This window comes from Trichosurus vulpecula, chromosome 7 (assembly GCF_011100635.1).
Source record: "Trichosurus vulpecula isolate mTriVul1 chromosome 7, mTriVul1.pri, whole genome shotgun sequence".
NCBI lineage: Eukaryota > Metazoa > Chordata > Mammalia > Diprotodontia > Phalangeridae > Trichosurus > Trichosurus vulpecula.
Genome location: NC_050579.1, coordinates 59,405,901 through 59,477,233, shown reverse-complemented (window position 1 = coordinate 59,477,233; position 71,333 = coordinate 59,405,901). Strand labels below are relative to the sequence as shown.

Sequence of the window (71,333 nt, the reverse complement as noted above, 5' to 3'; positions counted from 1 at the left end):
CTCCTACTACAGTTCTAATATAAGCAAACAAGCATTTCACTGCAGCAAATATCTTCAGTTCTCCCACATATATTAACACCTATGGAAACCAAAGAGATGATTTACACACACACACACACACACACACACACACACACACACACACACACACGATTCCTCCTAGAGTCTTCACCTAATTTTCATTACCACCTTCATGATTATTTTTTAATTCTCACTGCGTAGGCTGGTGTCTATTTCATGGTTGACATAATGCTATAAATGAAAATCGTACTACCTGACACCTACCTCCTGGGGACATCATGAAGATTAATGTGATGCTATCTAGTAGTTGATCTGTATTCATCATCTTCAGCCAAAGCTTGCCTTAAATACCTATCCAAACTTGGTACTCTCCAAGGTGCTAAATATTACAGTGCCTTGCAATGTCCACCACACAGACCTTTGGAAATTAAGAGATTCGGGGGCTTGCTTGACCTGCTCCTCCTTCTTGCTTTCTCTTAGTAAACAATTTGAGATGTGAAATGATACCTACACTGACCATATATAAACAAAAATGGCTTGACTGTGGGTTTCATTTAGATCTTTGGTTCCTAAATATAATAATAATGATGATTTACATTGATTTATCGTAGGGTTTTGAAAAACACTTTCTTCAGAACAACCTTGAAGAAGTTAACACAAACATAATTGTCCCCATTTTATAGGCGAAGAATGTGAGACTCAAAGAGGCATCGAAACTTGTCCAGCTATTCAGTGTTATAACTTGGATTCACACAGAGATTTTCTGAGTCTAAGACAAGGATCTTTATATTGCACCATTCTTCTTATATAAGCCTTACGTCATCAACTGTAAGTTCAGAATAAAATAAAAAATTTTAAAAAATCATAAAGTGAGTTGCACTTGGAGCATTTCAGTTTCTCTCAATCTTCATTTACAGATATTACTGGATTTATCATTATTTGAGAAAAGTGGAAAATAGGGTCATTAAGTTTTATAATGTTGAAGTTTATTAGAGAAGAAATCTGTGCAACCTCAGGTAAGTTTCATAAGTTTCCTGAATCTTAGTTTAATCATCTGTAAAATGAAAGTGTTGGACAAGATGGCTTTCATTTTCACATCTGTGATACACTTTATTTAAAAGTGCCCAAGGCTACAATGGGCATTCCTGATAAAGAGATTGTGGCAGGAGCAGAGGTTACATTTTTCATAACTAGACTCCCAGGAAGGCTTTCCAACCACCATCCTGTGCTGCTTCCCAACACTCTATTTCCATTTGCAAATGTAAAGTTTCAGAGTATTGATGATAACAAAGGACCAACATTGCAGCTACTTACTAGAACCTTTAAGGTTAAGCAGCTTTCACCATGTCCAAACCTAAATTCATTGCTTTGGTGCTGTAAGAGTAGAAGGGAGAGAACTATAATGAGATCTTTTTTTATTAGAACCCAGTTAATTAATATTGGATTGGCTTCTGCTTTGGTTTCCTGGTCAAACTAGTGATTGAAGTCTGACCATTCCAAATGTTGCCACCAGGACCCATTTACCAGATAAATGTATGTGATGTCTTGACTGCCTTTCTTCCTACTTTTTCTTGTCTTCTCAGCACTTAGCACAGAGCCTGGCACATAGTAACTGTGCAATAAATGCTTGTAGAATTGACTTGACTTCTATGAAATACTAACTTGACCATGTGATATAGAGATGACCTGAAAAGCAATAATTTAGAGCTAGTAGTAGTAAACATACACTCTTGCATAGGTTACCTTCCTAAATGCTTATTATAATGGCTTTTTACTAGTCTGTGAGGCAGCCAACAATTTGAGGCACAGAGGGAAAGTCAGAGGGAGTCTCTAAGCTCTAAGGAGTTAGCAAAGACTGCAGACATTCATCAGAGACATTTAGGCTTCTGTGGAGCTATTCTTATAAGTGACTAATTCTTAGGCTACTGGCAAAGGAATGCTTTTTAATGTTTCTTCCTTCCTTCCCTTCCTTCCTTCCTTCCTTCCTTCCTTCCTTCCTTCCTTCCTTCCTTCCTTCCTTTCTTCTTCCTTCCTTCCTTTCTTCTTCCTTCCTTCCTTCATCTCTCTCTCTCTCTCTCTCTCTCTCTCTCTCTCTCTCTCTCTCTCTCTCTCTCTCCCCCAACATAATCAATTGGAAAAGATACTTAATAAAACAGGATATATTTCTGCCATTTTATTGAATTCTGCATATGAAATAACATTTCAAAATTCCAATGAAAACCAAAAGAAACTTGATCAGATTTTAAAAACCACACAATCAAAAATCACTTGCATTTACTGCTAATTAACAAAAAGGGCAGGTCATCATGGAATTGAAATTAGAAAGCAGAAAGTAAGACCTTATTTTTAGTTTACATCATATGTAACAAATAAGCATGATTAAATTTTTTAAAATGGAAATTATGAACATAGCAATGAAATGTCTGGTATATATTTTTATTATACCTTAATTTAGAACTATATTGATTATAGTCATAACTCAAAAACCGAATGTTATTCATTCTGCAAAAAAATTAGTATTTATGTAGTTGACCCATGTTGGCTAATAAAATAAAACAAAATTGGGTTGGAAATTTGAAATTTCAGCTAAAATATATGTTCCATTAAAATATTAACAGCAACGTTATATCACTAGCCATTAAAAGTATAGTATATATAGATTGTTGAGTCACATAGGGAAAGCAATGTTGATGCATATCAACTATTCTAGAGAATCATAACAATATACACCCAAAACATCTGCAACCGTGTTGAGGTAACATCATTTAACAATTCATTGGGATTCATTTTTAATTTGAGTGGTTATAAAGGGAAAGAAATAAATTCTTAAATGGATTTTAAGGACTGGGCTTAAACCTCATCATATGCCAGAAAAGGTCAAATGTTAATAAGGTTGAAATATGACATTTGGTTCTGTATTCTATATGAATCGTTAGAACACATGTGCGGTGTTCTTAATCAGTGCAAGAATAAAGGATAGTGATACAGACTGAATCTGATTTAATTGGTATAGGAAGCACCCAGGTGAGGTCACTCCTCCTACTCAAGTATGTTGGCACTCTATCTGCACTTTATAGTTTTAGGGAATTGCCTAGAGCACCGAGAAATTAAATAAGTTGCCTAAGGTGAAAATAGTAGAATTAAATAATTAAATTTTTAGTACATGTTACTGATTTGATTAGCAATAAAGCTTAATGAATAAATCTGAATAATATTTTAAAGAGCAAGTTGACTTTAAAATTTCTAGTAAGTGAGGAAAGGGTATAAATGTGAAAAAAAAGTTCATGATTTGATCTACCTACAACAAAGGTTTAATCAGATTGACCATATGATATAACATATCTAGTTCTTACAATATAGAAAATAATGTGAAAAAGTGTTTTTCCCTGCACAGCTTGAAAAATATGTATGATGGAAAACATGAGATTAAAAAGTCATCTGATATTTTTAGTCATAATAATGTTTGAATGGGATTGACTGCAAGGCTGATCCCTTTGACTGTGCAGAAACCAGTTATTAAGATGGATTTTTAAAAATAGATCTAAGACATCAAATTCATTTACTGTAATGAGGATATATGGACATAAAAGGTTTTATGGAAAATAGCTTATTGTGGTTCACCTTAATATTATAATTTAGCTGAAAAAACTCTCAAAAATAAAAATAGCATTAATAAAATTCTGTACCTAAAAAAAGAAACTTCAAAGGTGGTTGTTTTTTGAATATCTGACGTAAAAATTCTATCAAAGTTCAAGAAGAGTAACAGTGATCACGTGGGAAGGAAAAGAAAGTTCTAGTATAGAGGCAATATGTTTATTATTCTAATCTATGCAAATTACACGCATATGCCCTCACCTATGTGGTATCGATCAGGATGGGCCTTTAAAAAGGAGTTGTTGGCTAGATTATCTGTATTTCTCTTTTATTCAGCTAGAAGAATTTTACATAGACATATTTGTTGTACAAACTTAGTTTGCTTTCTTTTATATCAGTTTCTGTCAAAGAAAGACAACGCTTTGTGTGGCAATTCTAATATATAATCTACACAATACGGTTAAACTTCACAAGGCAATATTCTGAACTAGATTATGGTTACACAAAGATAACATTAGTCTGAAAATCAGCGTTACAATGTTTTATGACTATTTAGAAAACCACAATGACAATTAGCTTTAAATAAATTCACAAACTCCTCCTAATCCAGCATTAGAAACCAGACCATGAAAACATTAATATGAGTTACGCTTCAATATGAGAAGCACCACAAATTTTGGCTAGGAACAGTGATAATACAATGTACTAGAATTGAAATCTAGCATATTTTACTAACTCCATTATGAATGAACAAAGTCCAATAACACCAGTACACTAGGAGCTTAAGGCCATGCCTGAAAAGAAGAAAATTTTATATTTGTAAACTCAAACTTGACAGACTGAATAATCTTTTAATGAATCATTCTGTTAAAATACACATTTCCAGTTGTGATAGAGGCTCAAAATCAATGACCAAAACTTGCCTCTTTTTTTGAATGGTAGGGATAGAATGAAATTACATAAACTCCTGATAAATATCACAATACAAGATCTTTTTTGAATTATTCAAATTAATTGACAGTTTATTTAAATTATTTCAATGATGTTCCCAGTAAGACCATTCAACAGTATTAAATTATTTCTATAGTACAAGACTAGCCTCCAGAAAAGGTTGTTGGGGATTAAAAATATATCTCATGAGCTATTTCTTAATTGTGCCAAGTCAGAATACATAATTTGCAGCACATCTATGTCCTTTCTCCTCACCACTGGTCACTCTTTGAACATATAAACTGATGCCAATGCTGACCACAGTATGGTCCACGATACACCTATATTTCATGAGCATGAATAACTACAAAATGGTTGTAAATGAGGCCTCCTCTGACAAGGTCAAAATAACTTATGAATGCCCATGATTATTTAAAAATTCATGGTGCCTGTTATAAGGACCAAAAGAATGTTCATTATTTATAAGTGGCAAAAATGTGCTTCATCAATCAATTTTATTTTAAAAATATATTTACGTCAGGTCTGGTAAAGTCTTAAGAATATATAGCTGGTCAAAGAGTTAGCCTTAGGTAGGAGTATAAATAAATATTTTATATGCATACTTAAATCAATACTCAATGGTAAAGCTATAAAATATAGAAATTATATAACTGATAATATTTAATACAGATATTTGTGCTTATTTTAGTAAGGTGACATTAGAATGTTAGAAATTCAACTAAGTGCATTTATCTTATTCCATTGTCTCTTTAAAGGCTAGAACCACTAAGTATCAATGTTGCCAAATTTTTTGAAATAAGAATATAGTTAAATTTCTAATATATTTTAATTCTAAAACTTAAAAAAATTGTCAGTCAACTTATAACTGATGTAAAGTATTTATGAAACCCTTGTGAGAGAGAGAGACAACATGGTAAAAGAGGAGAAACAAGTATGGCTCTCTGAATAGACTTGTGGGTAAATTGAATTAGGACAGAGTAAGGTGAATCCTACATAAAGCAAAGAATCCTTAACGACTCCGCCATTTATTTTCTTCTTGAATATAGTATTTTGGCTTGCCGAAAACAGGGTTCAACTATATTTTCACCAGCAAATTCGTGTGCTTCTTTTGCATTTCACATAGGGATTTTAAAAGTACCTTAATGTGTAACTGAACTAAACCAAATAAGAAATTCCATCTTCATTCTCTTGATATTAAGTGATTTTTTTAGGTCATGCAAATTGCTGAGAGAGTATTGACTTAACGGAGGAAATTTCTTCACCCGAGAGTTTCCTATTCCCATGAAATCAGTGGCCCAGCTACCTCCCACACCCATCTTCTGCCATGTAGGTCAGTAGAAGAAGAATTCCTGTTCTCCCTACAGATCTGAAATCCTGCATCCAGGCAACACTTTAGATGTTTTTTTTTTAATTTTTCTTTAATTTGAATCCTAAGATTTCAGAAATAAATAGGAAACCTTTGAAAAAATTATTCTTCAGGGCACTGCAAACTTCTGGAATTATTAGAATGAATCTTAGAGCTGTTTGGGACATCAGAGAGCAATGATTCAGGTCTGTTGCTTTATAGAGGAAGAAACTGAAGTCCATGGAATTTGCGTGAGTCACCTGAAGTCACACAGGTTAGGATGCTATGTGCATTTTTGCTCCTAGAGCTTATCAAGCTGGTATTATTTATTTGTTCCTTTTCATTAACCTTCTAGAAGCTCAGGTGACCACCTCGGGGATCTACAGTCACCTCTCCCTGTTCCTAATGTTATCCGAGAGGCCACTATGGTGCAATGAGGTTGGGGATTATATAGGATTTAAAAACGCATTTTTACCCCTAGGACTCTACCAAAATAGTACAAAACAATAAGGGAGGAGGTGGTGCTTTTGTCCACAGATGCTGAGCAGAGCATGAGGCCAAGGGACTGAAGAGGAGCTCTGAGACTACATTGGCTTAAAAATTTGTATTTGCCCTACTTGCCTCACCGAGTTATTGTGAGAAAAGTCCTTTGTAAGCATTTAAGTGCTGTAGAAATGCAATTATCATTATTATTACTTTATGCAGAAAGAACCAGAAACACACAAGTGTTGTACATTTAAACAACACCAATAATATCATGTTCAGAATTCTAACCTATCAGAGTGCTTCATATGAAGGGACCACACTCCCAAAATTCATCAATTTAGTGTTGCAATCCCTCAGGGCTCACTGAAATGTCTTTCAGAACTGAGTGAATATCAATAAAAGTGAAGATGGCCCTCTCCAGTGTCATTGTAGGAAATCATCCTTTATCTAACTTTTTTTTTTTAAATCTGTTAACCTAAGAAATACCTTAATTGGAGGAAATCCTTTCTTTTTGAAGAACTGAATCCTAACCCTCTTTTCATCTTCTTCACTTCCTACTCCTCGAAGGTAGATGAAACCATCTTTCTCCTCATAGCTCCTTCATTCCCGGAGTCCCATCTCAATCTCTTTCTTTTGGCTGCTCCTTCTTAAGCCACCCATATTGATTTTTATAATCTGATATGTTGGCAAATACTTGTCTTGTCACATATTCATAAATAGATGAATTAAATGTTTGGAAGGGAGCTTGGTAAATTGTTTGATTTCCATAGCAAAACTGTTCTCTTTGAGAAGAAAAATTGAGGATAATTTAGATAAGGATTGAATTTCATCAGAGACAAGGTACTCTTTTTCAAGTGAGTATATTATGAGGTTACTCTGACATTGATTTATCTATATTTGAGATACTTTTGGACCTCTCTATCTCTATGTCTATATCTACATCTATATCAATATCTATGTAAATAGATATTCATATAGATGTGGCTATAGATACAGATAGATGTAGATACATCAATATTGATAGATATCTATGTGGATAGAGAAATGGAAATAGAGATACAGGTAGATAGAGATGGAGACAGAGATCTAGATATAGGTGCATTTACTTTAACAGTTCAAGGCCAAGTCTATTCCATGGTATAAGTGGTTTGTTCATTTCAGCCATACTAACCAGTTAATGTGGGGAGTTACATGACTGACTAGTTTGTGATGACAGTAAGAATCACAGCTTGCACTTACTTGGTGCTTCAAAGTTTTACAAAGCACTTTATACGCAACAACCCAGTGAGGTCAATAATGAAAACGTCATAAGCCCTATTTTACTCATGAAGAAACTGAGGTTCACTGTGGTTAAGTAACCCAGGCTAGCTGACCCTGGATCTGGTGCTTTTTTCATTATCCCAGGCTACCATCTGAAGATAGCTGGGATGGACTGGCTGTGCCACTGTCCAGGCCATCAGCTATAATGGCCAACATAACACACAATGAAGGGGGGGGAGTGAAATTCACTTTAATACTAAATTACTCGAATGGTATGGCCACCTACATCAAAATTGCCAGAAAATTACCAGTCCTTCCCTTTGCTTTGTTATCATGCTAATCTAGGCTCAAAGTATTGCCCTGAAAGAGGTGATCAGCATTTGGGTATGTTTTCCACATGGGGAGACTGCACAAAACCACATGTTTGGGTCATCTCTGCTGTACACTCAATTTTCCTATTAGTGGGCTTGGGGTTGCTTTTTAATCATCTATTCCAGTTTCAACTGCCCTATCTGAGATAGCTCCTATAAGACAAGTGATATTTATGTCAGATTCTGTAAAACCACCTGGACTTTAACAAATTTAGCAACTGTTTTAACAATCAAATTCTGCAACTGTAGTTCTTTTGAAAGGAAATCAAAGGGAATTATAAATGAAGCCTTAATTTTCAAGCCAAAATAAACACTTTTCTAGTTCTATACATTTAAAAAGTAAGTTTATGTGGCATTTAGATGGCAAAAAAATTGGATATATTTTTGTGGGTGTCTAGATATGTTTGGAAAAAAGAAATATGGGCAAGAGTAAATAGTCTTCTTTATACTACACAGTCATGGTTAGACTCTCCATAAGGCCTATAAAATAATGTACAAATAGCTACTATTTTGCTGAAAGGTCACAGTGAACATGTAAAGATGGTAGAAAAGTGAACTGCCACAAAATGAGAAACAATTTTATGGTTATCTACCATCCTTACCCAAACAAAACTTTGCCTTCTTTTTGCGAAAAAAATTCATTTCTTAAAAAAGTATAAATATAGAAAATAAAAATGTTAAAAGTTAGACTTTCACAGGTATACTTCTGAAGTAATTACTCTTAAAGACAGGTGAAATACTGCATTTGCTTCTTTCTCAAAAGTTCTGTTTCCAACATCCCATGGAAAATAACAGTTGAGTAACTGATATTAACTATTAATTATTTCAAATTATAACTAAATACTATGCTTTTTAGTCAAGATGAAAAGTATAGTAATTACTATACATGCTTTCATAAGGTTTAGCATAGTTAACACCTAAACCGGAGTTCTAGATTAAGACAAGATTAATTTGCGAATCTATTGTTTTGAATTTAAAAAATAAAACTGAATGCATGGAATTTGCTTCATAAAGCAAGGCACATTTCTTTTAGGCAAGTCTGTCTTCAATGCCCTTATTCTGGGCACAGTATAGACTTTGCTATTTTTTATGTGAAATTGGGTTAATAGAAATAAGAGAGCCTTTGGTTAACACATACTTTCATAAATAAAATTTTACATAGAAAATAGAACATAACAATATCTCAGCACTGAAGACAATACTTAGGTTCATTATGAAAAAAATAGTAACAGCTGATCTTTTCAAACCAAACATTTAGGCTTTCTTTATTAGCAGCACTGATTTTTTTTCAGTTTCTGAATGCTTATATTTCACCAAGTATTCAAAAGGTTGAAATGATGTAAAAAATAATATTTTTTCTTTCTTGTCTTTCATCAGTCTCTTATATTGCACATGATTTGAAGATAATCCTCCAGGTTCAGGGCTGTTCCCTCTACATAATGCACTTGTTAGGAAACACAGGTAAATTAGGAAATTGTTTTATGCCAATAAAAACAAAAATGTGTGCAAGCAGGCAGATATCCATCCATCACAGTCATCAGTCATTGCATTCTTGATCTATGTGATGAAAGAAAAATGAATATCTTACTGTTCACAGTACAGTTCTACAGCTCTTATGTGAGGCTTCTTCAGATATCTGTTGGATAGAGTAAACAACAGTATTATTGTAGGCTTCAGTTTTGGAAAAAAGTGACATGCTTAATGACAAAGCAGAAAATATTTGCACATAATTCTTTTGAGAACTTTTGAGATTTTCTTTCCCTGAAAAGAAAAATTGTTAAAGTATCTTAATTTTGTAAACACAGTGTGTAACATTCATGTTTAATATATGTGCATATATACATGAGGGCAAGTCACTTAACTGCTGCTTGCCTCAGTTTCCTCATCTGTAAAATGAGGATAATAATAACACCTACCTCCCAAGGTTGTTGCAAGGATCAAAGGAGATAATAATTGCAAGGTGCTTAGTACAGCGCCTGGCACATAGGAAGTACTATGTAAGTGTTAGGTATTATTACTATGTGCATATACATATACATATATGCCAGGAAAAATCCAAATATATACCTGAATTGTTGACTATTTTTCTTACTGATGATGACACAAAAGTTCACTCTGAAACAGCAAAATCTGACTAGGCTACTTGAAAAGTAAAATGTATCTTTAAAATCATTTGAAAAATCCCCAAATGTTCACATAAAAAATGTATAATATACTTCCAAGGGCTAATCTCTCTTTTCCTTCCTTCCTTCCTTTTTCCTTCCTTCCTTCCTTCCATCCTTCCTTCCTTCTTCCTTTCCTTCCTCCCTTCCCTTTCTTCCTTCCTTCCTCCTTCCCTCCCTTTCTTCTTACATCTCTTTCTTCCTTTCTATCATCTTTCCCTTCCTCTTTTCCTCCTTCCCTTCCTCCCTCCCTGTATCCCTTCTTTCTCCTTCCCTTCCTTCCTACTCTTTTTTTCTTCCTCCCTCCCTTCTTCCCTTTTCCTCCCTTCCTCCTTTCTTTTTTCTTCCCTCTATCCTTTGTTTCCTTCCTCCCTTCCCTTTTTCCTTCCTTCCTTCCTTTTTTTTTTCTCTGCACACCCCACTGAGATAATCCAAGATCAGTGCTGACTTTGAAGCCAAGGGAAATTCGATGCTCATATCAGTTTCATGGGGAGCAAAGCAAGGGAAACATTCTCAAGACAAATACTGTGGAAAAAAACATTCTAGATCTCAAAGGATACCGTGCCTAGATTTGTATTTATTATTACAAAGAAATTTAAATAATTTCACCCTTTAAAATAAGAAAATGTCTCAGTGTGAATAATATGCCTCAAAGCTGCGTACAAAAAAATGGAAACTTAAATGAATTAGAAAGCTATAATTCATATTGCAAAAATGCAGACTCTGTTGTGTTTACTTAACTAACTATTTGATGAAAAGGATGTGGAAAGGATGGAGCAGAAAAACAAACTTAAAATGTTAGGATCCCCAGGAAATTGAAAATCAAATAGATAAAGTGAATTACCTCTTATTGATAATGAAAATAAATGGGAAAATGAATTAGTTTATAACAATTTAATTTGTAAATACCTTCCAGAAACTTAGCTATTGTACAAGATATGTCATTTTTTCTATAAGGTTAACAATTTAAAATGCCAAGGCTGTGCTGCACATGTCAATGTATTGACCATTAGAAACCATCAGTAACTGGACAATTCAATTCAGTCCAGTAAGTATATATTGAGCACCTTCTATGTGGCATGGCAGGATTAGGGAATATAAATGCAAAAACAGAAGAAGACCTGTCTTCAGGGCATTTGTTGGCCTCCTACTGGGGAAAAGTAACACGAAGACAAATAAGTATATAAAAATGTATGCAAATTAAATACAAGGTAATTTAGGAGGGAAGGAGGGACACACTAACAACCATGGGGACTGGGAAAGATCTGCTGAAGGAGGCTGTACCTGAATTGTTCTTTGAAGGAAGCTAGGGATTCTATGAAGTAGAGGAAAGGTGGAGAAACATTCCAGTGTGAAGGGCAATGGGACAATGACTGATGCATATTCCACAGCTGCACTGACCAGGTCCATTACAAACATATGTTGCCTAATCTTAGTTGGCCCTAACTACAGTCAGGATATCTTTCTAATCCTCCCTAATCACTTCTCTATCCCATTTCTTTTTTTAAGAATAAATTTAATTTTTATTTTTAGTTCCACAAATTTTGGGGTTCCAAATTTTCTCTCACCCTCTCTCCTTCCCCCTCACCCCAAGACAACATATAATCCAATGTAGGTTCTACATATACCTTCACATTGAATTTATTTACATAATAGTCCAGTTGTAAAGAATTATAACCAATGGAATGAATCATGAGAAAGGAGAAATGAAACCAAAAAAGAAGGAAAAAAGAGAGCAAAAAGTTTGCCTCCATCTGCATTCAGATTCCATAATTCTTTTTCTGGCTGTGCATAGCTTTTTCCATCATGAGTCTTTTGGAGTTGTCTTTGAACCTTGCATTGATGACAGGAGTCAAGCTAATCAAAGTTAGTCCTCACAGTGTCTGTAATCGTGTATAATGATCTCCTAGTTCTGCTCCCCTCACTCAGCATCAGTTCAAATAGGTCATTCAAGGTTATAATGAAGTCCATCTACTCTTCATTTCTTTAGGACAGTAGTATTCCATTACATTCATATACCACAATTTGTTTAGCCATTCCTCAATTGATGGGTATCCCCTTGATTTCCAATTCTTTGCTACCACAAAAAGAGCTGCTATAAATATTTTTGTACAGATGGGGTTCTCTATCCCATTTCTAACAGAGGCTGTATCTCTTTAAACATCCCTCACAATCCCCTCCTCTAATCTTTATGATGGAAGACCTCGACTTCATACTTTACTTAGAAAATAGAGCATTTGCCATGAGATACCTCTTCACCCCTTCTCTTCATCTTGAAGCACCTGGAAAGCATGCCTCATTCTTTCATCCTTCACCTCAGGCTCTGATAAAAACTTCTCTTAAAGGCCAACTCTTCTTCATGTGCCCTTGATCTTACCTCCTACCACATTTCTAACAAATCACCCTCTCAATCATTCCTTTCCTTCTATTCTTCATCCTCTCTCTATTATTTCCTTTCTTTCTACCTCAAAACACAACCAAGTCTACTGTATCCTTAAAAAAAACCTTACTATACCCTACCATCCCCTCAGAGTACCATATTATATTTTCCTCTTTTTCCTAGCCAAACTCCTTGAGAAAGCCATCTACATTAGTTGCCTCCATATCTTGTCCTCTCATTCATTTCTCAACCCTTTGCAATCTGCCTTCTGACCTTGTCACTCAACTGAAATTTCCCTGTCCATCAGTTCTTGCCTGAATTATTGCAATAGTGTCTTCATTGGTCTCCCTGTCTCAAGTCTCTCCAAACTCAAATTAATCCTCCATATTACTGCCAAAGTGATTTTCTTAACATCTAAATCTGAGTATGTTACTTCTCTACTCAATAGCCTCGGATGGCTTCTTATTACCTTTGGAATCAAATAAAAACTCCTCTGTTTGGTAATTAAATTCCTTCAAATCTAGCCTTAACCAATCATTTCAGCCATGGCCTCTCTATGGAATTATGGTCCAGCCAGACTGGTTTCTATTCTCCATATGTGTTATTCTATTTTCTTCATTCATGTTTTTGTACTGGTCTTCCCCCATGCTTGACATGCATGGAAAAGGCTTTATGTCAGAGGTGAGCTCTGAAGAGAATTAGGGATCCAAACAGGCAGAAATGAGGAGGTTGCACCTTGCAGGCATGGGGAACACCTTTGGGAAGAACAGGGATGGAAGATGGATGGAGTGTCATGAGTGATAGTCAGCAAGGAGGCACTGAATGCATGAAAGGGAATGAAACAGAATACTGTATGTGTGGAAATTTAGGTCAGGCAAAGAGCTTTAAATGTCCAACAAAGTAGTTTGTACTTGGCCTTAGAAATGATAGGGAGCCATTGGAGTTTATTGAGCAGGGAAGTTTCATTGTCAGACCTGTGCTTTGGGACCATCACTGACAACTATGTGGAGGACGTAGCGGAAAGAAGAAAGATTGAGGCAGGGTTAACAACTAGGAAGCTATTGCAATATTCCATGAGAGAGATTTAGAAGGCTTGAATGAGGGTGATGGCTGTGAAGAGAAGGTGATGGATAGTAAATGCAAGAGATGTTGTGAAGAGAAAAAAGACAATACTTTACAAGATGAGAGGGAGGGGGAGAGAGCCACAGAGAGAGAGAGAGAGAAAGAGAGGGAGAGAGAGAGAGAGAGAGAGAGAGAGAGACAGAGAGAGAGAGAGAGAGAGAGAGAGAGAGAGAGACAGAGAGAGACAGAGAGAGAGACAGACAGAGAGGAGAGAAGAGATGTTTGATGGAACAAGCTTCTGGAGGGGATAGAATGGGATGGGATGAAGGGTACAGATAGAGGGCATGGCCTTAGCAAGAAAGGGAAAAACTTTCTTGGAGACTGAAGTGAAGGAGAGGATGAGTAAAGATGGAGAGAAGTTTTAAGGCAAGAAGTGAGGGTAAGAGGCAAATCCTAGTGGATGGCCTCTATTTTGTCAGTTAAATGGAATTCAAGGCCATCTGCAGAGAGGGTTGGTGGTGGAGGAGGCACTGGGAAATTGAGGAGAGAAAGATTGGAGCAACTGCTTATTATTGATCTTACACAGACCAATTTTCATTGTACAAGCTGGAAAATTCTGATTGCCTGATTGTTGTTTATGTCTAGAAAATTCAAGCTGGCTAAAAGCAGTGTCAGAGGGATAAGTGTTCTTTCATAGTTGCCCAAGGTCCCTTTTGAATATTCCTACTATAGCTCATTATTTTACTCCCTAACCATTTATAATGGCTATCCTAATTCTGTAGGGCCAAGGTCACATCACCACTGACATGCCTTTAGTATAAAAAATCCTGGGTCCCTTTATATACACACTGGGGCATGCGATTTTTTGTATTGAAACAATGGTGCCATACATAAAACAAATGAGAAAATAAGTTATAGGGTTTGACTATATGAGGAGGCTATGGTTAGAAATACTGTTGCAATTCCACAGAAGCAGGAAAAGAAAGGAAAAGATAAGCTGAAATAGCAGCAAAGTTATCCAAATAAACAAAGAAATGGCCAAGGACTGAGATTAGGAACTTTGAAGAAAGGGGGAAAAAACCAACAAGTCTGGCACAAATCCACCTCTATAAAGTAAAAGCCTCTAGCTAGCTCTCTTAGCTAAAGTAGAGACAAATACCATGAGGCTCAGGAGGGTGAAAAAAGGTGATGAGTACAATAAACTTTTCAGACTTCGGTTACAGATTATCAAAGGTGTAGATTATAACCACTGTGGTTCTTCCCTGCCTTTACTTCTGTTAATTAACACTTCACCTTGTGAAAGAAAGAAAACATCAACTTAAAGTAGCTTAGTCATTTGTTATTTGCTCTAATAAAATACCTAATATATCTTATGAAAATGCTATTTATGAACTACCTGTGGATTTCATGTAGATAGGCTATCTTTGTCACTATCCTATCTAGCAAATGAATCTCCAGTATATGCATGAATTATACTATATTATGATAATATATGTATATATAATCTATCTGTCTCTCTGTCTATAGATAGAGCTATGGTGCAATTTCTCCTGAGTTCTAATCTTATACTTACAACTGCCTGTTGGACATTTCCACCTCCATATTCCCATGACACCTTAAACTCAACATGTCTAAAAAACTCATCATCTTACCTCCTAAATCTATCTATCCTCCCAAATTCCCTGTTTCTCTTGATGGTAACACAATTCCCTTATCCAACCAAGGTTTAAAACTTTACAGTCATGGAATCATAGATTAAGAGCTATAAAGAACTTTAATGGTCATCTAGTTCAACTTCCTAATCTTTGATTTCTGTCTGTCTCTCTGTCTCTCTCTTAGTTTCTCTCTCTCTCTCTCTCTCTCTCTCTCTCTCTCTCTCTCTCTCTCTCTCTCTCTCTCTCTCTCTCCCATATCCAATTAGTTACCATGTCAAACTGATTATACCTCCATAATCCCTCAAATCCATTTCTTCCTTTCTACGTATACCGACAGCACCCTACTTCAGACATTCACCTATTGTCATAGACTCCTAACTGGTCTTCCTAAGCTAACTCTTACTCCTTTTCAATTCATTCTTTACACAGATGTCAAAATACCCTTCCTAGTGTATTAATTTAACCAGGTTACTCCCTTTCTCAAAAAACATTCAGTGGCTCTCTACTAGCTATAACATAAAATACAAACTCCTTAACCTGGCATTTAAGGCCTTCCACAACCTGCTTTCCATCTAACTTTCAAGTCTGATTTTACATTACTCTCTTCTATATACTCTATGTTCCATCTTAACAGAATTATTAGCTATTTCCCATAAATGGAATCTACTCCCTCCTCATCGACTTCTGTAGAAATCCTCCTCTTCCTTCAAAACCAAGTTCTTGTGCCACCTACTTCATGGTGCCTTCCATGACCCCTCTAATTGAAAAATCTCTACCTACTCAGATATCCCTAGAGCACTCTTGGGATTGCTCTTTTCTCTTTCTGTTCCACCTCCCCTTTTTCTCCTTTCATTATACTTTGTGGCAAACTTATTTGTATGCATGGCATTTTCCACAAGTCAAACTGTAAGCTACTTAAGGGCAGAAGTTTTGTTATTCTTCATCTTCTTATCTTCAGTGCCTAGCAGTGTCTCAAAAATGGGAGGCATTGAATAAATGTTGGTTGAATTGACTATTGAATGACTGACTTGGTTTTCACTCTAATTATTACCACCATAGTAAGGGGTACGATGTCATTTGAAGAAGAGAGCTGGTCCAACAATATTCTAAGGAAGAACATTGATCTGCTCCCAGCTAAGCTGCCTTGCGCTATTATTATGGATATAAAGAGGCAGTATATAGTAGATAGATTTAGGGAGGAAGTAGAGAGGAGACTTCTATGGGTAGTTAATTGATTGAGCACTATTGCATGCCCATTTGGCATGCTCGTTTGCCTTCATGGAGCAATTCAAACCCATGGAAGCCTCCAAAGTTCAAGAAAGGAATGGCTGCATTATGTGAGGACTCTAAATGTCTTAATTTGATGTGAATATTTCTCTTTGTGTCTCTCCCAGAATGCTTGTCCTGCAGAAGGTGGATGGCTGACCTTCATGTTATGTCTGTGTTTCCCTTCCCCTTGAGTATTTTATGTGCTATGCAGAGGTTCCCAAACTGGGCAATATTGCCCCCAGGGGGTGCTGGAGCAATCCAGGGGGGTGGTAGTAGACTCAGGTGCAATTGGGGGGGCACTGAATAAAAATAAGGGAGTGGCGGAAACATAAAGAAAGAAGATAAGAAAATTTTGAAAAACCCTTTGTACATTTTTTTATCTGTTGTGTAACAGAGTTAAAGTCATAGTGATTACATTATTTTCCAAATAAACACACAAAATGCAAGTTATAACAAATCAGTGGTCAAGTACACTGACACATCTTAACAGGCAAGTGTTTTCAGGTGAGCATGTTGTGCATTGTCAGGAAGTCCAGCATGCACGGCAAGAATATGTGCATGTGATGACTTGTTTACCATAAAATACTATATGGTTACATGATGCAATATTACATCATCAAAATTTCAATGCAGGAAAAATATGTTTACAATAAACTATTAAATTTAAGATGCATCATTTTCTTAAAAATATTTCATATTTTTTGAAATGGCACAAATTTCCAAAAAAAAAATATGTTAAAGGGTTAAAGATTTGGTGGGGAGGCACTGAGTAACTTTTTTTTAAAGTGGGCAGTAGATCAACTAAGTTTGGGAACCTCTGTGCTATGGTTATGCTTGATTCCTCCCCACTGGTTGGGGGTCAGCTTCCTAGTTTATACAACAGTATGATAAAGTTTCCCTTAGACAGCTTAAGCTATATTTTTGATATTGAAAATATCTCAGACACAACAACCCTGGGGCATTTCTGAGTGTCCCACATACAGCACTAATGAGCTCTGTTATTTGTGCTAACCAAAACAGTAAGGAAAAAGCCCCCGTGTTCCTTTTTAAAACTGTATGATCGTCTGTTGGGCTACTCTCCTGAGCTGACACACTAAAGTCAAGCCAAAGAAACTAACTCACTGGAACTTGATCATTTGCTAAGATTTGGATTCTTGCAGGAAACTAGAAAATTCACTGTGAGCAAGGTGATTTTTATTCTTCAATGGTGCTCTATTTGCTTGCTTTGTTGTTCAATTGTGTCCAACTATTTGTGACCCCTTTTGGGGTTTTCTTGGTAAAGATACTAGAATAGTTTGATATTTCCTTCTCCAGCTCATTTTACAGATGAAGAAACTGAGGCAAATAGGGTTAAGTGACTTTTCCTGGGTCACACAGTTAGTATCTTGAAGTGAGATTTGAATTCACGAAGATTAGCCTTCCTGATTCCAAGCCCAGTGCTCTTTTCATTGGGCCACCTGGCTGTCCCAGTATTGCTCTAAGCATCATTTAAATTCATAATAAGCACCCTTAACTTCCAGAATTAGTAATATAATTAGGATCATCTGACTTTTTGAAGTTTAGTTAAAATTTCTGCTGTAAAATGTATAAAATCTGGCTCTAGGGTTATGCCTTAAGAACAAAGCTTATTGAAGAAATGAACTACTGCACGTTTTATTTACCCAATTAAAGTTTGCCCTATATTTTGTCTGTTAATTTAACATGATGTTTATTATAAAACATTTTATTTTAAAAAGCCAATTATTGGGTATATATAATATATATTATATATATATGTATATGTATGTGTATATATATATATATATGTGGAGAGAGAGAGAGAGAGAGAGAGAGAGAGAGGGAGAGAATACTTGTACTGAAGTCATATCATACATGGCAGGAATACAAAATATCAGAGTTAATAAAACTTCCTATTTTAGTGCCATAATAAATAGTAATGACTCTATACCCATTATAAATCAAACTCAGATTACTCGGTTAAATAATAAAAATGAATGATGAAATCACAAACATAGTGACTATACAAAACAAAGGGAAAAAAGATCCTCCCTGAGGAAAAACAGACGCACAATGGTGGTCCAACTTTGAATTTGCCCAGCCATTCTGGAAAGCAATTTGGACCATGCCCAAAATGTTACTAAATTGTGCACACTCCTTGAACCAACTACACTTCTACTGGGCCTATTTCTCAAAAAGGCAAAAAAAAAGTGGAAAAGGACACATATGGACAAAAATGTTTATGGCATCTCTTTTTATAATAATATTAAATTTGGAACTGAGGGTTTAACCACCAACTGGGGGAAGCTAAAGAAATTGTGGCACACAAATGTCATAGAATACTACTGCACCATAAGAAATAATGAAATGGAAGATCTGTATGATCTGACACAGATTGAAGGGAGCAAAACTAGACCAACTTACACAATGACAATAATGTTATAGAGAAAAACTACTTGGAAAAACTTTAGAGCTCTGATTAATGCAACCAGAGATCCACATGTCTGGAGGGCTGAAGATGAATCACACTATAGCCATCCACTCCCTGCCATAGAAGTGATGGACTTAAAACACAGAATGAAGTTTTTGGATCTAGACAATGTGGGAAATTGTTTTGCTAGACTGTGTGTTTGTCCTGTGTTGTTTTCTTAATTGTTCAATAGGGGAGGAGCAGGATGAAATAATAAAAGAAAATAAAGAGAAAAGATAATAAAAATAAAGAGAAAATAAAAGCTTATAAAATAAAAATAATAATAATAAAGATATCCTCAAAATGCAAGAAAAGTTAAGAAAGGAAAAACATTCACTTTGATTGTCTATTTCTTTCTATATCTAGGAAGGCAATAGCAATGTATCTTCAAAGCAGAAAAGAGAGAAAAATCTAATCTCTTTCCCACCTGAATTCAACCTTTTGTAAATCTGCTGAAAGGCTACATAATTCATAAGTGAAAAAGGCTTTCTTCCTTATGTTGTTTATAATTGATATAAGCAAAATGCTTTCTGGGTACGCAGAGACTACAGATAGCAATCAACTTATTCTCTTATTTATCTGGGTGTAGGTCTAAGGAAAGGGGAGAAATAAGTAGGGGTACATATCTTCCTTCTCATTGCAGACCTGGAGAATCTCCATTTCATGATGCAAAGGAAAGAGAAAAGTTGACTATCTCTTACTGTATTGTATGGTATTAAGACAACTTGTATTTTCCACATACTTCCATCCTTTCATTCATTGCAACTATACTCACAATAATTCTAACGCCAGGACTTCCTCAAGTATCCTAATCATAATCCATTCCTTGTCTTTCCTGTTTCCATTGTCTGCTCATTGTCATTGTCCACTTAAACTTCTGTGACAGAGCATGACATAAATAACAGCTCTTTTCTATGGCTTCTTGACTCAGTGATTCTATATCCTTTCAATTATCACTGTATCACTGTTAAAAAATGAAATCCCAACAACTTTAAATTTCTTGTGATTTTATCAATTTATCTTGAAAACTACACTGATTAGAGAGATCATTTAGGATATATTAGGATGTAATTCATAAAAATGTAAATTTTATAAAATAAAGCTATAAATTACCATAATAGAATATACTGGGGAAAGCCTATGGTCCAGTGTGCAAATGATAAAATGTAATAATTTTATGAAGAACTTGATGAGGTCCTCCCTATAAAGCTGATGTATACCTTGATTCCTAGTTATGTCCATCCAGGAAAAGGAAGAATTTAGAAGTGATGTTAAAATATTGGGAAACATGATTTTGGATCAAGACATAAAAGAGGCTAGACAATGCAAAAATGTCATTATTACATATCATGAATATTTTTTTCAGGGAGATAGAAGATGCTGGATGTGAGGGGCATCCATCATGGGAGGAAAAAAAAAGATTCCCATTGAGTTCATGTGATGGGTAACTACTGCTGAATAACTCTATCACAACACAGAAATTCCAGAGGTTCAAACTTAGGGTTTATTGTGCTTAAGCACAGGTTTGGGACAAAAAACCCAAACAAACCCTGGACCTTGACTGAAGTTTCTAACAAAGCTTTTATAGAAAAAAAATTACATAAGAGAGACAGAGAAGTAATTTTTGACATATAGCAATCTTATATCTTCTTAGCAGACGTAGCCAAATAGACTTAGTTATATATTCAAAGCTGTTTCCAAGGTTTAGATTTTACAATAGTCTAATTGAGAGGGGGAGATTTACATGTTACAGACTCAGAGCCAGGGGGATCCTTCCACAAATAAAGCAAGTTAAATTAACTTGGGAAGCCCTAACTCCCCTTTGGATTTTTATCTGAGGAATATTTGAGATTTTAAGTAAAAATTTAATATCTCATGGGACAGATTTCAGCTAGCAGCTCTTACCCCAAGTAATGAAAAATAATAAAAGGAAATAAAAATCTCTCATAACAGTTAAAAATTTCTTGTAATATATTTAATGACTTTTTTGGTCCAAACCTATGATTTCATCAATGTAGGGAACTCCTGGTGTGGAAACATCTTTGTTCTGAGAAAAGAATCTCCCGTTTTTGAGATCATGTGGTAGGTAACCACTACGAAATATTTTTACCACAATGCAAGAATCACAGGGGCAAAAACCTAGATCTTATTATCATGCTGAAACATAAGTTCAAGCCTCAGAGAATACCTGAATAATCATTAATATTCTGACAGGGCCTCTTATAGGCAAAATTATGTCAGAGTGACATAAAAGTAATTCTTTTACACATTAAAATCTTGTACATTCCTCTTAGACCATAAAAGTTAAAGAAAAACAGACTCCAAATCTCAATGTTTCCTTGTACGTAGGTCAAAAAAGGTGAACAAACTTAAACAGAGTTATAATCTCTTACATAAACAACTCTAATCAGACTACGTAGACTAAGTTAGGTTATAGATCAACTATATCACAAATAGATTAATTGAGCAGGAAGATTTATATGTCACCAAGGAGTCAGGGACAGTTGAGGTTCTTCCTCTGGCTTCACATCTAAGGAATGTTTAAGGCTTTTAGTAAATTTTCTTATCCCATGGGACAGGTTTTGGTCAACTCAACAATCTCTCAATTAGGAGCAATGGCCCTGACTTTTTCCTTCTCATTATTATTCCATGAGTCAGGTTTTGTTAAGATGAGGTTACTAAGTGAAAAATTAAAAACTCTCCACCAGTACAGCTCTGTTATAGCTCAGCAACTTGTCTATAGCATATAGTCTTAGAGAGTTGACTGGGATTAGAGGATAATGAAAGATGGTGATCTACTCATGGTAACAAAGCCAATATAAAAATAATGTATACCTTGCTACCTAGCTACTGCAGCAGACTGCCTACTAGTTCCATAATAAAAAATGAAACTGTGCCTTAGAAGAAAAGAAACAACTACTTCCAGATATAGCAGTCATTTCAAAATTAGCTGGTTTGGGGCAATGAGAATATTGGTATATTAGAACAAAAGTCAAAGTAAACATGAAATGAATAAATATGAGAAACTATTGCATGTTATTACTGCAACTCCAATCTTACCTATTTAAACAAGCTCTTGACTAAAAATAGGAAAGAAAAAAACACATTGACACTCATGATTTCCGAGAAAAATTTAACATATTCAGAACAGTCACTACAAGAAGGAAGCAAAAAGAGCCTACGGATTGCTTAAGCTAGCAAATGTCTAATCTCTGTGCAAAGCAGGGATGACAACTAAAGGCAACACTGGTTTGCAAAAAGAATAAACATTTGTTAGCTTAGACAATTTCTATTATTGCTTGCAAAATACTATGGAGATAATAGTTCTAGTCTAGAAGGCGGAAGATAAAACACACTACCCTTTTCCAGGTAGAGAGAAGGGACAGACCATGGATGCTGAATATTGCATATGATGGTAGAGGTGGTCACCACATTGATTTAATTGCTTTTCTTAATTACACAGGAAAGTTCACCAGGAAATGACTGTGGTAAAAAAAACTGAAAGACATAAATCAAACTTTTAAAAAGATAATTTTTAAAATTATGGAGGAGGATGATAGAAGACTGTGAAGTACTGTTCCACAAATTAGCAAAAAGCAGCTAAGTAGAAAACAAGCCTACAGAGAACTTTACACACAGCTCAGCTAAACTAGCTCATTCTGAATGTATTTACATTGTACATACATGTACATTGTACATATTTGAAGGAAGTTAATAGATACAAACTGGAACATATATGCTGGCATTTATTTAATTTTTATAGTGATCTATTCTAAAAGGCAATGATAATAGAATTGCACATCTGGTCCCTAATTCAATTCAGTAAGCATTTCTCACTCTTCTCAATCTTCTATTATTCACAAGGGACTATTAGGCATAAGGAGTATAAAGACAAAAATGATAGTTCCTGTCCTCAAGAAGGTCACACTCTACCACATCTCTACCAGACATATTGTTTGAAGAAGTGATATATAACTTAAAAGAAGATAAATTTGAGAAAAATGAAAGGATTTGACCAAACGCATACAGAAGAAATCCATGCTAGAAGTGATATCATGTTTTGGAGGGGGTAAGGCAAGGCAATTGGGGTTAAGGGACTTGCCCAAGGTCACACAGCTAGTAAGTGTCAAGTATCTGAGGCCAGATTTGAACTCAGGTCCTCCTGACTCCAGAGCTGGCGGTCTATTTACTGCACCATCTAGCTGCCCCACATTGAGGATACTCTTAAGGAAAACATGACAAAGAAATATGGTTTAATATAAAGACCACTGGATTTTGAGTCCAGGAAAATAGGTTAAGATGCTGGCTTTGCAATTGCTACCTGTAAAAGGATCTGAGCAAATCATTTAACCACTATGGGCCTCAGTTTCCTCATCTATAAAATGAGGAAGTTGGTTGGGAAAACCACTAAGGTTTCTTCCATCTCTAAAACTATGCTTCTGTGAAACAGATAGCCTTTCTCAGATGTTTTTCTGTGTCAGACCATATCTTTATAGGCACAGAGTTGAGTGACACAGAGAACTTAAGGTCCTGCTATAGTGATCAACTTTTTAAAAGTACTTGAAGGTTCTCATTAAAACCTCTCGCAAAAGTTTCTGACCGATACGATTATGGAGGTAACTTTGTTCAATGATCTGACATTAGGCAAGGTAAATTTACATAAATTTACATAAGTTATTTGCCAGCATTATATAAGGCATAGTGGATAAATTCTAAGCAAAATTCTACCTCAATGGCAAGTTTCTCTAAATGATCCTATTTACAAATGAAATTATACTAATTTCACAGAGTTTTCCAACACGACAAAGTGAAACCTACTGCAAAGTGAACCATTCACAATAGGGAAAATGAAGTAGATGAAAAGGCCCTTTGCCTAGACAATGATACGCAGATGGATGGAGAGACCTTTGAATAAGTCCAGCTGGAGCAGCTGCTTCAGATGGACAATGATTAGGGCTCAACACTGAGTAACAGGAGCTCAAGCTGGATGACATTTTGGAAGCTGTGCAGTGCTTTTCAAAGATCCCAAATTGCTCACTGCCACAAAAGCCTATGTTATATGGTTGCAAATAATGGAACACTGACCTCAAAACAACTCTCAGGCAATGGAAAGATGCATGGTAGGTCTAAACAGGCTGTGACATGTTATTAATGATGATTTTGCAAGCAAGAAGTGGAACAAAAATATTATTTGAGGATATTGTTGGTTATGAATGACTAAAAAAGGAAACAGCTCAGTCATGCAGTGAAAACAAGAGACAACAGGTAGAGAGAGATCCATTGGTGCTCCAATGTTCCACCCTAGTCTCTTTGATATGTCTACTTTCATCCATGAAAATCACAACCCATCCGTGCCTTCTTATCCTGTAGGATTTCTTCTCTCCCCTCCAGTACATTTTCCACAGGGGAGCCTTCTCTTTGTTCCCTTGACTATTTATCATTAAGCTGTGGTACACTGATATCTTCAAAATTTTGAAAGAGTAAGAGTTGTATCTTTAGCACATTGTGTGTAAACTGTTACGGAGGACTAATGAGAAAATGCAGACAACAATTATCCATGACGAGAAGGCACAAAAAAGCTGCAATCTCTTATCAATGAAGAGGGTAAAACATGGATTAAATCATAGGTCCATCAAAGTACACACATGAATGTCACTACTTAGGCAGCAGTTAATAGGTAGTTTGGAAACATCAAAAAATGCACTGGTCCTAGAGGAAGGAAGAGCTGAGTTCAAATCTGGCCTCAGACTACTAGCTCTATAAGCCTGTACAAGTCACTTCTGTCTGCCTCAGTTCGCTCAACTGTAAAATGAGGATAGTAATAGCATTTATTTCCCAGGCTTGCTGCAAAACTCAGGTAAAATAATATTTGTAAGGTTCTTTGCAAATCTTCAGGCACTACATAAATTCTACATATTATTATCATCTCAATCAAGCCTTGAGTTTTAGGACTTCCTATTAATAGGACTGAACCTCGAGGGAAATTCTTTGACAGGTCTGGCACGAATATAGAAAGGCTTTCTAGAGGATCTTTGCTGTACTACTTGGATCATTGAATAAACAAATCTTTATTGGGTTTTAAGAGAATAGACCAAGTCTGTTTCAGACTATTTCAATCCATCCTAAGTAAATACCATTATTATATCAAGATTGCTTCTTAAATAGAGAAAAACCCTGAAGAGTAAAAAATGAATTCCCATGAAGCAAGCTTTCTCCACTTGCTTCTTCATCAAAATGGAATAATAGTCTTTCAAAGAAGAGCACAAGGGGAACCCTGAGTGGAGAAGAAAAAAGTTACTTCTTCCTTTCTCCTTGTCATCCCACTTCATGGTGGTCCCTGGTATCCTTGAAATAAAAGCTACTCCTACAAAGCCAATTCATTTTAGGTACTATAAAATACCATTTATGCTTATCTAAATACTATAATGATACTATTGGGGGCAGCTAAGTGGTGCAGTGGATAGAATGCTGGCCCTGGAGTCATGAAGACTCATCTTCTCGAGTTCAAATCTGGCCTCAGGCACTTACTAACTGCGTGACCCTGGGCAAGTCACTTAACCTTGTTTGCTTCAGTTTCCTCACCTGTTAAATGAGCTGGAGAAGGAAATTGCAAACCATTCCAGTATCTTTGCCAAGAAAACACTAAATAGTGTCACAATATCGGACACAACTGAAACAAAGTGAACAACCACCACAAATACTGTAAGTTCAACACTAGTTTGGCTGCAGAATAAGGTTTTATTCAGCAAAAGAAAATCTTGAAAATACCCTGCTAATTCTTAGAAGGACTGCTAACTGAGTCAGTATAGAGAATACCTACATTGATGAAATCATAGATCCATGAGGTACCCTGAAGCAAGAAATATTATATCCTGTCCAAAATCATGCGATAAAGTTTTTTTTTAACTTTAGCAAATTTGTTACCTCCTGCCCTATTTAGATAAAAACAGTGATAAAATATCTTCAAAGAAAATGCAAACATCATGAAACAAAGAGTTTAATTTCCAGAGGTATGTGTTTGCTAAAAAATGTAAATTAGAAAAAAATCAAGTTAAAAACAGTAAAAATGTTTCTTTTTTTAAAAGCACATTGTTCTTAAGACTTGGGGAAGGAAAAAGAAGTTTTTATTGTGGATAGCATATTTGGATACCTTGAAAAGTATTTTGGTTTCAATGGGGTGAGTATTCCCTCAACTAATATTCCTGATAATTCTTCCATGTGGAATATGGCTGAAAAATTGAACCGTTGGCAGCCAATTTTCTGGTGAGAAACCAACTTTGTTAATTTAGCAGGATTGGTCTACACAGTCTATTCCTGGGCCAGTACTTGAAGTCTTTCTAGCACTTCACTGACATACCCATCAAGAATTCAGAGATACTCTGGGCATCCAAGTAGGACTTTAGGGGAGGACAGCATTCATGATGCTCCTTTAATTTATTGGTGTATAATTTAAAATGTGGACAATCAACTGAGATCAGTTTTCTAACCATTAACATGTCATTCAGAGTATATCTGCTTAGAAAGATGAAAGCTACCTGTAACAATCATCTAGAAGCCCCTGCTTCTGATAGCCCTTTTCTAGGATTAGAGCAGAAGCTTAGCCACAATGGTATACTTCCTAGTCTGCACCGTTCATCCCTTCCTCTTGTAATCCAGAGTTATCATGCTTCAGAGATTATTGATAGCTGCTTTTGTGTGACTCAAAGTTAGATGTGTGGATACATAAAACCCTGAAAAATTAAAGAAAAATACATACATATACCCAAACTGGAAAATGATAGCATAGCAGGAGGGAAAAAAGCAAGAGTTTCATCTTCAGTCTAAAAGTGAGAGAGAAAAAACCTCACCCACCCCCTAAATGCCTTTTTTGCAGTTCTCACTTTGGAATGGTATCTCATCCTGTTTCCCAAGTTTTCAGACGTGGGGCAGAAGAAGGTGTGCATAGTGCCTTGTAATTCTCACATGGGAGGGGTTATCACTTTTTATTCACAGCTTAAAGGTGGGAAGAGCTTAGAAGAGCTATAAGGAAAATTTAAACATACACAGTCAGAAAATTAAAGTTATGGTTCCTATATAAATGGAATATGAGCAGATATTACGGAAATGAAGTTGCTATAGTTTACAGGATGGTAAAACACTTGAATATAGCATATGCATTGGAATTGAATGGTACTAAAATAAACCATAACACTAAATTTCTTTTTTATTGTGCATTTAAAATCTCAATTTTGACATTTAATTTTATAGTTCAGAGCAACTGATGTTGTAAATCCCCCTATTTCTGTCAAGGCACCACTGTTTTTTCCAGTCTCCTGGTTTACAACCTTGGTGTTATCTTTGAATCCTAATTTCATTCACCTCACATAGCTCCTCAGCAGCCAAATCTTCTCATCTCTACCTCTGAAATATCTTTCACCTCTAACCCCTTCTCTCCATCCACTCAGCCACCATCTTAGGTCAGACTCTCATCATTGACTCCTGAAATGGGCTTCAGATTAGTCTCTTTGCATCATCTCTTTCTACTCTAGTCAATCTTCCATATAGCTACCAAGGAGATTTTTCTTAAGCTGACCACATAACTTCCTTCCTCAAGATACTCTAGTGGCTCCCTATTGCCTCTGGGATAAACTATAAATTCTGTGTTGTGCTTTTAAAGTCCTTAACAACTTGGCCCAAACTTTTTTAAAGTCTCATTATACATTAATCATCTTCCTGACCACTATTATCCAGCCAAACTGGCCTTCTCTCGATTCCTCCACATGGTGCTTTATCTCCCATTGCTCTTCCTTCGCATTGGTCATCTCTGATACCTGGACCACATGCCTTCCTTACCTCTGTCTCATAGAATTCCTCTTTATTTCAAGATTCAACTCAACCATCATCTCCTACCCTAAAGCTTTCCTGTTTCCTCACAGCTGCTAGTGTCCTTCCTCCTTATTACATGTAAGGTCCTCAAGAGTAGGGATTGTTTCATTTTGTGTATTTGCTGCCCCAGTACCTAGCATGGTGCCTGGCTCATAGCAGGTATTGTATAAATGCTTGTTCATTGAATGAATACCAATCTAAATTTCCAGGTGTATTTAATCACTCCATGATGGTGCCAAACACAAATTAATATTATCGGAATGAAAATAATATTATTGTTCTACATGCGTAACTTCTGACTCATTAATTTTAAAAAACATGCACTTTAATTTGTTTTTCTAGTTGTCATATTGGATGTCCACTAATCCACCCACATGCCTTCACCAGTGCCCTCTTGTGACCAACATTATGCATTTAATAATCGCTAAAATTTACATAGGGCTCACCATGTGCCAGGCACTCTGCTAAGTGTTTTATGATTATTACCTAATTTTATCCTTACAACAACCCTGGGAGATAGGGGTCATTATTATCTCCATTTTACAGATGAGAAAACTGAGGCAACCAGAGGTGAAGTGATTTGCCCAGGGTCACACAACTAATAAGGTTCTGAAGCAGAATTCCAACTCAGGACTTCCTGACTCCAGACCCAGCACTCTATCCATTGTATCACCCAGCTTCCCATTTACAAGACACAGGGTGGGTAATTGAAATAAGCTGTGTTGTTCCTGGCCATGGGATACAGTGAAGTTAATTAGCAAAACAAATTTTAGTTCATCTGTACCACATTCCAAATTGGTCATAAATCCACATTTTATTTATGGAAATGATGTGTCCATTTAGCAAATTATTGAGGGCATTAATGAAGCAGGCATAATTTTTCTTCCATGTTTTAAGTGTACATAATAACTTAAATTTATATTGTGTGCCGGGTTGCAAGAAACTTTGCAAACATCATCTTATTTGATCCTCATGACAACCCTGCAGGGTAGGTAGTACCACTATTATTTTCTGAATTTTACAGATAAGGAAACTGACTTGCTTTCCGTTGCTGGCATATAGCAAAGCCAGGATTCATATCCAGTCCAGATTTCTCTCCATTATAAGAAAAGACAACCTAAGTTTGACATTTGTCAAACACTTTACATATATTATCTCATCTGAGCTTGACAACAACTCCACGAGGTAGAAGCTATTATGAGCTCCATTTTACAGATGAGGAAATTGATATAGTTTAAGTGATTTCCCCAGGGTTGCACTGCTAGTGATTTTCAGAGGCAGGATTCAAACCTAGGTCTTTGCGATTCCAATTCAGTACTCTATCCATTGTACCACTTTACTGCCTAACAGGCTATCCCTGAACACTGTGCAGTGATATGGTGCTAGAAAGAACAATGAAATGATGACTTCATATTTGTTTTCATCACCTTTGTCCGATGGGATCCCCCAAACTTAATTCAGATCTCCTCCCCCTGAAAAATAAGAAAGAATCCAATGTATATAGTGCTATCTGAAATGGTATTTCAGTTAGCCAACAAAAAGTATGAGAAGATGCCAAACAACAATTCCCTAATACCAGATTAAAAGATTCTGGCCTAATATTAGAAAGAATCAGACTCTTCTTAAAATTGAAAAATATCTGATGTTCTTCCTGTCAGATTCCATCAAACTGACTATACTTTTCAGGTATGAGATTAGATGAGTAAGTACCATAAGAACATAATCCTTTATAACCAGAAAAGCCAGTCTCTTCAGCCTTATAATAGAATAGGTGGTAACTAATGCTATTGATTAAATATTGCCAATTATTAAACAGTTAACTTTCACTCTACTAGATAGGATAAATTTTTTGGGAGGGGGGGGGGCATGAGATCTTTTCCAAAATTTATGAAATTGCTTACAAAGGATGAGGCTGACCTCAAATGGAAAGCTTACATGTGAAAACATAAAAAAGTATTTCTTTACACCTCTTAGGTGTTTAAAAGCAGTGAAGCTTGGTTATTTTAAATATATCAAATTCATTTATGAAGATAATACATTGCTCTATTGCAAGTGAATTCTAAAATAATTATACAAGTTTTCTGTGTAATGGTCACTGAATGAGGTTACTTCTTTGCAAAACCAATCAGAATCTTAGAGCCTGATGGATCCTTCACTGATTATTCACATATGTGTATATATGTATGTATATATATATACACATACATATACATATATAATGTATATATATGTATGTATATATATATATATTTATGTTATTCTTAAATTGAGCAAGGCCCCCAGTGCACTGGGTGGACCTCCTATGGTGAATCTATTGGAGAACATGGGCATGAGTTGCAATGGATGGGCAGCCATGAGGAGGCTGCACTCTGCATTGTTGGTGGTGAAAACCAACAAAATTTTACCCAAACCAAATTTTGGTTAAAACACCCAAATTTATGAACCTGCACACCCATTTGAATATTTGAGGCTATTATTATTTTAAACAACAGGCAGCATGGGTCCAGGAAGACCAGCATTCAAGCCCTACCTCTAACACTGACTGGTTATATGACGCTGGACAAATTACTCAACCTCTAAGTCCCAGTCTAGGCAACTTTTTAAGGCAATAAACTGCAGAGAAGGTGACAACCTGTAATGAGAAGAAAAGTTTCTTCACCCAGATTTACCTATATTAGTGAAACAAGAGGTCTAGTCCCAATTCCTCCCTATTATCTTAAGTAATAAAAAATTCCAAAATAGTGGGGGTTTGTTGTGTTTGGTGTTTTGTTTCCAGTAGTAAATTATGATAAAAAACATAAAAATGTCACACTTAATGATTATTACTGACTTTCTTCTCTTGAAAAAAAACTTTTTTCTTGGAAAAAAGCATCATATCCATATTTATAGGCTATATGATTGACACAGAACTTTACAAGTGGTGGCATAACCTTTGTTCATGTACAGAACTCATCTGTATACCTATATTTTCTAAATAAATGTAAGATGCCCAATGAACTTTTTTCACCCTGATGTTTATAAGACCTTTTATTTAGTATGTAAAAACAGTTCTAACACTTCATCATTCCTACAATATTTCCAATAAATCACCACTAAAAATGAGCCATTGTGGAAATGTCTAGTGATTTAAGATGCATTAAGTTTAGATAACAGGTGAACATCAGTATAAGGGGCATTCTACTGAGTTGCCTAGGAAACATTTAAAGGGCATGAACTCCACTGAAATGCATTGAGGGATATGAAGAAATGCTTACACTAAGGATAGAGTCACAAAAGAAGCCAAATTAAATTACGTTTTATCTCAATTCTCAACACTGCTGAGTATCAGCCTCATCTGACAACCTCCTCTTCCTACCTACATTCCCATCATACCCTTCTAAATAATAACCCACTGGATGAAATGAGGTACACTTCTTTCTCCCTAAAAATATTTTATGAATAGGAAAAGATAGTGATAAAGCAAAAGAAAGAGATGATTCTATAATAAAAATCACAATTTTAAGATAGAAAGTAATTTTCCAGTATGAATAAGAAAATAAACACAGCCCTTCATCACTTTAATGGTCCATATCCTCCACATAAAAGAATAAACGGCATTTAATCCCTGTGGTTAAATAATACCAAGTACTAAAATGTTAACCTGCAGGTTACATAAAAGAATAAATTAATTTCTGGGGGGAAAAGATCCTTTCTTGATGTTTAAAAATGAAATGTTATTATGACTTGATTGTAATTAGCAAGCTAGTTCCAATTACATGGACACTACTAGCACTTTATATTATTTTAATGCACTGAAAATTAAAATTGGACCAATTATCTCAAAATGAGATGACTGTCTCCTATCTCTGCAAGAGGAAATAGGTTACTGGAAATAGTAATTTCAACACTGCATGGATGAAGGGTGCATGAGCAGTGATTTTCAATCTTCATTTACATGAAACAATGCAAACCAATGGAAATGGAATAGTGACCATAGTGTTACCAATGGAAATGAAACTTTATGGTAGCCAAAGTTCTAAGGAAAGATGTATTCCATCCTAACATGGTATTTGGGTGAAATTATTTGTTCTTCAAATGACATTGCAATCTAGGGATGAGAAGTATTTGTTCAATTTCCTGTACAAGCTTACTCTTCTCAACAGACAACACAAAGCTCACCTGATTCTATCTGCTGTCTGGCAACCCCTGGCTTGTAGTTGAAACAGGCAGGTATTTTCCCCAAGGTTTGGTTACTTCCTGTCCCTCCTCTTTATCAATTGTCTTTCATTTTTCCCCATTAAAACTTGAATGCTTTGCATTTTAAAGGTTTAGCTAGCTCTTCCAGTGTTGTGCAGCTCAGACAATATTAATTGTTGTTGAGGGGGGCGGTCTGAGTAATTTCTTTTTTTTTAAAGAGAACTCTGGAGGTCATTATAAGTTTTTTAAGGTGCACTAATTGAATCTTTAATTTGTATAAGGATCGCACACAATGAAATATGCTCTCCAATTTCATTTATCTGCCAGAAATTTCTTGAGGAGGGAATACTGGAGGCAGTTTCTTTTAAAATTATTGCCCATTAACAGGTGTTTGATTCAGGACATGTCTCACCGTGGCTTATATAGCTAACGTTCCAAAGATGATAATTTTCTTTCTTGATTCAGTGGATACTTGGATGACTCCAATGATTTTTTTTTTCACGTAAAAAGTTTGATGATTGCTAGTACCCACACCTCAGATTATCTAAGACTAACTTTCTTTGTGCGGTTTACTCAAACAGCGGTTTTCCTGTGAAATCATGTAAGTAGGAACCATCTGGAAAAGGTTACTGTGGAAACAGCAAGGGGAAGCAGGGGGTGGAGCTAGAGAGAGATGCCATGACAACCTTTTTCGGGTTTCCCAGGAAACGACGGTTGCTATAGGAACTGCATCACTCAGGTCCGAATTAGTAACTTCCGCTGGAAGGGGTGTCTGTCACTTTAATCTTCTTGTGATATTGCAGAAGCTTATCTCTCAGATGCATTAGGAAAAAAAAAATCTTTCGTTTCAGCAGCACTGAAAACATCGCTGTTTCTAGACTATGATTGGTTTTGGCTGGGGGGCGTGCACAGAACTTCTTCACAATGATTTAATGTTAAATCTAACGCTTTCCAAATACTTAAGCAGTCCACAGGGTTAAACTACAGTTAGTCAAATCATTCACTCTTGAGTTGAAGAAAGCACTTTCTTCAGAAATATGTCATTCTGGGAAGGGGGATTTGAAACGGAGAGTTCAGATATAAACTGAATAAATTTACAACGGATTTACAAATCATTGCACTAAATAGGATTTAATTGAGCGATCCTTTAGGCTAGGCAATTCACCTACAAGCACAATAAACAATGCTAGAAGGTCCTCCCACTGGTAAAAAAACAAAAACAAAAAAAACTGCTTTTAATTATGTAGTTAAACCCGTTACCCTAAAAGCACTTTTAATTCCCCTCCCCACCTACACGATTCATTGTTTCAGAGCGTACTAGAAACCAAAACTAAAAGTCACAAACAGCATTTCCGCTATTTGCAAGATTAAAAGGGAAAAAAAAATGGGGAGCAGAGGAAACGCAGCCCATTTGCAAAAGACACCTGTTTTGGTACGAAGCAACATGGGACAGGGGCGGGGTGGATGAAGGAAGTGTGTTTTCCATATTCTTCTCTGGATGAATGGTCTGGAAATGTATAAAAAACGAGGGCATACACAGACCAATGGGGGCACGTTCCACACAATACTAAGCATAACATGTCACTTGTATCATGTATTAAACATCGGTGAATATCTTTTTGATGTTGACACACGAGTTGGGATTATTGTTCGTGGTGCAGGTGGCAGTGGAGTTTCCCGTTTTGAAGGGGGCTGGGGGGAAGGTGCTATGGTTCATACCCGCCTCCTCGATCACCATGTATTCTGACTTACTCAGAGTCGAATTACTCCGAGCTTTCCTTAGCTCTTCAACTGAAGAGGAGAGATGCTGGCAGCTCCCCACGTGCATATACTGGGCTTGCTCTTCACCCTCCGTCTCTCGGTGATAGAAGTAGTTGAAATTGGAAACAATCACTGGCACCGGCAAGGCAATCGTCAGAACACCAGCGATGGCACACAGAGATCCCACAATCTTGCCCCCGATGGTCACCGGGTGCATATCCCCATAACCTACGGTGGTCATGGTCACCACCGCCCACCAGAAGGCATCGGGAATACTGCTGAAGCCAGAAGTGGGGTCGTCTGCCTCCGCAAAGTAGACAGCGCTAGAGAAGAGGATGACTCCGATGAAGAGGAAGAAGATGAGTAGCCCCAGCTCTCTCATGGAGGCCTTCAGGGTCTGTCCCAGGATCTGCAGCCCCTTGGAGTGGCGGGAGAGTTTGAATATTCGGAAGACCCGCACCAGCCGGATGACCCTCAGGATGGCCAGGGACATGGCCTGCTGTCCATTGCCCTGCCTCTCGGCCAGCTCTGTGCCCAGGGTAATGAAGTAGGGGATGATGGCCACGATGTCAATCAGGTTCATAATGTTGCGGGAGAAGGTGGCCTTACTGGGGCAGGCGAAGAAACGCACCAGCAGCTCAAAGGAGAACCAGATGATGCACAGGGTCTCAACCACAAAGAAGGGGTCCGAGAAGCTGGAGGCGCCCGCCGCGGAGCCCGACGTGCTGTTGGTGGCAGCTTCCAGGGTGTCGGGCGACGAGGACCCCGGGTATTCCTTCTCGTCGCGGAACTCGGGCAGCGTCTCCAGGCAGAAAATGACAATGGAGATGAGGATGACGAGCACCGACACGATGGCAATGCCCCGCGCGGGCCCCGAGCTCTCGGGGTACTCGAAGAGCAGCCACACCTGGCGCTGGAAGTCCCGGCGGGGCAGGGGCCGCTCCTCCTCGCGCAGGAAGCCCTCGTCCTCTCGGAACTTCTCCATGGCCTCCTCGCCCAGCTGGTAGAAGCGGATCTCCTCGGAGAAGATGTCAATGGGCACGTTGACCGGCCGGCGGATGCGGCCCCCGGACTGGTAGTAGTAGAGGATGGCGTCGAAGCTGGGCCGGTTGCGGTCGAAGAAGTACTCGTTGCGGAGCGGGTCGAAGTACCGCATGCGTCGCTTGGGGTCCCCCAGCAGCGTCTCGGGGAACTGGCACAGGGTCTTCAGCTGCGTCTCGAAGCGCAGCCCGGAGATGTTTATCACCACCCGCTCCCCGCAGCAGTCCTGCTCCCCGCCCGCGCCCGCCCCGCCGGGCGGCCCGGCGGGCGGGAGCGGCTCGTAGCGGTCACGGTCACGGTCACAGCCGCCGCCGCAGCCCCCTGGCTGCGGGCCGCCGGCCTCGGGCTCCAGCAGGTGGTCCCCCGGCACCACGGTCATGCCGGGCGGCAGCTCGGGGCCGGCTGCGGCCCCCGCGGCGGGCTCGATGTAGCCGGGGTTGACCAGGGTGTGGGCGCCACCGCCGCCGCCCGGCTGGGGCTGGGGCTGGGACTGCGCCGAAGGGTGGGCGCGGTGGCGGGCGGAGGGCGGCGGAGGCGAGTGCAGGAGGCTGAGATGCTCGTCCATAAGGCAGCGGCGGCGGCGGCCGAGGCGGCGGCGGAGGCGGAGGCGGCGGCGGCGGTGGCGGCGGCTGGTGCCCCTTCACCGCCTCCCCTCGCCGCGCCCACCCTCCGCCCGCCGGCTCAGATCCGCCGAGCCCGCAGCCTGTTGCTGCTGCTGCTGCCGCCGCCGCCGCCGCGAGGCTCCGTCTGGCTCTGCCTCGCTCCCCTCGGCTCCTCCAAAGACAGACAGCTCCCTCCCCAGCCCTCCCCGCGCCTCGCCTCGCCTCGCCGCGCCTCGCCTCTCTCTCCCTCCCTCCGCCCCGTCCGCTCCCCCCGCGTGGCGCGCGCGCGGCGCCCCACTCCACTCACCTCGGGATTCCCGCCCACCGCGGCGGGGGCGCGCCGGCCCTTCCCGCCCACTGCGGCGGGAGCGCGCGCTCCTGTCCCCCTTGGCCAGCTGTGGGCAGGTAGTCTCTTCCCTACCCCCGTGCCTCGGGAGGGAGTTAAGGTTTCCTTCAGTGTCTGGGCTCCATCCCACCTGGTTTGTCACCCCAGGCTTCCAGGCTGACCTCTCCTCTCTGCACTTCAGGGAGCGCAGGCATCTGCACCCCGGCCCCATCCTCACTCGACTTACTTGTCTCTCTGGCTAATGGTCTCTCTAACCATCCTGAGCCTAGGGCAACGCATAACCACTTTGGGGGTGGATTGTCAAATGCTTTTCTCTCATTCATTCAACAAGCACGTATTAAGCGCCTATTAAATGCTAGGCACTGAACTAAGCCCTTTTCCATGGTGCGGTCAGCTCACGCTAGCCCCTCTCCTCTCTAACTACGCCCCTCCTCCTCCCAGTGAGTCCGACTTGAGTTGGGCCCTATCACGCTCCTCTCACCCTCGGGACGGATCGTGCCACCCAGGGCCCCAGTGTGAGCCCGGTTAAGGACGTGGCCTGTGCGAGTACACAGAGCCGGTTGCGAGGTGCGTACCAGACTCCATCAGGTCCATTCGCCAGTTGGTAGAGCGCCAGTAGCCAGGGTACAAAGTGGAAGAAACCCCAGGTTAGGGTGTCGGGCAGCATAAAGTATCAAAGGCTCGTGTATCTTGAGTTGTAAAAGACCCTAGAGGCCATCGAGTCCAACCCTACATTTTATACAAATGAGGAAACTGAGACTCAGGCACCTTAAGTGGCCTTCCCAAGGTCACACAGGGGGTAAACGTCAGAGGCAGGATTTCAGCGCCGAACCTTTGACTTCACGGATGATGCTGTCTCTCCACTGAACCCTGGGAGCAAGAAAATGAAGTGGAAAGCAGGGGACGAGGGGACACGAAAGAGACTGGGAGAGCTAGAAAGAAAGCCTGGCTGGAGTGGTAATGCTTCTGGTACAAACTCTAAAAACCAAGACACTTAAGTTGTTGGGATCCTGAGCACACTCCTGGGAGGGAGACCCATACCTGACAGTGAGCTCTCATTTATCTCCTGCTAGGGTGAGATACTGTCTGGGAGGTATGGGTGCTGCAGGCTGTCTCATTGGAGTTCAAAGAAAATGGGTCATAAAAATCCTTCCAGGGAGTCCCTCCTGCTGTGGGAAGATGCATTGTGCATAGGTCACAAGAATGCTATAGCAGAGACTAAAAGGAATGGGGAAGAGCCCCACCCGTTAAGGATCTAGTCTCCAGTAAATTTAGGCTAGTTGGGAATGAAGATGGCAAACCAATCTTTTACGGTATCTCTGTTTCCTAGGATAGCTACTGTTAAGAGCTGCCTTTGGGGCATTGGTGGTGAAGAGAAATATGTGGGTAGGTTTGAGGGCGACATAGAGAAAAGTAGGTGCATTACAGGCAAAACTGCATGGTTTAGAAAACAGCGACCCTAACAAGACAGCTCTGAGATGGAGAGGAGAGGCAGCTGCTTCAAGAATCCATATTTAATGTGCTTTCAATGCGTGTTGGCTTCTCCTGTGGTAAGAAAGCCACGCTCTAGTTGTTAAATAACTTACTCATTCACCGGATTGCACCTCCGTTTCTTGACTTTTTTTTCTGGGCTAGACTCTTACATTTGTCCCTGTTTTTCATTTAATCCATTTCTCTAAATAGCCAAGGTCACTTTGAATTTAATCCTTATTTTCCAAGGATTTAGCAAACCTGCCCAATTTAGTGTCACACACAGACTTAAAACATGTGTCCTTTATTCCATGATCCCAGTCATTTATAAAAATAGTAAATAATTCAGGGGACGGGATTGAGCTCTGTGGAACACCACAGTGTATAACTCCACCTCCCCACCCTCCAAATACACATCAGCCCACACATAACCTAACAAGTAGTTTTTAGTATCCCTAACAGTGTAGACATTAGCAGTTCTGTAATGCCACAGTGTAGGCATTTTTAGATGGTCTTCTTGATCTTCAAAGACCATTCCCCCCACCCCACCCCCCAGCCCAGGAGTGTATGCACTGTGTCATTATGCAAACAAGAGGAATAAATATATTTCTGTTTTTTTCACTGCTTTTCCCCTTCTGGCTCTCCATGGTGTGGCACCTATCAGGTATCTCTTCACTGCTCACTCTACTGTACTCTCCTCTCTTTCCACTCATTTATGTCAGTTTACTTTCCACCCAAGTTTGATTGGATTCCCTCAGCTTATCCAAGTCAGTCTTAGGCACAATAGCCATTCAGTAAATGCAATATGAAGGTAGTCAACCCTCACAATACCTTAAACTCATAAATCTTCAGAATAATAAGAATGGACATTTATAAAAGGCTTCAAGGTTTGCAAAATGTTTTACCTACGTTGTTTCAATCCTCACTGCAACCCTGTGAAGTAGATGCTATTATCACCCCCATTTTACAGATAAGGAAGCAAATGGAGAGAGCCTAGGTGGCTTGCCCGGGGCCAAATAGCTAGTGCTGGTAGGAGGTGAGATTTGAACCCCAATTCTAGGTCAGGTTCTCTAACCATTAAGAAAAACTACCTCACTATCTCATGATGTGGTTTTCACACTGTTTTGTGTAATTTACATACTTGACACCTGAAAATGAGTTTGATTTGCTACTGAGAAAACTCATAGAAAGGCAAAGACCCTGTTAATTTCCTGAGTCCAAATGTTTAATATACTCCTGTCTAAACTAGGAGGTGACTCATTCCTTGTTTCTCAGAAATTAGCACTAAAATGTGTTAGTCAGTGACAAAAAAGAGCAGAGCCAAAGATGACCTGTGATGGATGGTCTCAGCCTTCTTCGCCCTGCTGAGAAAAAGCTCTGCTTTGGATAGGGTTATTTCGGTCCTTCTTCATGTCTTGTCTGACAGATTCAGACTACAGGCTCCTGCTAGGAACCCTTTAGAGTCAGAGAATTTTAGAGTTAGAAAGGAGCTTAGTGATTCCTTTTTAAAATATATTTTTACAGATGAGGAAACTGAGTCACCCAGAGGTTTAAGTGACTTGCCCAAGGTCATGCAATGAAACAGCTAGGGTTGGAACCCAGATTTCCTAACTTCCAATCCCAGTGAAATTGCTGCTACAGCACACAGTTAAATTCCCTGAGGATAAGTATTTGTGGGAGCTTAATATGTGCTAGATTGGAAGACTAGCTTGTTTGTGCTTGATTACTGACTATTCACTGCAATGTATATTTATCATAACTGAAAAGCACTGCCTTCTGAAGGCTAGTCCTTAGCCTACAGGAAGTGAGCTGGTGGGCATAATCCAACCTTTTTTTGGGTATCAGTACCCATCACAACAAGTCAACATTGCAATTTTAGTAATAACACATGCCATTTATTTAACACCCCCAACTGAGTAGCTCAAAGTACTCTGAAAATGTCTCATTAATCTGTATGAAGCCCCTGGGGGATAATAATAATATTATTATAATGTTCAAGGCTAGAATTGTGGCAAAGCCAAGGGCTTTTCTGAGCATGTGTGGGGTTTCACCACTGCCTGAATGAAATCAAGAGGTGTGATTTAGATAAAACGCAGAGGCAAACCATGTTTGGTAGAGGTTTTTTTTTTCTTTTTTAGCGGGGGAGGGGTGTATGCTTTAGGTTTGGTTTATGTTTCTTCTAAGTACTTTTGGGCTCCAAATAACTCACCAGTTACTAGCCAGCTGATGAGGAAGCTATCAGGAGGTTATTAACCCCAGAAAACTTGTAAGTAGTCTTGATGTAGGCCTATCTATCTGTCTATCTATCTCTCCATCTATATATCTATCAATCAATCATCTGTCTGTCTCTCTGTCTATTCCTCTATCCATCCATCTACCATCCATCCATCTATCCATTAATCTATCTATCTATCATCTGTCTATCTGTCTGTCTATTCCTCTATCCAACCATCTATCTAGTCTGCCTATCATCTATAGATATAGATTTAATGACCATCTATTATGTGTAAGGTGTTGTGGGAATACAAAGTTGCTTGTGTATGTCATACTAATAGATTATGAACTCTATGAGGGCAGGCACCATATCTTATTTAAACTTTGTGTTACTCTCAGGAGCAAGAAGAGTACTCTACACTGAGCAGGCCCTATTTTTTTTTTGTTAAAATGTATTGAAGTTAGATGTAGTCCCTGTATTTAAGGATGACCTTGCAATATAGTAGAGAAGACAAGAAAAACGAAATAGCAGTATATGTTAGCAATTCAAGAGATGGAACAAGGGAGTAGTAATTGATTAATTATGCAATTAATTTCCAAATGAGTGGTATGATGAGTTAAATGAGTTCAGAAGAGTGAGAGATTACTGTGAGCTGGTTGTGTAGAGGCTTACTGAAGGATACAGGACTCAAGCTGGGCAAAAAAAAATATGGGTAGAATTTGGATTGCTAAGAAAGAAAGGGGGTGGCAGGCAGAGTCGAACAAAGGCATGGACATGAGAAAACACAAATCAAGTTCCAAGGACCAGGAACAGAACACGTTAGTTGGAGGACTCGTATCAGGCTAGCTGTTGAGTGGAACAAGACTAAAACAGCTCATTCTCCTCCAGCTGTGCTTCTGACTCTCCAGATTTCAACCCCATGCCTCCACTGCAATCTCATTTTGGAATCTACCTGAGGCTTCTTCACCATGATCATCCATCTAGGCCTGCTCACTCTGGAATGTCCTTCTACTATGATGGTACTTTTATCCCTTTCCTCATTGGTGAGTTTTTCCTGAGGTCTCCATTTTGGGAAAGAACCCAGGCTAGTCAACCATTATTCTCCTCCCAGCTGTGCTTCTGACTTTTGGGACTTCAACATCATGTTCCTATACTGGGTATCTTCACCTCCATCCTTTTAGCCCCCTTTGGTGTTTTGTCTCTCCTCTTCCACCCCCAGCTGCCCCTTACAATCTAAGTTCATAGAGGGCAGAAACCATCTTTCTTTTTACTTGTATTTGTATCGCCAACACTTAGTACAGTACCTGATACATAATAAGCATCCAATAAATGCTTGTCACTTGTTGCCTTGCCTAGATAATGGAGGGCCTTAAATACTAACATAAAAAGTTGGGACTTTATCCTCTAGCCAAAGGTGGATTTGTAGGCTCGCCTTGTCAGAGACATATGAAAGCAAAACTCCTGCCTGAATCAAATTTAACAGTAATTTGAGGTGCCTAATTTGGAAATGTTCAACAAAATAAATAAAATACAATACAACATAGATAATGTTAATTTGCGATTTTTAAGTCACTATATGGCTGGCAGGGATCCATTTCTAATCGAGTTTGACACCATTACTAGGCAGTAGAGAACAATTGAAGACTTTTGAATAAAGGAGTGCCATGATAAATGAAAGTAATATTTTAAGCAGATTAATTTAGCTCAATGAATTAGAGTAGGGAAAGCCTGAGGGCAGGATACCAATTAGGAGCCAACTATAGTGTTCCAATGAGAGATGATGAGAATGACTGAACTAAGGTGGTATGTGTGGGAATGAAAAAGAAAGGATAGATAGATATTTTGAAGGTACAATTAAGATGACACAGTGACAGATGATTCAATATCCTGCCTATTCAGATTGATTTTTTACTGCTCCCCAACATAGGCACCTTACTCCAGGAAGACTGATACAGAAGCAATGCAGCACAATAGGAAAATGTTGAAATTAGAGCGATTGAAAGTTATGCTCAAGGCAATGACTTCATCAGACTTGTGTGTTTGGGAGATTACTTTGGCAGCCTCATGAAGGGTGAACTTAAAAAGGGGGAGACTAGAATGGGGGCGCAATTAGGAAGATATCACAGTGTTCCAAGCAAGAGACAAAAAGAGCTTTAGCTAGGGTGGTCACCGAGTCAGTGGAAAGAAAAGGATAGAGCCAATAAATACAGCAGAGACAGAATGAAAAAGACTTAGTGGGTGTTCATATGTAGGGGAAGGAGGTGGAAAAGCTAAGAGTAACTCCTAGGTTACAGAGCCCAGTGCTTGAAATGATAGTGGCCTCATAAGTACAGTTTGAGCATTTAATTGTTCTCCAATTGTTTCATGTGTTTTATTTAACCCTTTCCACCTAGACTCCTTGAGAACAAGGAAAGTATAGGATACTTTCTAAGTATTCTTTTATTCCATCTGTCTCCTAGTGGGATGGCAGGCGTATAACAAGCATTTGATAAATGTTTGCTTATATATTGGGGGCCATCTCCAGTCATCCGGATCTATATCTTGTCACTGGATCCAGATGGCTCCAGAGGAGAAAGTGAGGCTGGTGACTTTGCACAGCCTTCCCTCACTTAAATCCAATTCACTCGTAAGTCATTGCGTCACCTTCCTGATGTTATGGTCCTCTTTAAGAATGAAGGACAAACAACAATGACAAGCTTATATATTGATGGACTAATTACAGTAGATCCCTGCTATTACAGTAGATCACTTGCCATTACATAGATATGGATAACAATAGATAGAGTAGCTAGCATGTTTAGAATCTTCAAGTTAACAAAGGACTTGGCATAGAGGATCTCATTTGATCCTTAGAGGTATCACTATCCGCATTTTTCAGATGAGGAGACAGAGGCTCATAGAGGTTAAACAACCTAAGGACACACAACTAATAAGTGGTAGTGAGGTAGCATTCCAACCTAAGACTATTGTAACCACATCCAGCATTCTTTTTACTATATCTCACAACCTCCCATTAATAATATAGTCAGCTCAGTAAGCATTTGTTAATTTAAAAATGTTTATTGATATCTTTTTTATATTACCACCATTTCCTTTAGTAACCCTTCCCCTCCCAGAGAATCATCTCATATAAAAATAGTATTTTTTCAAGACAAAAAAGAAAAAGAGGAAAAATCGGCATAACCGATCAATCCATTAAAAGAGATTCAAAATAGGTTTAATATGCAACACTCATGGACCTTATACCTCTCCAAAGAGAAGGTGGGTGGGAACTTTTTCATGTTTCTTCTTTTGAGCTATACTTTTCACAAGCATTTATTAAGCATGTACTATGTACCAGCCACCAGGGATGCAAAGAAAGGCAAAAAGAAGCTTCCTGTCCTAGAAGGGTACACATTCTAATAAGGAAAATGTCATCCAAACAACTATGTACATAGAAGATATATACAGGCAAGTGGGAGGTAATCTTAGAGGGAAGACAGTAGCAGTAGGGGAGACTGGGAAAGTCCTCTTGTGGAGGGTAAGATTTTATCTGAGTCTTGAAGAAATCCAGGGAAACCAGAAGGAGGCTATGAAGAAGGAGAGCATTGAAGGCAAGGGAGATGGCCAAGGAAAAGGCTGGAAAAGTCAGCAAATGGAGTGTCATGTTCTAATAACAGCAAAATGGCCAGCGTCACTGCACCATGGAGTATGTGGAGGGTGCTACAGTGTACGAAGACTAGAAAGATAGGAAAGGCTTCAAAAGCCACACGGAATATCTTCTATTTGATCCTGGAAGTCAAAGAAAGCCAATGGAATTTACTCACCAGAGAAGTGGAGTGGCATGGTCATATGTACCCTTTAGGAAGATTACTTTGATGGCTGAGTGGAGTTTGGGTGAGAGTGAGGAAAGACCTGCTTTGATAGAGGCAGTTTCTTATCTGGGATTTCTCCACACCAGTGAAATCACAGGTCCACTCCCTATCCTATAGGCTTATACACATAGAGAGTAAAAATATTCCACAGTTGCTGAGTTGTTCAGTGCTTCTAAAACTCTGTGATATCCTCCAAATGAGATCAGTGCCATCATGACCCTTCCATGCCTTACAAAGTGGCTTCATGAGTTGATGTGGACATAAAATTCATACCGTGGCATTCAACTCTTTCCTTGGTGAGATTCTCCAGACATAGCTGGGCTAGGCTTCTGATACCTGTCATGTCATCAGGCCCATACCTGAAACCCCTCCACCAAGGTAAAACCCGCCACAGTTCCAGCTCTGCTGTCATAGCCCCAAGGACCTAGGGTCATCTCCACATCAAAATGAGGCATGAGGAGGATTAAATAACATGATTATTAAGACAAATTGTGAACTTAGAACAAGGAAGGGATTGAAGGAGGATATAATGAGTTTTGTTGAAGGCACATTGAGTTTGAGGTGCCTATGCAATATCTACTTTGAGATGTCCAATAAGCAATTGATGATACAAAACTTGAGCTCAGAAAAGGGACTGGGATTGTGTATATGTGTGTATACATACATACATACATACATACATATTTAAAATTGGGAATCATTTGCATAGAGATGATAATTAAACCTATGGCAGCTGATAAAATCATAAGAGAAAGCAACCCTCATCACTTCTCACCTGGATTGCTACCCTAGGCTCTTAATCGTCATCATGCCTCAAGACTCTCCCTTCTCTAATCTCTCTTCCACAAAAGTGCCAAAGTGATTTTCCTAAAAGACAAGTCTGACCACGTCACTGACCTAAATAAACGACAGTGGCTCCCTATTACCCCAAGGGCTGGGGTTCTTAACCTGGGGTCTGTGAAATTGTTGTAAAAATATTTTATAGATATATTTCAATATAATTGGTTTCCTTTGTATTTTATCTTATGCTTTTAAAAACATTGTTTTGAGAAGAGATCCATCTACAGACTTCCAAAGAGATCTAGGATGCAAAAAAGTGGAGAATCTCTGCTCTGGGGTCAAATACAACTTCTCTGTCATTTAAAGTCCTTCCCAAACTGTTCCCAACCTACCTTTTCAGTTTTATTATATACTACTTCCCTTCACATACTTCTTGGTCTAGCCAAACTGGCCTTCTTGCTATCACCAACACACAGAACTCTATCTCTCATCTCCATGTTTTTGCACTGCCTGTTCCCTATGCTGGAAAGAACTCCCCCTGCCCTCACCTTTGCCCCTCAGAATCTCCAGTGTCCTTCAAAGCTCAGCTCAAGCACTACCTACTATGAGACCTTTCCTGATCCTCCCCCAGATTACCTTGTATTTAGTTTATATATCTATGTCTACGTTTATATACATGTGCATGTTGACAGAATGCAAACTCCTTGAAGGCAGGAACTGTTTTATTTATACCAGTGCCTAGTATATTTGCCTGGCATACAGTAGGTACTTAATACATCCTTGATGATTACTTGATTGTTAGTACAGTGCCCCAACAATGTAAGAAAAGGACTTCCCTGGATTTGTCCCAGACTCAGAAGGAAGGGAAAATGTAGTTCTTATTCTCTTCCATTTGACATATGGGAATAGCGCGGGGAAGTAAGGTACCAAATTGCACAAGTCAGTGATGAAAGCAGAGACAAAACCCAGAGAGCCTCACGGTTGTTTTATGGTTCTCTAGTGGTTGCTGTGCTCAGTCCAACAGCCTGGCAGGATGAGTGGCCTATTACCGGAGGGAAGTGAATGTTCTCAAATTTGCTGAAATAATTCGAAGGCTTGTACCTTTCTGCATAGGGACAACTGGGCGTCTTTCACCAGGTTTGCTAACCTTAGAGATAAAAAAACATCATTAAAGCAAGTATTAAAATAAGCCCAGCTATTTCTTGTGAGCATATGTGAAAAGGAAAGAGAATCAGAGCAAGGAAAGGAGAGTAGAAGATGTAGGGGGGAGGTAAGACAGAGAGAGAGACAGACAGAGAGAGAGAGAGAGAGAGAGAGAGAGAGAGAGAGAGAGAGAGAGAGAGAGAGAGACAGAGAGAGAGACAGAGAGACAGAGAGAAATAGAGACAGAGAAGGAGAGAGAGGAGGGAGAAAGAGAGAAAGGGAAGGAAAGAGAGAGAGAAGGAAAGAGAAAGGGAAAGAGGGAAAGAAGAAGAAGAAGGAGGAGGAGGAGGGAGGGAGGGAGGGAGGGAGAGAAGGAGGGAGAGAGTGGAAATGGGCAGAGAGGTCAGGAGAGAAAAAGATAGGAGGAGGGAGTGGGTGGGAGAATGAGGGAGAGGGAAAGAGTGAAGGAAACAGAGGGAGGAGGGGTGAGGAGAGGAGAGTGGAGGAAAAGAGTGAGAGGAGAGAGAGAAAGGAAGAGGGACAGAGTGTGAGGGTAACCAGAGAATAAAACATCTGCATGCTATTTCCTGACTCCTTCTTTATTTATTAAAAGGCAGACAATGCCCACACCTATAATCATAGAGAAGATATACAATTAGTGATGAGCTGTGAACTGAAGTTTGAAGCTAGCCCCCTGGTATGCGCCAATTATTAGTTTACAGATGTGACTTTTTTTATACATTAGTGAAAATGGTTGAAATTGTATTTGATCTATAGTCAAACTAATAAATTTGTGGACCCTTTCCTATTTTAAAAACAATTAAATATACATGTTTTACATGGTGCATTTATACAATTTACCCATGGTTTTGTTATAATAAAATTTAATTGCAAATGTTTGGAAATGGCTAAGATGTTGATATTTGAGTGCTACATCCAGCAGCTGTGTCTCCTTACTTTCTTCTACTAACAGCAGCACATTGTTTATGAGATCAGAATGGCAAAACATGACAAACTAAAATTTAAAGGTTCTAAGTAACTATTCAGCTATGTGTCTTTGCTGGAATGAATGTAAATTGAAGGATTAAGAATCTTCATGCAGTTCTAAGAACCTTATGGGAACTTATTGAAACACCATAAAAGCATGAATTTTTAAAAGGGGTTAGGATTTCTAAAAAACATTTAGGTCTTCATTTCATCAATGTGGAACCTCCTTTCACCAATGCACATAGGCAGCTCCTCTGTAACTCAGTGTTACATATTTGCCTGGGCCAACAAGAATGACTCATCCCCAGCCATAAAGGTAGTACCTGTCAGGGGGTGAACCTGAACCCAGGTCTTTTTGACTTTGGAAGGGGTTTATCCATGTGCTCTCCCACTCTGTCATAGGTAAAGTTAGAACTGAGGTATATCACTGGGGAGAGATCACGTCCTGGTACCATTCCGGTGAAAACCAAGTGGTGATAATGTCACAGTGTCATTACTTTGATATCAAAATATGAAAGGATGTTGACAAAGCAATTAAAGACAAATCCACAGAGAGAGCACTGAGATTTTATTGAGTATTCATTCCAGTGCCAGTAAAATTAATGACAATGTAAGAAGACCCCATGAAGATGCAATTAATATTGAATGATAATGATAATACGACAGAAGATTGTGAATGCAATTCTTTGGAGACCTCATCATACCTGAGATGTAATATAATTAATGTACTGCTCAATTAACACATCCATGTAAATCAAACCAAGCCACACTATGATGGAATTTCAAATTAAAGCTAAAAATGACAAACTAACTTAAATGGAAGGGTACAATTTAAAAATAAACCAACTGAAGTAACAGGAATAAACAAATACCATATTATCTATATAAAGGATAATTTCCTCTGATTATCTTCTTTGCATTCAGGTTGGCACTAGAAATTCCTTGTTCCTCTGTACTCTAGCTCCTGTCTTGAGTCTCTTTCCTGAAGCCCTGCCTTTTATTGGTCATTTTCCCCAAAGACTTGAACTCGTCTCCAAAGCAGCCTGTATGGCTGGATTCCATTCTCTGCTGTCAGATCTTCCTTTTGCTTCTAACTTACCTGCTTCCAGATAACCTGGATGGGATAATGAATGGATGACTACAGTGAATTGAAAAAGAAAAAAAATTAAATACAAAGCACTTTGCTAAATTCTGGGGATTCAAATGGATAAGCAAGGCTGCCCATCTGTTCTCAAGTAAACTCATGTTTTAATAGAGGGAAACAACACAAGAAGTTTCAACCCTAAGTCAGATGGAAAGGTCCACTGGTCTATGGGATGGAGTGTAAGGAAACAATTATGCATCTTCTTGGGTATCGTTTCCATTGATATCCTTTTCCAATGATGAACCATCTGACGGTGCCAAGAGGGAAGTTGCCCCCATACTTGCGAATGGGGTATCTCCACTGGGGTCTGAGTGGAGCAGGTGGTAATGGTTTGGCCCTGCTGGTATGTGATGCCTTCTTCTTCTCCTTCAAGGTGCCTTGCTGCTTCCAGCTAGGCTAGTTTGCCTGCCCAGAAGTGGCAGTTGGTTAGCAGTTAGTGGCGATGGTTGGCCCATTCTACATGGTTATTGATCCCCTAGATGATGGCTGTGGGGGCCAGGCTTAAAGAAGGGCTGATAGGCTGGGATGCATTTCCATGCCTAGGACTCTTGGCCTTGCATGCCTGTCATATTATACAACAGATGCCAACAACCTTTCTGGCTATATTATTACCTAATGCCTCATGCCATATTTCCCTCATGGTCCATTCACCTGTCTAGACTTCCTCCTGCTGACCATTGTTGGAATCTTCCTGGATTTTTTTTATGCTACTTTAGCAGTTCTGTCTATGCTCCAAGTTCTGGTTGTCCTTGGCCAAGCCCATCTCCTAGGATCTCTGTCATTAGTAGTGAAAAACAGAGCCTTCCTTTTATTCTTTATGTATCCTCCTAGGCTTGTGGGTCACTGAGTGTTAGCATTCAGGAAATGACTAATGTATGAGTGTTTTCTATTTACAAAAAGCCTTATTATCCCTCAATACCCAATAAGAAGCCAGGGAAAGTAGGGAAGAGCCACTCTCTTATACATGAATATTTTAGTGTGCTATAGAGTATTAGAATCCTATTCTGAAGCAATCTCAGCATGTCTGCCTCAAGGGTAAGACTGACCCGTCTGTGTTGGCATATATTCTAGCTTTATTTGTGGGTCACTCACACCTAATAGAAGCTACAAAACAGGATAGAAAACAGTCTCTGTCTTAGGATCAAGAACTCACTTGGCTACCTACTATACAAACACTTAAGTGGTGCCATGGAGGGTGTGGGCTTGGAACCAGGAAGACCTGTGTTCAGATACAAACTCCCACATTTACTAACTGTGTGACCTTGGGCAAGCCACTTCTGTCTGCTTCAATTTCCTACCCTGTAAAGTGAGGGTCAGAGGACGGGGCTGGACTCCATAGTCCCAGGTGCCTCCCAACTTTAAATCTGTGATTCCATTTTCTCCAGTGCTACTATCTATGCTTTTCTGACATCCCAGACTCCAGACCCTGCTTGTATGTACCAGATGTATAAGACATCTCTGACCCTACTTGACTTAGCTAACCTCTTCGAAGATTATCTATTCTAGGCCAAACTAGACCTATAACATTGCAGCTAGATGGCCCTGTGGAGAGAGAGTGTGCTAGACCTAGAGTCATGAAAACCTGAGTTCAAAGCCAGCCTCAGACACTTGCTATGTGAACCTGTACAAGTCACTTAATCTCAATCTGTAAAATGGGGAGAATATTAACACTTGCCTCTCAGGGTTGTTGTGAGGATCAAATGAGATAATATATTTCAAGTGTTTTGTAAACCTCAAAGTGCTATGTAAATGCTAGTTATTATTTATTTTATTATTGCTTTGCTTGATCCTTCTAATACACAGCACTCCAGAAACTGACCTAAAATATGGTACCTGTCAGCCCCACTCTGTGACTAGCTCTGAATACTGATCCCTTCTGACTAGTCTCTCACTTTGCAAATAAGGAAATTGAGGCCTGCCCAAAATCTCACAGCTAGTTGATAGCAAAGGCTCCAGGCACTATAACGACTTGGGTCTCTTGATTCCTAGTCCTTTGGTCTTTCCATTTTAACTTGTTATCTCACTCCAGGGTGATATTCTGTAGCAAACGAAGGCCTTGAAATGATGTCTTCTCTGCAAATTATTTTTAATAGTGTTTTTCCCAATTATATATAAAGATAATTTTTTTGCATTCATTTTTTACAAGATTTTGAGTTCAAAAATTTTCTCTCTTCCTCTCTCTCTTCCCCTCTTCCTAGAATGATAAGCAATTTGATATAGGTTATCTATGTTCTGCAAATTCTTTTAGTGTTCTTTAATGGCTTGTTGGGAATATATCCCTTTTCACCCCTCCTTTGCCTATAGAGAGCTTCCTTCTTTCAATCGCTTGTCGTGACAGTGTCACTGATCAATTGCCAAATCTTGTTTCTCCCTCCCCAGCATCTTTTGTATATGTTCCCCTCTCTACACTCGGACAGTCACCACTCTGATCCAGGCCCTTCCCACCTCTGGACAGGACTTTTCCAAAAGCATTCTAATTGATACACCTGCCTTAAGTGTTTCCCCACTCCCAACTACTCTCCACAGCCACCAAAGTAACTTCCTGAAGCCTAGTCGTGACCAGGCCACCCTCCCCCACATACATACACAAACAACCACACCCTCAGTGAACTCCAGTGGGTTCCTATTACCCCCAGGACCAGCCCTCAGTTTGGCATTCAAAACTCTTTACACTGTGTCCCCTTCCTATCTTTGGAGTCTTCTTCCACTCACTCTGCTATGACTCAGTCATATTAGCCCATTTGCTGCTCCTCCCACAAGATGGTCCATCTCCCACCTCTGGGTGTTTGCACTGGGTGTGGTCCTCCAATGGTTTTTGTCCTCATGCTTAGAATCCCAAACTCCCTTCAAGACTCAGCACAAAATCCACCTTCTGCAGGGGGCCTTCCTGGTTCTCTGAGCCACCAGCACCTTCCCCTACTTTCCATGTTTTCTCTCTGTATCTTGTATGTACCTATTTGTGCTAGAATTTAAGTTCCTTCATGTCAGGGACGATTTTTGCCTTTCTTTGCACTCCCTTTTGCTTAGCACAGGGCATCTCACAGAGATACTTACTTAAGAAGTGATGGTTGATTGACTGAAGAAAAGAACAGGTTGGGCAGAAAATGATCCCCTAGAAGCAGAGTTGGACGAGCACCTCACTATACACAGGAGAGCACGATACTAATGCCTAGAGGAGTGGAAATCTCTAAGAAATGAAAGCAAGGACCAGAATGTGATGGGTTCATTGCCCACTTTGTGCCCAGGAAGGGACGAGGAACATCTGAGTACCCTGTTTCAAGGTTTCTATGTTGAAGCTGCATCCTTAAAAAAAAATAAGCTGAGCCTCCAAGACATTGAACTTGGAAGTAAAGGGTATACCCACCTAATCATGAATAACTGAATTAAAGGTGCCAAGTTTACAAAGGGCTCCTGAAGCTGACATTCAAGGACGGAATCCGAGAGTGTTCTAAGTGCATCCAAATTCTTTATTGCTTCACAAATGACACAGTTACATGATCTACCACGGATATGGAGAAGCTAATAGATGAATAGCTTTTACTTCTATTCTGTGATGTAAAGGAGCCAGAGAGGAAACACAACAGTGAACAGGATAATGTGAAAATGTTTTCATGTTCATCCCTAATATGTTCTGTGCCAACTAGGGGGGCAAAAAATTAAGTCAGGGTTGCTTATCCCCTATAGTACATTGTAAAGTTCTGTAACTCTTGGTATAGTTCCTTCACAAATATGTTCACTTTGATAGTTCAGTGTTTTGAGGGTATATAATTTTATGCTAAGACAACAAATTTATCTGGAGATAAAATGTGGCATACTCAGTTTCGTTGTTGTTGTTCAGTCATTTCAGTCATGTCTGACTCTTCATGACCCTATTTGGGGTTTTCATGACAGAAATACTGGAGTGGTTTTCCGTTTCCTTCTTCAAGTTATTTTTACAGATGAGAAAACTGAGGAAACAGGCTTAAGTGATTTGCCCAGGGTCACATAGCTAGTGTCTGAGGTCATATTTGAACTCAGATCTTCCTGACTCCAGACCTGGCACTCTATTCACTGTGCTTTCTGGAACTTTCCTTGTACAATCTGGCTCCTGATCTGGAGGACTTTATTGTGGGTTTCTTTTTTATTGTCTCCTTTGTTAGACTCTAAGTTCCCTGTTGGAAGGGCCTGTGATATATTCATCTTTTCATCACTTGTAGCAGGCAGGTAGGTGGTACAGTGGATAGAGCGCCAGGCCTGGAGTCAGGAAGACTCATCTTCCTGAGTTCAAATCCAGCTTCAGGCACTTCCTAGCTGTGTGACCCTGAGCAAGTCACTTAGCCCTGTTTGCCTCAGTTTCCTTATCTGTAAAATTAGCTACAGAAGGAAATGGCCAACCACTTCAGTATCTTTGCCAAGAAAACCCCAAATGGAGTCATGGAGAATCAGATACGACTAAAAGACAACAGCAACTCAAAACCCCATGTAGCAACTAGCCACATAACTCGCACACGGAAATTTAAACATTTGTGGACTATTGATTAATGAATGTCCAGCATTAAGGAATGCTGCTGTGCCTGCAGAGACTGGGGTACAGGGCCAGTCCCTGTTCTGTACACTGGCATTTGAATTGACCTGGTTTAGTCTTGGGTAGAGTGGCTTCCCCTTTAATCATACCTATTATATCATTAAAGTTCCCACCCTTAAGCCTTGGGGGAAAATTGCTTAAGGCTTAGGTTGTTGACTTGTTTCTAAGTTTCCCGAAAGAAGGAAGTGAAAAAGGTACTGAAAGTATGATAGTAATCAGGTATGGGACAGGCAGTTTTTTCCTGCAGTCACAAAATGCTATACGCAAAAGATTCGTGAGCATACAATAAGAAAAGTGAACTTAAAACAGGATTCAGACACTATTCAGTGACTGTTGTCATCTGTTGAGAGGCTATTTAAAGTCCATCAGAACACAGAGCATGTTCCTGTATGCCTATCTAGGCATTTTGTATTTCATCTTGGCTTGGCACTGTCCTTCCAACTGTGCTGGTTAGAGTGCCAGGCTAGGATCAGTCCTCTAACCTCTCCAATACAGAAGCTTTCCATGCTGCCAGGCACCTCCAAATCTGTAGGCTCAATGACCTCTAGACCTCTCACACAAAGTTAGTTCCAGGACTGGACAAGTCCATCTCATTGTTCTCTTAAGATCCTGAGAATACAAAAGAAGCAAAGGTAGCTGGGGACACAGGCAGAAGCTTTCCTTGGCAGGATGTGCTCTTGGCTACATGGAGCCTGAGTAGGAGATAGGAGCAGTTAATTCTTCCCTGACCTGACTCAGGGAAAATAGCTTGAGATGGTACTCATACTTCACATTTAGAAAGGAAGAGATCCACAGAGGAACAGGGGCATCTCTTTTGTACACTCACTAAATCATCAACATCTCTGTCTTAGCAGCCAGTTAAGGGATTCTTCATTATCTCATAGTGCAAGTCCCTCATCCATGTGGCATACATGGCTAGCTCTGAGCATGCTCTGTGGGATGTTCTTGTTACAAAAGGATATATCAAAGGAAGCCAATTATTGCCGAATGGAAACTTCACTTTGCTCTGTGCTCTCTCAGTCAAGCCATCATACACTGAAAACATCTCTATTTTTTCTCAGCCCCTCACTATCACTAGCTTTCAGTATTTCTCTGTACTCTGAAGTGTTGGAACGTTCATTCAAGGTCCACATTTCTTTAAAGAGTACCATGTTTGGAATCAGAGGACCTGGGTTTGAATATTGACTTTGCCACATACTACCCATGTGTCTCAGGGTAACTTCCTTACCTGACTTTCAGTTTCCTTATCTATAAAATGAGGGTGTTGGATTACTTGACCTCAAAAGTTCTGTCCTAGCATTAAATCTGTAATCCTTTGGTCTTATGTCTAATTCTAAACATTGAAGAAATTGAGCAACATTGATCAATCAATATTTCTTAAGGGTCTACTATGTCCTAGGGTCTGTGCTAGTCACTAGGGATACAAATTAAAAATGAAAAGTTCTTGCCCTCAAGAAGCTTATATTTTACCAAGAGAAAAATGTACACATATGAGTGTGGTCAAAATATAGGCCTATTTAATGCAACGTCATTGGGGAGGGGGTAGTACTTGGGATCAAGAAAAGCCTCATGCAGATTGCAAGTCAGAAACCTCAGTATGAAAATCTTATCAGGACAGACTGTGCCCTCTCTCTGTCTCTGTCTCTCTCACTGCATCTCTCTCTCTCTCTCTCTCTCTCTCTCTCTCCCACTCTCCTCTCTCCCTCCCACTCTTCTCTCTCTGTCTCTCTGTCTCTCTCTCTGTCTCTCTCTCTGTCTCTCTCTCTCTGTCTCTCTCTGTCTCTGTCTCTCTCTGTCTCTCTGTCTCTCTCTCTCTGTCTCTGTCTCTCTCTGTCTCTCTGTCTCTCTCTCTCTGTCTCCATCTCTCTCTGTCTCTGTGCCCGTCTCCCTGTTCCTGTCTCTCTCATTCCTCTTACAGCTCCTTTTTTTCTTCCTCCTCTTTTTCATTCTTGAAATTCATTTCACCACAGAGGAGTCAGGACAGACCTCATTAAAATATTCACTGATTCAATGGCACTTAGTCAGGGAATTGGTTTCACATTAACTCATTAAATCCCTTAACCCTCCAGTGTGATGGGTCAAAGACTAACAAAATCATCATGCTCTGTGACCAAAATGTACCAAAACCACGGGCTGGATTTGATCCCTCAGAGTCAGAGCATATTGCCTTTGACCTTCAGGGGAGCTAATCTCAAGAGGTGGGTGGTGCAAGTAGGAAAGAAGATAAATGCATCCATTCTTCGAGGACAGATTTGTTGGAAATAGATCCACTTTCAGAGATGAAATATTTCTTATTGATTTATACTCCTGTTCTTAGGGTGCTGCCCTCTGAAGGTACAGGGTGCTAAGCTTTCTGACACTGGCTGAAAACAGTAGCCTCACTGTGGCTTTGGGAAGCAGGAAGGAACAGGAGATGCATGATCCCTTGCCTTCTGTTCTCTGTGCTGCACCCTGTCAAACACATATTTTCTCTCTCTCTCTCTCTCTCTCTCTCTCTCTCTCTCTCTCTCTCTCTCTCTCTGTCTTTCTCCCCCATCCTCCCTCTCTCTGTCTGTCTCTGTCTGTCTCTGTCTCTCTGTTTGTCTGTCTTTCTCCCCCACCCTCCCAATGTCTCTCTGTCTCTGTCTCTCTCTGTCTCTCTCTTTCACACACACACACACACACACACACACACACACACACACACACACATACAGGGACTAATTTTTCCTTAGCTACATCATCCATGAATAGACGTAAAATCATCACAGTCCTTAATGGGAACCCTGCACACTCAGTTAAGATTTAGATTATAATGTGTAGAGGCCAAAAAGGCTGTCTTGGACTAGAGATAAACATGTTATTTTAATCTTTCTTCACTGGCCTGATGAAATGACAAGACCCAAGAGCAAAATATCTCTTTTTCCTGGCCTGACTTCAGTCATTTTTTTTCTCCCTATGCTGCATTTAGCCGCATGAATGGAGTTTCAATTAATATTATATTAATTCTCATTTCTGATAGTGACTTTTAAGCTCTTGGCCATGGAATTTTTGAATGATTTTTAAAGACACACATGAGATTCTAAGAGAAGTTCTCATTAAATACCTTCGGTTCTCATTAATGTAAATCCCTACAGTTTGAAATTCTTAATAATGTGGAAAATGCTAAAAATAGCTATTCCCAGTACAAATAATATAATGGACCACTGTAAATTGTTAGATTTCTCTGATATATTTTCTTGAATGGTCCCATGGGCCCTGAAACATGGAATGTTGTAAATAATCTGATTTTTTGCCTCCTATTAAAAAATGTTAAAAATAATTCAGTCTCACTCTAGCTACATGTAGACCAATTTAGGTGTTTATTACATGTTTGGCAAGTATTCAATAGAACAAATTGATTTTAAATGGCATGTAAGAAAAGGTAACTCATTATAGAAGCAAAAATAAAAATGCAAACCAAGTCATATACTATTTGAAACAGTAACTTTTTCTATGTTTAATGACTAAAAGGGCTGACTATCTGTGTCTCTTTTTTAAAAAAATGAATAACCAGAGAGGACCGCTAATACCATTTTGCTCTTACACAGCCTTTTTCATTTTAAAGCAGTAGAGAGCAATTAGTCCACTCTCTCCCCATGAGAGGTTGATGTTCCACTTTACAGATGAGGAAAGTGACCTGAAAATTAAATTTGCCAATAGGAGAATGCTGACCTAATCTGATATTTCAAACTCTCCACTTGTGAATGCAAAGGGAATGTAAGTAACAGAAGTTAACAAAACCAAACAAAACGCAAATCAAATGCAAGGTGTTCTCAACAACAATAATATATTACACATTCCCACAGAATCCAAAGGTTAGCAAAGTACTTTCCCCCACCCCTGCCCTCCCTGAAACAACCCCAGGACTGGAAGTAAAGCAACTGATAGAAGACTTTTTATTTATGTTTTGTAAGTTAGGGACCTGAGCCTGGGGAGCTGAAGTGACCAAGGTCACCCAGCAAGGAAACATCAGGGGTGGGATTCTAGTGCAAGTCTTCTGGCTCCGGTCCCAGAGCTTTTCTCATTACGCCACACAGGAGCAGTACTGGCACTGATTATTTCTGTGCTTGTTCTAGGTTTCAGGGACTAATTTCAAAAACTAGAGAGGTGACCAGTAGTTCTTTCTCACTCCTAGAGGATTATGTGATATGTTGCCACCCCATCACTTAGAAGAAAAAGCAGAATCCCATTAATAGCATATATTCGTGTGAGGATGATTGAAATAGAGAGCCAAATTAGATGGGTCCCAGGATGATGGCGAAGGGTTCTAGAGTACAATTGTCTCTTATGTTCCTATTGGGCCTATACTGAGTCTTCATCAGTCACTCAATCAGTCAACAAGCACTTTTAAATACCAACTATGTGACGCGCACTGTGCTTAATCAGTGAGGATCAAAAACAAAATGAAATCATCCAAATGCTCGAGGAACTTATATTCTATAGGGGGAGGCAACAGATATGTTCACACACACATATTTACATAGTACAACAAATACATACATATGAATATATACATATACAGCAAATACAAGAAAATAAATATATGTATAAATATATGTGCAAAGTACAAATCAAATATATGTGTATATATATTTTATGAATATATATATATATGTATACACATCCAAGGGAGTTGGGGAGGGGGGAAGCACTACCAACTTGGGGACAGAGTCAGGAAAGGTCTCCTGTAGGAAATGACATTTAAGCAGATCTCTGATGGGAGGGGAGATGAGGAAATGCATTCATGGAGTCAAGTTATGGCATACCACATGTGTGAAATATCAAGACCAGTTTGGTGGAACCATAGAGTGTGAAGGAGAGTAATATGTAATAAGCTTGGAAAGGTTGTTTGGAGCCATTTCGCGAAGATCTTTAAATACCAAAGGAATATGTCTTTTATCCTATCCTAGAGGTAATAGGGGATTACTGAAGTTTATTGAGTAGGGGAGTGACAAGGCCATATTCGTGCTTTTAGAATATCACTTTGGCAGCTGCATGGAGATCAGATTGGAGAGGGGAGAGACTTGGGACAGGAAGATCAGTTAGGGAGGTTATTGTCCAATAAAATGGCAATAAGAGCCTGAACGAGGATGGTGGCTTGTATTACTGGTGAGAAGGTAACAAATGTGAGGGTTGCTGTAGATGTAGAATTGATTCAATTTGGCAATTGGATGGATATGTAGGGTGAATCAGATAGAGGAGTCAAAAATGACTCCGAGGCTGTAGATCTATATTCCTGGAAGGATGATGTTGCCCTTGACAGAAATAAGGAAATTTAAAAGTGGGTGGGTTTGGAAGGAAAGATGAGTTCTGTTTTGGACATGTGGAATTTGTGATACCCATGGGAGATGTAGACTGAAATGTCCAAGAGGCAAAGGGTAATGTGTAGCCACAGCTCAGTAGAGAGATTAGGGCTGAATATATAAATCTAGGCATCTTCTGCATAGAGATGGAGTCAATAGGGTCACCAAGTGACTATAGAGAGAGCAAAAAAGAAGACAGAACCTTGGGGTATAGATATAGGTAAGAAATGAGACATTAATCCAGTAAAAGAAAATGAGAAGTGGGAGGAGAAGTAAGAAGAGAATCAAGTGAGAGAAGCATCATTTTATACTTAGAGAGAGAAGAGTACCCAGGAGTAGATGGTAGTTGGCAGTGTCGGATGCTGCAGAGAGGTCAAGAAGGATGAAGATGGAAAAAAGGCAACTCAATCATTGAACTGAATTACCAATGAAGAGGTCATTGGTAAGTTTGGAGAGAGTAATTTCAGCCGAGTATTAAGTTGGGAGCCAAATTTAAAGGGATTGAGAAGTGAGTAAGAAGACTGAGTGTAGCAGAGAATATAGGAAACTTTTTATAGGAATTTAGCTCTGAAAGGGATTAGAGATATAGGATGATAGCTTATTGGAATGTTAGCATCAAGGATGTGGCTTTTATGCATGGAGGAGACCCAGGCACATTGGTGGGCATCAGGAAATGAGCCAGGAGATAAGGAGAGCCTGAAAATTAGAGTGAGAGGAAATGACTGGGGATGATCCTCTGGAGGAGATGGTATGAAGAGATCAAGTCTCCACATTGATAAACCTTCCCAATTCTGCCAGGCCATAGGTTTGCATTCAGATCCTGGAGATGCCTTGGATGTCATTTACTCCAACCCTCTCATTTTATAGCTGAGGAAACAAGCCCAGAGAGATTAAATGACTTTTCTCCAAGCTCACATGAGGAGTGTGGGATAGCAGGGAGAAAGCAATGAATCTTCAGCAGAAAAAGCCATACTTCTGATGCAATTTGTCAATAAAGTCTCACTTTTAATCTGGTCTTCAAGGTTTTAGGAACACTGAATGGTCAGGGTACTTGGGTTCATGGACTGTCTTTCTGATCTCATGATTGGGGATTTGGGAATTCTGGCCTCAAGGTAAGCCAGTGGAGCATCTCAGAGATGACCTTGAAGAGATTACGTTATCTTAGAATGGAATAGAGTGGAGGTGGGGAAAACTTGCTAGGTAAGGCTTCTCACAAATATTTCAAAGGAAGAAAAAACTTGACTCTTATTAGGCAAGCTAAGAGATTACAATCATTTTAGACATATATATGTGTATATGTATATATGTACATACATATACACATGTATACATACGCACACATGTATATACATATTAATGTATATACATATGTGTGTATACATATGTCATATGTGTCAAAGAAAACTATTGACTCAACATGTAAGCTGAAAGGGTTGCAATATGCTCTTCTTTATATGAGTTTCTTCTACTCAGGAACAGAGTCTCCTCAAATGACAGTTTCAGTATGCAGTAAAAAATAAATGGGCCTGATTTTGAATTGATAATTATTTATTGAGCACCTACTGTGTATCAGTCACTATGGTGGCACAAATTTCATACAGGGACTTTCCCCATATAGTTAGTCTACCTTCTATAGTCATAAATTTCATACAACAGCAGCAGGAAGTGGATTGTAGCAGTTACGTCAGGTGATTGTGAAAAAAAAGATGCCTTAAAGGTTTTTAAATCACTTTGCATGCATGCTCTCATTTGAACCTTACACCAGCTCTGTGAGTGAGACATCACAACCCCCATTTTACACATGAGGAACTTGATGCGAGGAGAGGTTAAATGATTTGCCTGTGATCATTCCCCTAAAAAAGTCAGAATTAGGATTGGAACTCAGGTCTTCCTTCATCTTTTTGTTTGTCCACTGTATTATTCAATGTCTTATGTACTTTCAGATCGCTTTTTGGTGGGGCAAGCATTTCTGGGTGATAAGACTCTTGAGGCAGCTAGGTGATACAGTGGGTAGAGTTCTGGGCATTGAATCAGGAAGACCTGAGTTTGAATCTGACCTCAGATACTAGTTGTGTTAACCTTGGGCAAATTGCTAACCTTCTGTTTACCTCGTTTTCCTCAGCTGTAAATTGGGGATCATAATAGCACTTACCTTCGGGGTGTTGTTGTGGGGATCAAATGAGATAATATTTGTAAAACACTTAGGACAGCGTCTAGCACATGACAGTCACTATAGAAAGGCTATTATTATTGTTCTCGGACAAATATATAGCCTTTGGAATTTTCCAAAATCATAAGAGTTTCAATTCCTTTATATTCACCCAGTGAAGGCAAAACCACACCAGCTGCTGAGAGAATGGGCTTCTCCTTGATGCTTGTCAACATCGAATTTTTCTTCTGCCAAAGACACACATTGATTTTTTTTGCATTATTTTTGTGATGTTTCTATTCAGAGATAGAGCTATTTTAATTATCAGTTTGATCCAATTGCATGAGGCCTGGTATCTTGGACAAAATTCTTCAGCTGGGGATGATGCTTCTCTTCCAGCTCACTTTATCATAGTTATACCATAGAAACGAGAGTTACATGTCAGGAATGACCTTAATTTGGTAATACATAGCTGAGGTCCCGCAGCTGGAAAACAGAGTTAGCAACTATATCACATCCGTAGACATACTCAGCCCTAGCCTCAATTATATGTTATATGTTTCACTGGTTGGTTTTCGTTGTCTGAAACTATTATCAAGAAGGCGTATTTGGAGACATTTTAGTAGCAAAAGACACAATGACCTGTTCATTATCACTAATTATTTGACCCAAAGTTCAACTCCAATTTTATATACCCATTCTCCTCCCCCACAAACATGAGCACAATTTTAGAGGAAGTGGTTTATCTTTTGTATCTACTTACTTGTATAATTGCTTCTATCCTCATTAGAAAGTATACTCCTTGAGGGCAAGGAGTATTTCATTTTTTTTACCTTTGTATGACCAATACTAACCTCAGAGCCTGGCACATGGTAAGTACTTAATAAATACTTGGTGAATTGAATTTGGTCTTGACTAAGATGTAGCAAGGTATCATTTTTGTCTGTTTCTCTGCTGAAAACGCTCTTGGTTCGTTTTAGATTTTCTGCTGGGCTAGACTCTAGCTTCCTAAGTTTTAGTGGGATAAGACCTCTCATTGCCACAGGTCAATTTACATGGGTTAAAACCTGAACCTCTATGAAAGTAATTCTGTTTTTTTAAAAAATGGCAGTGATACAAACTATGAGTGTTAATGACTTTTCACTTTACCTACCATCTAACGGACTCCAGACACATGTATCATCATCTTTTTAGTTCAGTTCAATTCAGTTCAGGTTAACTCAATTTGACTCACTGGCCACGAGAGTTTAGGGGAGAAGAGACTAGACAAGAGAACAAAGTGAATTTAGGAGTTTACAATCTAACAGTGTAGAAATGTATATGTTGTTGTTGTTCAGTCATTTCAGTCACATCCAACACTTTGTGACCATATTTGAGGTTTTCTTGGCAAAGAAAGTGGAGTAGTTTGCCATTTCCTTCCCCAGCTCATTTTACAGATGAGAAAACTAAGGCAAACAGGATTAAGTGACTTGCCCAGGGTCGTACAACTAGTAGATATCTGAGGCTAGATTTGAACTCAGGAATTTCCCTACCCTTTCATATGATAGGGAAGGAGACTACCCTTTCAGACACAGGCACAGACTACAAAGGGCTTGAGTTGGGTGATAGTGGGAAATTTAAGTCTGTTATCAGATACTGATCTCCAATGTTCCAGCATACTTGCTAAATGTGAAGGTGAATTTACTGGTCACTTTTAAAAGGCAGTAAAACCCAGTTCAGAGTCCATTTCTTGGAGATTATCTACCACAGACAACTTTTCAAGGCTTACCGGACATGACTTCCTATCATGTACTCTACACGCCAGTCATAACAGCCTTCGTGCTATAGCATGCACATAACATCTCATTTCCTTTCTGTCTTTTCATCAGTTGTTCCCCATGCTCAGAATGTACTCTCTCTTCACCTCCAACCTTTAGGATTCTTCGTTTCCTTCAGTGCTTAGCTGAAATGCCACCTATTACATGAGGCCTTTACATGACCCCTTCTCCCCCAGATACCAGTGCCTCTGCCCACCAAACCACATTTTAAATTTGTTTTGTATATGCTTATGTGTGTACTTATCACTTCCCCACCATGGAATGGTAGCTCTTGGAGCACAGAGACTGTTTCATTTCTGACCTTCTGGCTGTTCCACAAACAAGACCCTCTATTTCTTGGTTCCTGTCATTTTCTCCTCCTGATCCTCTCTCCTTTCTCCTCTCTGACTACTGACCTCCCTGGCTTCCTTTAAGTCCCAACTAAAATCCTATTAATTTACTGGAAGCCTTCCCCAACCCTTCTTAATTCCAATGCCTTCCCTCTATTGATTATATCCTATATTTACCATACTAGCTTGCCTTGTATATATTTGTTTGCATGTTGTTTCATCCATTAGATTGTAAATTGCTTGAGATCAGGGTCTGTCTTTTGCCTCTTTTTGTATCCCTAGCACTTAGCATAGTGCCTGGCACATAGTAGGTGTTTAATAAATGTTGATTGATTGATTTTGCCTTTGTTTCCTTAAAGCCTATCCCAATGTCTATATAATAAGTATTTAATAAATGCCTGTGATGGATTGATTCTTGTTCCAAGCCCTGACCTAAAATTAGATTGAACTGAACTAGAAGCTAGCATCCAGTTGATTCTTAATAACCTTTTCCTCTTATTTCCTTAAAATAATTGGAAACTAAGATGGTCATAGATGGATTCAATCTTCACTGCTGGAAGGAGTACCTCCAATTAACACAGTGCTGGGCACATAGTAGGTACTTAATAAATGTTTATTGAACTGGATTGAATTATTAGTGCTTTCTCATTCTGGAAATGCCTTTGTATAACTTTATATTTGCTTACTTGTACACATGTTCTATTCTCATTTCATTCCCTTTTTCTATCCAAGTAAAATGCTCTCCTTGAGAGCAAGGACAACATCTTTTATTTCTTTCTTTATTTAATTTTTCATTGTATTCTCTTGGGTTGGGCATAGTGCTTTGTACACTTAATATCTTGTGATTGCTGAGGGGAATTGACAAGATCACAGATTCTCACCTTGGAGAGTAAGATGAGTATGACATCTCCTCTCTTTTAGGAAAGTATTAATCATGATATCATCAATTTTCCACATTAAGCAAAATATAATAGGCCCACTTTAAAATTATCCAAGTTGACAAAAATGTCTTGACCATTTTGTCCACGTGAAAAGAATTCCTCAGACTTCAGTTTAGCTTCACATGTCTATTTTGCTAAAAACTTCACCCAATCCAGGAATATCCCAGGAAAGAGCTAGAGGATGGTTTTCAGTCATTTGGGGGTCACCTTACTCTAAAGGACACAGGTGAAATATAGCCCATCAAGGGAACAGCAAGAAGAATTAGACACCCGAGGGCCTCTCTTGAAAGAAAAGATTAAGACTCCAGTAAGTCAGACTAAAAGAATCATTGATCATGGAAATGAAAACCAGTGAGCATATCAGAGCTTCGCTTGGCTGTCCTTGCCAGTCCAAGGTTATTTCCCATAACAGACAGCTTTTGGCTCTCCGGTCAAGGCTTCCTGGGTGATTTTGTACATGACATTCACGAAGCTTGAGAAAGAAAAATCAGCATCACCTGAGGCATCCTTTGCACGTGACATACCATGAACAGGGGTGTAGGAAGACGGGATCAAGGAGAGATTAGGCTTTGAGAAGCAAAAGTAGCAAATTCGAGATCTGGACCAAGTCAAATTCTTGCCAGGGAACCCAAACTAGGAAACCGGAGCTACTAAGTCAGATTCCCAGTGGTAACTCCTTGCCAATTTAGCAAAAAGAGCAGTGTTTATGAAGCCAGATTTAGAGAGCAGATTTTATGAAAAACCTAGGATTCTTCTGCCACCCAAGATTGTGTTCTAATTTTATTCTTGGGTTGTCCTCAGTACTCCTAGACCACATGTTCCTTCTATTTGGGTGGTTATGTGCCAGCATAATACTGGGCCCAGGAATGATGGAAAGTATTTCTTCTTCCTTTGTTGAAGGCAATAAAAGGGAATTGAATTTTGCCCACATGATTGGGATTATTCCATGAACAGAGCCTTTTACTCTTCTCAATCCAGGCCACCCACAGATTATTAGAGCTAGCATCTTAGAGGTTAGCAAGATGATGTGTGATAGGGGAGAGTTGCCATTAGAGCTCTGAAAATAGAGTCAGGAAGATGGGTTTGAATTCTGCTAAACCTGGGAAAATCAGTTAATTTCTCTGAGCCTCCGTTTCCTCATCTGTAAATTAGGGGATAGTAATGATAGCACTCTCCTCATTGGATCGTTTGCCAGCCAAAATGAAAAAAAAATATGTGGTGTATTTTGAAAACCTCAAAGTGCTGGGTAAATGCCAACGTCTTCATTTTATATATGAGAATAAATACTGTGGCCCAGAAAGTCGAAGCAACTTGCTCAGTGATTTTTTTTTTACCTTTTTTAAAATCCTTAGCTCTTAGCATAGTGCCTTGCATATCCAAGGTGCTGAATGTTACATGCTTAGATAATGGCAGAGCTAGGATTCGAATGCAGATCTACTGACTCAGTCCATTGTCTAAGTACGGGAAGGAAGACGATATCAGTCCTATAGCTCAGCTCTGTCTCCATTACTTTCTCTGCAGGGATTCCAGAGTTAAAGTCAGAGTCACTTCATCCTGTCTCTGTTCTAAGCTCCCAATTCCCCTTAATTCCCCCTTACCCCTTGCTTTTGGTGAGAATGTTAAGCCAAGGGATGGACCTAGGGACCTGGCATGAAAATGTAGTTTAGGACTCTAGTGAGAGGAGAATCTAAGAGTGCCTGCCAAGAGCAGATGTCCATCCTAGCAAAGCCTCATTCCTCGGGCCAGAGGAGTGCCACAAATCCAGGGACTGAGTGTCATTCCAGTACATATTAACCCTTTGGGCACCACCAGACTATGGCCTCAGAATTTGTTTTGATGACAGGATGATTTCCAGGACTGAGAGTTGGGTCCCAACTAGATATTGAGCACTCAGGTAAGATGTTAACTCCAGGTTCTGAGGAAAAAGGAACTAGATTTGTTCTGTTTGACCCCGGAGGGTTAGGGGGGCAAAACAAAGAGCAAAGGGTAGAAGTTTCAGAGGCATAGTTTTTGGCTTGATATAAGGGAAAGCCTTCTCATCTATTAGAATTGTACAAAAGTGGAATGGGAAGCCTTGGAAAATAGAGGAAAAGTAGAGGGTCTCTTGGGAAGGTCTACAAATGGCAGTTACAGGTCCTGAGTGTTGTAGATTCCTATTGGTTTGATTTGATATCCACTAAGCTCTCTTCCATCTCTGACATGGTATAATTCTGCTCCTTGTACTGTGGAAGTCCTTTAGGAAGCGAAGCTATTTCCTGCCACTGTTACCAGGGAAGGCTTCCGGAGGTTGCTGCAGATGACCAAGGGATACCTAAGTTCACCCTGGTCTATCTATACCTGAATGTCTGGAGATGCATGCTACATATGTGACCTCATGAGCTGGGTCCTGGTATTGTTAGGAATTAGATTTAACAGATCTTTTTAGTGCTTTCTATTATATCCAACCAAAACCCATGCAGCCAGACCTGTTCTATGAACACAGATGCTATATGGAATCCACTCCCTTATCTCCTCTGAAATCCTTTTTTAATCACTGCATAATATATTTTTCTTTTCCTCAGTGTTCCATCTATTCTGGGTTCCAGGCTCCTCCTCTCCTATCAGTGTTTATCCCAGAGGCTCACTCTAGATTTGCTTAGTATTCATTCCTAGGGCCCTAAAAGACTAAGAGCCTGGTTTCATTGGCTAGGTATTTTGCTCTTGACCAAATTGTTAGATCTCCACAGGCTCCGCCTCCCTCCCACCCTGAGTAGGCTTATACAATCATGGAATATTAGACCCAGGAAGGGCGTTAGAGGTCTTCTATTCTAACACCATCATTTATAGATGAAGAAACGGAATAATGGGTACAGCTGGCATTGGCTGGGTTTGGAAATTTCCCACCCAACAGCAGTCTCCAGAGATACTATCTTCAGCCAAGAGTGTTCAGAGCATTTAAGGTTGGCTATCCCAGGATGGTAACAGCAGCAACAGAAACTATTCTCAGATTTCAAAGGAAACTGGTAATGGAGGTAGGTGGAATGAGAGAGAATGTGTGTTTTAAAATTATAAGTGTAGTATGTGGGGTCCAACCCATAGCCCCCTTCATGAATGTCTCTGTTACTATGAATGACTAAATGCATCTGCCATCTTATCTGTTCTAGCTACCAAAGTTGTAATAAAGCCAAAATCTCTGAAGTATATACATCCTTCATCATTTCAGGCTCAGTCATGTTCAGTCATCCTCAGCCAATCAGAGCACAATATGCAAAGGGAACATTGTGATGCCAGGATCAATTAAGAACATGACACTGTCATGGCAAAGACAGTTTTGAGGTCACTGGTAGAGCAGAGTCCCGGTCTTCAGGCCCCATTCTGTTCTATCTATGCTGTTTCTAGCCCTATCCTTTCATATAGAACCATGCCAAGCAACCTATGAACACTCATCTAATTTTCCTGAAGAATATTTGTTGATGACAATTGGAAAGGGATCACAGACTCTCTTTGTTAGAGGTGTGAATCATACATATATCCCTTCCCCATTTTTAAGTAGGGAAGGCATTGAAAGACCATCGTTTTACCCAACCATTCAAATGGGTAGTTGGCTTCTTTGTTTCATATTGGTGGCTTCAATTCCATCCATTCTGTTCCATTCAGTTCAAATCAATTTTTTTAAAAAAAATCAAATACCTGCTATATACAAGGCATTGTACTAGACCTGGACATTAACAAAAGGCCAACAAAAATAAGTCCATTCTATAGGGGTTGCGGGGGGGGGGGGGGGAGGGTGGAGAATACAGTATGTACATGATACAAGAGCACTCAGGAACTTCTTTGCTAGTAAATTTTTTGAGGATTAGAATTTAGAAAGAGAATGCACAGGGGTGTGGCTTGGAGGAGAGGTCAAATACCTTTGAACTAGGTTCACAGGATGATGGATTTAGAGTGGGAAAGGATTATGTATGTCATCAAGTGCAAACACTCCAATTTTTATATTCCCTTGGCATTCTTGTAGGTATAAAACCATTCTCTAATGAGTAACTCAGTGCTGTTCATTTGCTTTGCCAAGCTAATATCCATTCAGTACATCAACACCTGTGTCGGACAAACTTAGTGGGTCCAGATCCAGTTTGCATTGAACGCTTCTCCCAAAGTGAGTAACTGCTTCAAGTGTACAAAACAAAAACTCCTCCAGCTCACATGTGTTTCCCTAACTCCATACGACACAAGATGAAGATGAAAATACAGTTACCATTTGTTTCTCCAGAAAATGCCATCTCCAAAATATTGAGCCATATTCTCCCTCGGCAGCAGGGACACCCTACTTACAAATGAGGCACTTTCAGACATAGCATTCAATCTTTCATGGCCACCAGCATTCCAGCTTTTGAGCAATTCTGTGCTGGTCCGATCACATCTGGATTATTGCGTTCCATTCTAGCCATTTCATTTTAATAGGGACATCAACACACTAGAGTATGTTTAAGGGAGAGTAACCAGGATGGTAAGAGTCCTGGAAACACCTCATATGGGTGAAGAGAAGACTGTTTGAAGGGCTATCATGTGGAAAAGAAATGAATGGATGAATGCATAAAAAAAGCATTTATTGAGTTCTTACTTTGTGCCAGGATCTAGGTTAAAGATGGAGACACAAATATAAAAAGTGATACAGTCTCTGCCCTCAGGGCATTTACATTCTACTAGGGAGAGGCAAGTATGTTGAGGAAGGCTGCCAGGGCATGGAGTTTTGGTCTGGTGAGTCATTAGGAAAATGAATTGATCCAGAAGGCAGTCAATCGACTTGCCCTTTCTAGAAATAATGGTGGTGATGGTACAGAGAGCAATATGGATAGCTGGATGGTATGTGAAGGATGTTCTGGTTTGGGGGCAGTTAGATACTGGGTTAGGTAAGCTGGTACTCATTCAGTTGTCACTCAAGATGGTTATGTTCCAAGGCCAGAGTTCCAAAGTCAATTCAACTGATTTTCCTAGGGACTTTGGGCGTGGATTTTGGGAGTCCTAGTCATGGACTCTGGAGGTTCCACACATAGATTCTGGAAATCAAGTGCAGAGGATGCTAGTACAGATGGGGAGAAGCAGTACAGGCCCTGGGGCAGGTAGTTTAGAACAGCATGGCTGGATGGGATCTTGGCAGGAGAGAGAAAAGGGAGAAGACTTCTTGTTTGTAGTTCCAGAAATTAAAAAAAAAGGTGAGTCACAAGGAGGCAGAATTTGGTTCAATACAAGAAAGTTTTTATTTTTTAAAACAGAGCTTCCCAATGTTGGGACAGGCTATTATACTAAGCAGCAAACTCCACAAGTCCTGTAGGAAAAGTTGAATGAAAATCTTCTGGGGATGCAGTAGCAGGGTCTTTTGTGCTGTATGGGAGCTGAAAGGTTTTTTCTAATTCTAAATTCTACAATTCAACCTCAACACACATTTTAAAAGCTCCTAGATCAGACAAAACATTTTACTAGGCATTAATGTTACAAAAACAGAAGCCGAAGTTTCTACCCTTAAGGAAGGAAGGGAACAAATGTCTCTTAAACACCTACTTTGTGCCAGCAAATATTCAGACACTGATGACGGTGATGATGATGATGGTGATGATGATGATGATGGTACCTAGCACTTATACAGCACAGACTTTGTGCCAGGCACTGTACCAAGCACTTTATAAATATTATCTCATTTGGTTCTGACAACAACCCTGCGAGGTAGATATTATTATGATTCCCACTTTACAACTGAGAATACTGAGGCAAACAGAGGCTATCGTGACTTGCCCAGGGTTACACAGACAGTAAATATTCAGACACTAGTAATAGCATTTATATAGCGATTACTATGTGCCAGGCATTGTGCTAAGCACTTTATAAATATCACCTTCTTTGGTTCTTACCAATAACCCCTTAAACAGTATGCAATATTATTCATCCCATTTTAGAGATGAGGAAAGTTAGTCTGAGAGAGCCTGAGGGGCTTGACCAGGGTCACTCAGCTAGGATGTGTCCCAGGCAAGATTCAGATTCAGGTGTTCCAGAATCCAGGGCTAATGTTCCATCTACTGTGCCGTTAGCTGCTTAAAAAAGATGAATGCCTCTCAGGGAACTTACGTTCTACTGAAAGATGTGGCACATTTGGGGAGGGAGAATATGCTTAAAATTCAGAGGAATGGCGGAGGTGGAGATTAGGGACAGTTTTAAAGACGATTTTGGCCTCTGTCAAATGGAACGGAGATCAGGTTGGAGTGATTTTCAGACATAGGAGACTGTTTGCATGGATAAAGGCACGAGATAGCGTGTCCTGCTCGGGGAATAGCTAGTTGTCAGGTGAGACTGAAATCTAGAGGGCATGAAGAGGAAAATTGTGAAATATGGTTGGAAAACTAGTCAGGTGCCAGATCGTGATGGACTTTCAATACTAAGCCTTTCTCCCAGAGGCAATAGAAGACCTTGACAGATTCAGCTGCTCCAGAAAAGAGACTGTTTGCTTTCTTTTTTTTTTTTTGTCTCTGTTTCCCTTTCACAGTGCCTAACACATTGAGTAAGCACTTCATAAATGCTGATTGATTGATTGATTCTGAGCAGGGGCATGACAAGTTCAGACAGGTGCCTTCATCTTATTTTAGTGGCTATGTAGAGACTAGATTAGAAAGGGCAGAAATTGGAAACAGGGAGATCAATTAGGAGGCAATTATGCTAGGCCAAGAGAGCTAATGAAGGTACTGTCTTTGAATGGAGAGAATGGAATCTCTCTAAGTAGCTGATCCAGGACACCTGGCTTAAACCACGTCGCCATTCATTGGTTATGGTAGAAATCTTCAACTCCATGTCAGGCCAGCTTTGGAGGCCCATCATGGCAAATTGCTACTGAATCTTTAAGAATTTTGATGTGATGCATTGTATATAGATTTGTGGACTGCTTTCTTAATAAAAATTTTCATAAAAATTGACATTTTTTTGGTTTGGTATTACCCACGTTTCCCATTGTCTCCCCCTCCCCTTCCTAGAGAACTGTCCTTTATAATAATAAAAAAGAGATTAAGAAGAATAAACATTCAGTAAAAGTAGCCAACATATTGAAAAACTTCGACATTATACTCTCATAGTACCCTCCTTCTTGTTACTTGCTGTTAGATCTTCTTCTGGGCCACGCTTGATTATCATGATTTCACAGCTTTCAGTTTTGATTGCTCTGCTATGATGATTCTGTTATAATCATGTATGTTGTTTTCATGGTTCTGTTTGTTTCCTTGTGCATCAGGTCACATAAGTCTTCTCATACTTCCCTGAATTCATCGTACTCATCATTTCTTATCCCACAGTAATATTCCATGGCATTCTTGGACCACAATTCCTTTAGTTATTTCTCAATTGAGAGACATCTAGTTTGTTTCTAGTTCTTTGCTACTGCCAAAAAGGTGTTTTTTTTTTCTTTTTTGGTGTAAATAGGGCCCTTAGCTGTTCAAACTCTGGGTCAAAGAGTATGGATATTTTAATCACTTTCTTCAAAGCAAAACACCCTGAGGGAGAAAAAAGAGGTGATGTGTGCCGGGAAAATCAAACCACTACCACCATCTCAACCTCTAACTCTCCAAAATTCCAATGGAGACAGGCTGAGCCCAATAATCCCAACTGTCCATGCTTCCAGCCCAGCCCCATCACCATCATCCACAGAATCAACACTTACAGAGATCTTACCTAGAAACTACAGTAGCCATAGCTACTGAAGCCTGGGAAAGGAAAGCTATCATCACCAAACTCCTTAGCATTGTCAAATGGTTCACCATCAGAAATGCTTACTGTGGCATGGAGGTAGAAATAACAGTGAAGAAGATGCACCCTTAGCAGAGCCAGGAGAACATTGTACACAACCACAGATACATGGATTCCGTGAGGACCAACCCTGACAGACTTTGCTCTTCTCAGCAACACAAGGTACAAAGACAACTCCAAAGGACTCATGATGGAGAATGCTATCTACATCCAGGGAAAGAACTATAAAGTTTGAATGCAGATTGAGGCACACTTCATGCTCGCCTTTTTTCCCCCTTTTTTTCTTCTCTTTTGTTTTTGTTTTTGGGTTTGTTTTGTTTTTTTTTTTTTTTGGTTCTGTTTCTTCTTTCTCATGATTCATTCCATTGGTCATAATTCTTCTCCACAACTTGACTAGTGTATAAATTAATTCAATGCTAAGTTATACGTGGCAGTTATATGAGATTCCATGCCATCTTGGGGAGGGAGGGGGGAGGGAGGGGAGAAAATCTGGAACTCAAAATTATGTAGAACTGTGTATTGTAAACTAAAAATAAAAATAATTAAAAAAGAAGATGCACCCTTTTCTTCTTTGCTGCTATACCCTAAGGACCCGGGGGCATTACTATCTTACTTCAAACTGAAACCTCCTATATGTGCTGTCTTCTCTTATTAGAATGTAAGTTTCTCGAAGGCAGGAACTGTCTTGTTTTCTTTTTCTTTTTTTCCCATTTGTATCCCCAGCATTTAGCACCAAATAAGCCCTTAATAAATGCATTTTATTTACATCGTTTAGAATTCCAGATTGCTTTCCTGAATGGCTCAAACTGCTTTCCTTCTGGCTGAAGTCAGGTGGCACAGTGGATAGAGCCCTGGACCTGGAATCCAGAAGTCTGGTGTTTGAATCTCACCTTAGACTCTCACTAGCTGTGAGATCCTAAGCAAGTCACCCCACCAACTTCAGAATCTTTATTTATAAAGTGACGATAATAATAGTGCCCACCTTCCAGGGCTATGAGCACCAAAGGAGATAACAGTGCCTGGCATGGAGTAAACGCTATATGA

At 39.4% G+C, this 71,333-nt stretch overlaps 1 protein-coding gene across 1 annotated transcript; it reads right to left on the bottom strand.

Annotated features, from left to right (window-relative positions):
- Positions 1-33,179: 33,179 nt before the first annotated feature.
- Positions 33,180-35,431, bottom strand: KCNA3 (potassium voltage-gated channel subfamily A member 3). The gene has a single exon (XM_036768098.1). It carries the CDS (start codon positions 35,429-35,431, stop codon positions 33,662-33,664), a length of 1,770 nt encoding a protein of 589 aa, XP_036623993.1. The 3' UTR covers positions 33,180-33,661.
- Positions 35,432-71,333: the final 35,902 nt, after the last annotated feature.

Coding starts and splice junctions, on each gene's coding strand:
- KCNA3 (XM_036768098.1), bottom strand. CDS start 35,431: ATGGACGAGCATCTCAGCCTCCTGCACTCGCCTCCGCCGCCCTCCGCC.